This window comes from Glandiceps talaboti, chromosome 20, assembly GCF_964340395.1.
Source record: "Glandiceps talaboti chromosome 20, keGlaTala1.1, whole genome shotgun sequence".
NCBI classification, from domain to species: domain Eukaryota; kingdom Metazoa; phylum Hemichordata; class Enteropneusta; family Spengelidae; genus Glandiceps; species Glandiceps talaboti.
In genome coordinates, this window is record NC_135568.1 from 16,849,130 (window position 1) to 16,921,218 (window position 72,089).

At 35.4% G+C, this 72,089-nt stretch overlaps 6 protein-coding genes across 6 annotated transcripts; all 6 read right to left on the reverse strand.

Moving 5' to 3' along the window:
* Positions 1-7,873: 7,873 nt before the first annotated feature.
* LOC144450683 (2-Hydroxyacid oxidase 1-like) lies at positions 7,874-17,600 on the reverse strand. Its single transcript, XM_078141340.1, has 7 exons — positions 17,458-17,600; positions 13,206-13,357; positions 12,617-12,906; positions 10,200-10,418; positions 8,771-8,929; positions 8,291-8,360; positions 7,874-7,941 (listed from the first exon to the last, which is right to left on the reverse strand). Exons 1-7 carry the CDS (start codon positions 17,598-17,600, stop codon positions 7,874-7,876), a joined length of 1,101 nt encoding a protein of 366 aa, XP_077997466.1.
* Positions 17,601-22,695: 5,095 nt separating this feature from the next.
* LOC144450663 (2-Hydroxyacid oxidase 1-like) lies at positions 22,696-28,299 on the reverse strand. Its single transcript, XM_078141312.1, has 7 exons — positions 28,157-28,299; positions 26,344-26,495; positions 25,762-26,051; positions 25,021-25,239; positions 23,582-23,740; positions 23,082-23,151; positions 22,696-22,763 (listed from the first exon to the last, which is right to left on the reverse strand). The coding sequence occupies exons 1-7, from the start codon at positions 28,297-28,299 to the stop codon at positions 22,696-22,698; spliced, it is 1,101 nt and encodes a 366-aa protein (XP_077997438.1).
* A 3,682-nt stretch (positions 28,300-31,981) lies between these two features.
* On the reverse strand, positions 31,982-40,022 carry LOC144450677 (2-Hydroxyacid oxidase 2-like). The gene is made up of 7 exons (XM_078141329.1): positions 39,880-40,022; positions 38,659-38,810; positions 38,073-38,362; positions 34,393-34,611; positions 32,961-33,119; positions 32,435-32,504; positions 31,982-32,104 (listed from the first exon to the last, which is right to left on the reverse strand). The coding sequence occupies exons 1-7, from the start codon at positions 40,020-40,022 to the stop codon at positions 32,037-32,039; spliced, it is 1,101 nt and encodes a 366-aa protein (XP_077997455.1). The 3' UTR covers positions 31,982-32,036.
* A 5,288-nt stretch (positions 40,023-45,310) lies between these two features.
* On the reverse strand, positions 45,311-51,239 carry LOC144450507 (2-Hydroxyacid oxidase 2-like). The gene is made up of 8 exons (XM_078141146.1): positions 51,097-51,239; positions 49,509-49,660; positions 48,927-49,216; positions 48,161-48,169; positions 47,729-47,947; positions 46,292-46,450; positions 45,782-45,851; positions 45,311-45,441 (listed from the first exon to the last, which is right to left on the reverse strand). The coding sequence occupies exons 1-8, from the start codon at positions 51,237-51,239 to the stop codon at positions 45,374-45,376; spliced, it is 1,110 nt and encodes a 369-aa protein (XP_077997272.1). The 3' UTR covers positions 45,311-45,373.
* Positions 51,240-52,433: 1,194 nt separating this feature from the next.
* On the reverse strand, positions 52,434-59,692 carry LOC144450512 (uncharacterized). Its single transcript, XM_078141152.1, has 7 exons — positions 59,550-59,692; positions 56,440-56,591; positions 55,267-55,553; positions 54,439-54,657; positions 53,341-53,499; positions 52,746-52,815; positions 52,434-52,501 (listed from the first exon to the last, which is right to left on the reverse strand). Exons 1-7 carry the CDS (start codon positions 59,690-59,692, stop codon positions 52,434-52,436), a joined length of 1,098 nt encoding a protein of 365 aa, XP_077997278.1.
* Positions 59,693-61,796: 2,104 nt separating this feature from the next.
* LOC144450709 (2-Hydroxyacid oxidase 2-like) lies at positions 61,797-68,836 on the reverse strand. The gene is made up of 7 exons (XM_078141377.1): positions 68,694-68,836; positions 66,342-66,493; positions 64,091-64,380; positions 63,215-63,433; positions 62,709-62,867; positions 62,213-62,282; positions 61,797-61,932 (listed from the first exon to the last, which is right to left on the reverse strand). The coding sequence occupies exons 1-7, from the start codon at positions 68,834-68,836 to the stop codon at positions 61,862-61,864; spliced, it is 1,104 nt and encodes a 367-aa protein (XP_077997503.1). The 3' UTR covers positions 61,797-61,861.
* Between the last annotated feature and the right edge of the window lie 3,253 nt (positions 68,837-72,089).

Here is a 72,089-nt window from a genome sequence, read left to right on the forward strand (position 1 = left end):
GTAAGTTCTAAGCTCAGGTTATACGGTGGAAGTCTACAACCATGGGAGGCCAAATGCCTGGATGACTACCGTCTGTACTGTACTGTACTGTACTGTATGTATGTATGTATGTATGTATGTGTGTGTGTGTGTGTGTGTGTGTGTGTGTGTGTGTGTGCGTGCGTGCGTGCGTGCGTGCGTGCGTGCGTATGTATGTATGTATGTATGTATGTATGCATGTATCCACCAGTTTACTTATATTACTGCTTCATTAAATAGATGGATTTAATTAATTTGATCTATTTAATTACGTAGGTTGAAAAGCAGACCCTCAACATATCTCGTGATGATGGCGATTCTATTCGTGTTTGGGTGAAGGCTACAGATGTGATGGGCAATACAAATATGGAAGAGATTTTAGTACATGTAGATTCAACACCCCCTGAAATACACAACATCGCTTTGATGAAAGATGTACCTACTAGCCGTACTACCCAGCATGTCATAGATCTTGCTGAGTTGAGGTACGTTGACGTTACAACCTTGCTTCCATCATTCCATAAATCTCTTTTAATACAAACTTGATGTCTATAGTTGTATAGACATGTTTGATATTTAAAATGACACCAAGCCTCGCAAACGACAAGTAGATAACCTCTACTTATCTTACTTTCTGCATCCTCCCTAATATATGTATTTTACTGAGCATACTACGTTTTTCTCAGTAAAAAACGCATTTTCCTAATACAGTTGACACTCCTATTATGCCCATGCAGAATTGGATTTGATGCATATGATGATCACAGTGGTCTACACAACATTCACTGGACACTGGCTGATATGGCAGATCGTTCTATAGTTCATGGTGAGGGTCAGCTTGCTGTCAGAAAACCGCAGGTAGGATTGACTTGATACTTCTGAATTTTGGATCTTCTCGCATGCCTGCCTGACTCTGTGTGTCAAGGTGAAATGGTTATATGTGCATGTGCTTGCTAATACTGCACATTTATATTTCAGTGCTCAGTTCGCTGCTGCAATGTATGTGTGATTGACTGACTACCCTGTTAGAGATATATAAATTATATGGGTCCCATATAACGTACGAGTGCGAATAGTACAAAATACAGTAGGTCATCGGTGAGAGTAAGATGAAGGATTCAAATATGTTCGGTTTGTGGTATTATTAATTACATGCTCCTCAAGATGTTGGGAATGTAAAAATGGTCAGTTTCTCAAAGTTCAAATAATTCCAAATCGTGAATTCCCCATCGTTGAATATTAATTGTCATATTTCATGTTTTACAGCCCAGTGAATGTAGTCGTCCAAACTGTGGCTGTATACCTAAGGACTATGAGTGTTATAGCAGGGACTACACTATTGAACTTGACGCCAGCAAAGTGACTGTACCTACTGCCAGTACTGGTAACCATGACAATGGCTATGTGTACACCATCACTGTCACAAATAATGCTATGTTACAAACAGTGAAAGAATTCCAGGTAGGGTATATAAGTTACCATTGCACATATGGTGCACTAAGTAGTAGTAGTGTTACGACTGATCAAAATATCGTTAGGAATTGCGTCTCAATTTTACACAATTTTGGCGATAATGGCTAGTGTCCAAGTGATCGTACAAATAGGAGCATGGCACGGATGCACACGATTATGTAATTGGAAAAACATATTGGTAGATTTATGAGAAGTAACAGTTTGTACCGGGTGTGATTGAAGCGTCAGCAAGTTAATATGACGTGATATGTTAAATTTAGAATCGTAGGATTGTATTGTTATCCAAGAGTATCAATAAGGATAAAAGATTTCAGTCTCCAGTTAGTGATTTGAAGATACGTTAGAGAGGAGAAAGAGACCTGGAGACTGGAATGAAAGCCGTGATTCTGGCAAGCCAAACTATCGATCTCAGTGTGAGCTTATTCCCGGCTAGCGGACCAAGAACAATCCTCAGTGTATTAGAAACTTGTATGAGAGTTTGATTTGACTAACTCCCACACTACCTTTAATTTTACAAGGTATCGTATTCATCAACGTAACAGTAGTACATAGTTAGTTCCTTCAAATGTGCATCAAATAGTAAAAACAAAAACAAAACATAAACGGTTCTATGCTAGGGGGTTGTTTATTTTCAATAAATTCATCCTACTGTGCATAAATAATCAAATTAAATTCCTGAAACGGGTGTCGGCTTCGTAATTACGAAAAATGTTTTCCCAATTCTGAACCTGATGGGTGACTAACTGCTATGTCTGGAGCAAACAGAATTCAATCTCAGTCAGCTCAAGCGACCTTGTCTCTATCTATACATGGAAACGACATATTTGTATAGTAATTTGCATATCATTGAACCCAAACCACATTTCATTTTAACAAACAGGATTATACTCAACGATGAATGTTTCAGTATAGCAGTATTTTGATAATGATGGTTATGGTAAAATACGTTAACATCATAATAATAATTACAAAGGTATTATTTAACTGAACAAATATTACACATTACCTTAGCCATGCATACAATTAGAAAGCATTATTTATTCAATCACACCTTCGCAGATAAAAAAAAGATGAAGTGCTCTTAAAATAAGTAAAATATTGATATAAGAATATTAGCTAGAAACATAGAAAGACAAATGAAAAGAAAAAAATAAAACATGTGTAGGGTCTCAGACATGAAGCGACAGAGAAATAAGCAGACAGTCATGATCAGTCAATCAGTCAGTCAGTCAGTCAGTCAGTCAGTCAGTCAGTCAGACAGACAGACAGACAGACAGACAGACAGACAGACAGACAGACAGACAGACAGACAGACAGACAGACAGAAAGGCACAGATGTCTGTCCGGCAGACTGTCTGTGTGTGTATCTGTCTGTCTGTCTGTCTGTCTGTCTGTATGTCTGTCTTTCTATTTCTCTATGGGACTCACGTGCTAAGAGATTGGCCTATTGTTTGTCTGGTGACGTCAACAATCAAATGATTTACATACTTACAGTTGTAGTAATTATCAACGACTATTATAGAGTTTGATAATGAACAAGACACGGGATTCACGTAGGATTAAGTAGAATCTTTAATGTTTCGGCTTTACACGGAAAAGCCTTCTTCAGGAATAGAGCAATGTGTGTTGCTAGCTAGGCTACATGGACTATTATTGCCCTACCTGGTTTGACTTACGTCAGGCAGAACTTGATAGCTGATAATGTGTGGCTGCGTTGATATGGAATTATTAGTACGTTGTTCTACCATATTATACACGTCTGTTCTGGAATCAGTAGCATAGGTCAGCTTATAGTCGTCTCCTCTCCCCGTTGAGGGCGTCCTCACGGAAAACCCTATAGAGGGCCGGCTTTTAGTGGTAAACTACAACCTGTTCAGTCAACACGGTAATAGTAATAATAGTGAATGTGTTCATTCATTGTTGAAGTGACTCCGCCAAAGTAGAAAGGTTCAATCAATGTTGAGTTAATAGTCTCATAATTCTAGTGTTTGATTACATCTGATTGACGAATTATTAATTCTTTGTCAACATGACTCCCCTCACAATTTGTGAAGTTGCAAATTCTTTAAATATGATAGGTACGTGATTCATTCTTTGCTAAATGAGCTTATTTAACTTATTATGTATTAAAATCACTGTTTCATTCCCATAATCATGACATTCGTTGATTTCATGTGATAGATGATTGATCCATTCGCTGAAGGTGTAAGACAGAATGTTGGTGGTAAGTCCAATCTTTACTTCGAATTCGTCATTAACCCCGAGTGGGCATGGCCGTACAAGCGTGAGTGTGTTGAGTAATCTATACGAGTAGTGAGTTAGTAATTTAGATGATCGGTTATGCAGCCAGCCAGTCATCTGTCTGTCTGTCTGTCTGTCTGTCTGTCTGTCTGTCTGTCTGTCTGTCTGTCTGTCTGTCTGTCTGTCTGTCTGATCTATCTATCTATCTATCTATCTATCTATCTATCTATCTATCTATCTATCTATCTATCTATCTATCTATCTATCTATCTATCTATCTATCTATCTATCTATCTATCTATCTATCTACCTACCTACCTACCTACCTACCTACCTACCTACCTACCCACCTACCCACCTACCCATCCATCCATCCATCCCGCGGGCTTCCCTACATCTAACTTCCCGTCTCTAACGAACAAACGAACTAATTAATCAACCAACTAACCAAGTAACTAACTAACTAACTATTAAACCAACCAACCAACTTACTAACTGAGTGTATTTATTTTATCAATTTGGTAGTCAGTCAATTGCAGTTCATTGAATAGTTAGACGGTTCGATAGATGGTGGATTGATTGATAGACAGGCAGGTAGTCACTCAGTTTATCCTTATATTTTCTAACAACCATAATTTTTTGTTCGTTCATTATAATTTACAGATTTAATGCATGAACAGTTTTGGCTAGTTACGTAAAACATCAAAATGTATGTACCAGTAGAATATCAGGGTATCCAACAATGTAAACTCGAAAATATTTGGCTCTTTCCCGGCCGAAAACTGGCATATAACACATCATTTTCATTTATGTTTATACTTACTGTAATTAATCAGCTAACTTTACACAGTGTCAAAAGATAGCAAATGTACATTAGGACTTGGTAGCTTCAGATAATTTAAATCTCATTGTAAGTCAAGTATTTCATAACAAGTTACGTTTTTCTCAACATATGGTATCATTTACATTTTTCAAGTAATACCCTTTGGAAATTTGTCGAAATCGCTCTGAAATTATCCTATGGATTTGTTGAAAGGAAAATCATTTTAAATTAACCGCTCTGCATTAGCAGGAACTATAATATGATCTTGCTGGTGTTGAATTTTATAATGTAATCTAATTTTCAAACGTTTAAAATGCTGTGCCCGCGGGAATAAATTATCATTGTGTAGCCCGACCTTTTTATATCATGTTTTAGGTCTTGAACCAGAAGGTGATGGATTCCCCCTGGTGACTGTTATAGTTGCAGTGGTGGCTGCAGTGGTCCTTATTGCTGTAATTGCGGTTATTGTTGTCGTGGTTACACACAGAAAGAAAATCCCAAAGAGTAAGAAAGATACTGATTGTTCTAACAATAATGCAGGATATTACGAGGACATAGATGATGCAAAAACGAAAGAAGATAACAATAAGAAACTTGACAGAGATATCGATGATGGAAAGGCTGCCGACAATGGTTACACAACAGTAGAAGGGGTGAACCAGAACGAGTACGAATTACTGCAACTTGGAAAAGCTGTGTATGAAGACATCAAGGACGTCGATGCTGGTTACGCAACGTTGGAAGGAGCTAAAGAAAATGTCTACGAACCATTGAAAGCGAAGGATGTAAATTTGAGTGGTGTGAAATTTGAGCAGAATGATCTTGTATACGATAATATCATCACCCAATTAGAACTGAAGAAACCTGTGTAAAAGCCCGACGATAGTTCAGTATTTAGGTGTCATTATCTTCCTCTCTTCAAGCATTGCGCCATCGTTGAATGAAAGCTATATGCCTCTATGACCTTGACTTATTACCATGAATCTGAACACCAGGATTGATTAACGGTAATAAGTCAAGGTCATAGAGGCATATAGCTTATTATTTGCACATTGTACTATTTGTGGTACTTAAGTATGACCAATATCTTTCAAATCTTAAGAATGATGATCGATACGGGAAAAAGAACATACACATTATGATACTGCTGTTGCGTATTTAATTAATGATGGTCACAAATTAGATTTTAATTTATTTGATTGGATTCATTGATCTCCATTTGTAAATAATTGTAATTGTCAACGACTACGTATACAAAGACTTCTATGATTTAGTTTATAAAATGTCTCTTTTGACAGTCTTACAGGTTATGGATTCCAAATTGTAATTCAAGAAAGAATGTTTGAATGCAAATAAATTTCAACTTAGATAGTTGTCATTCCTGATCGATGTAATGGACATTAGGACTATAAGGTAACAGGGTGTGAAGGAAAAGAAAGTGTTTGTGTTCTCCATTTTATGTCAGCTTTTATCAACGTATCCCAAGAGATCAATAAATTGCTACCCACAACGATATGTAATCATTGCACAATTTCATATTACATCAAACATTAATTTGTGATATTAGCTGTAACCATGGAGGTAACTACGAGTTAGTCAAATAGAAGTACATTTAAAGCAATTGTATACATAGTATAATCTTATCTAAATACGTTTGTAGCACAGACAACTGTATAATTACTAGTATTTTTAATGGTATCCATCTTGGAAAGAGCTGTACCAAAATCAATTCCACAAAATTGTACTTGACTACTTGAATCTTTTATGATGGAAAATGACTAAGCATACACTTTTGTAATTGTTGTAAAGTTCATTATGAACTCACGTATAATCAATAAATATACTGTGACTGAAGATGTTACATAATCAAACGATTTGCAACATTAAAAAGTACTGATTGAAGACTTCGTCTATATTTGTTATATTTACAGATAATCATGCTGCAAGTAAAATCGCTTAATATTATATGCATTTATCATAAAGGAGATTATATCATAAAATATGTTAGTGCTTTTAATATGAGTACATTTCAATCAATCAAGTTTGTGTTTTTGTTTGGACCAAAGGTTTGATGTGATATACTGGATTACCTGCACAAATTAATTTTCATTTGACATGTTCTTAGATATTGCAACTAACAGTGTATCCCTCATATCTTATAAAGGACATAATAGTTTCACAGTGTTTTTGTTGTTGTGTTTTTATTACTTTTTGTATTACACACATATTTTTGAAATGTATAGTATAGTGTACAACACAAGAAAGTGTACAAATAACCCATATTTTAGTGCTCTCAGCCAGTGTGTTAAATATTCTAGCAAAACATTGGAAGTGTTAAAGATTACGTACCCAGGAATTACCATGGATTACACAGTTAATCATGAAATGACATCAACACGTTTGATTATTGGAATTAGCTTTTAGGATATTATGCCATGTCATGCCAATTTTAATTTTAATTATTTTCTTTTTGGATAAAGTTTAACTACCATTCATTATCAAAATATGAACTGTGTATTTTCTAAAGAAGAATTGTTTGTAATATGTAACATCACTCTGTTTCAAATTGCGCTGCATAGACGCATGCCTTTGGCATTATAAAGGTGTGAATGTATATGCAATCCAGACATGAATAAATCATTACTTACAGGGCAATTGCGTTGATATTTGTATTTTATGAAGTCATTATGAAAGATGTGTTCATTACACAATGTTTGGATGAGAAATATTTAAAAGGGAAATGTGAATGTCCAAGTTAATCTGTGAATGCATCAAATATCCAACTTTCCAGCAAGATTGCCAAATTTCATTTTCTCAGAAACGAAAAATCAGACCACATCTGTGGGGGATCTTGCTGGAGAATTTGCCAAGATAAATATATACGGTCTCTTCACTAATTCATTCTCAATTATAATTGAAAATCTTTCAGTTTTGAAACTTGGTGGAAACTCATGCCATAATTTCTCTTTGCAAAAATGGATAACAATCTAAAAGTCTGCCCTTATGGAAAGCATCCAGTTTAATTACACCTCTGGTCATGTTTAGTTTAGATTTCTAAAATGTATTAGAAGCATTGATATTGCTGAATGTTAAAACACCAAAAACGAATCACATATGACTCGTACACAAATGACAGCCATACATTATGACACATAATTGCTCATGTAGCGGCAATGATAATTTCTTTATTTTCAGAACTTATAATCTTGTTTGGTATGATATTCAATATTGTTTTAATCAATGTGAAGTGAATAGCGTACATTTCATCAGCTGACTCTTGAAATATCACTCTTTTGCCATATTTATTCACATTGGTAATTACAGTTTCGATGAAACAGGTTTCTTCTTGACAAGTGATGACGTGATGTCAGAAATTTGGGTGCATCCTAAAGAAAATTAAATGACAGCAGAATATCAATATTCACACATTCGCTGTACAGTTGCTGTACAGTTGTAAATTATTGATTTATATTTGTTTTCAGGACCTATTATGTTGACTAGGGTTGAACCGCACGTGTAGCTAAAGCATGTGGCTTCTCTAGAGATAAATACCATCACATTTCCAAATGATAACGTAACGATCGCTGTTCATATTACAGTCAATTAACTAGTGTTCGATGTGCATCATGAGCAACATGCGCTCGTAAATGAATTGGTATATTTGTCAACAGATATTCGGATACTTATTATTTTTTGGATTACTAACAAAAACATAATACATTCAAATTTACCCACCTGATAATGCCATAGCAGTACTTAGTTCATCTCTAAGGATTTGAAGAACGTGTTTAACCCCTTCAGCACCCTGGATGATAATGGTAAGACGGGCAATAAAATGATACAGTGTTAAATTATTGACGTAACATTTTATCTCTAAGGAAAAGCTAAATAAATATTAATTCATCTCTAATGCTTCAAAAGTGTTTTAATTAAAATATTCTCTCATGTACCATAAAATACATAGCATAGAAAACTAACCGTTATGAAATATTTTGATATATTATGTTAATAAAGTAAAGTTCATAAACAAACAAAAATATACATATAATTTCTATCATCCCAATAGTTCAAATGAAAGGACAGTTGATATTTAATCTGAATGTTTTTTATCTTTACTTGTACTACCAAAAATACGTATAAATGCTAGATAAGTTATTTTAACCATATTGTTATAACTAAAGGTTATTTCAATTACACTTTGAATCATCCACATACCTTATATGTTAATCCATACAATACTGGTCGACCAATCAACACTGCCCTGGCACCCAAAGCCAATGCTTTCAAAACATCAGTACCTTGTCGTATACCGCCATCTATGTAGACTTCTAATTTATCTCCAACAGCCTGGACAATGTCAGCGAGAACATCAATCTATGGAGAGGATTACAGTTTTAGTCCATTTATACATTCTTATATGTAGTTTATCTCACCACATTCCATGTCTAAAATAAAAGAAATTTCTTCACAGTTTATCCCATCTGATGAAATCAATATTACACATGTTCATACAATGCTCATTCATTGGCTTACATCGTGTCACATGGTATGGAATATGAACCCAGTGACCTCAATCTGCATACCGAGGATACTATTCGGTTACCATTTTACCCAGGGAAACATTTGCATGATGGGACTAATCTTGATGGTTTTACATCACTGATAATGGAAGTAATACAAACCAGAATATGTACATAACAAGTCTTCTGCGTTCGAACACATGGTCCCTCAACACAACAATAAATATTTTGCTGCTAATTGATTTCTGAAGGTTTAACCTTTTAATACTATTTTCATCAATTTTAATGGGAACCCTATCAAATTGAACTTTAGAAACTATTCTTTAAAATTTAACTTGACCTTGAAGATAAGAGTTATGTTAAGAAGTCTGTCAAAAAAGTATGTTGACCTCTAGCAATGTGCAGGCACACTATGTAATGTCTCTTGGTCTAAACATTCCAAAATTATTGAATGATGTGCTATTTGACCTTGGAGATGAAATTAGTCCCATGCTTGAAAGCTTACATTGATTAAAATAGGTGCAGAGATGTAAGTTATGTCCTGAGCACATTTCTATTTGACCTTGAAGATGGTGGTAAAGGTCAAAGGGTAATATACAATGTGAAACTTATCTAAATAGTATAGCGTAAACATTTGAATTGAGTCTGTGTGTGTTCAACTGCTGGAATTACATTGGAATTAATTATCGGACATTTGACCTTGGAAATATTGGTCAAGGTTAAGTGGGAATTATTGTCTTATGAGAAAGCTTATTATGAACAATGTGGGATGGGCACTTTAATGGTGTCTGTATATTTTAAACGTTTGGAGGTAAGAGGCAAAGCGTGATGAATGGACAAGTGTCATTCCTGTAGCTCCCACCATGCACAGCGAATGATTATTGTATGACATTATTCGTGAACTTTGACACGTCACATTACCCCTCGAGTTGTTATGTAGCAACTGTGCAACCCTTTATGGATGTCTACTGATGCTTCATCATAGCCAGGCAATAAGTCTATACTAGTGAAGGTATGACCAGGAGAGTAAAACAATACTTTAGGAATAAGTCACTTTAAATTTAATAATGATACAACACAAAATTTTAACATGTTTATCATACCATTTAAGAATATTTATTTACCGTTGCTGGCACACCATCTAATTGTCTGCCACCATGATTAGATACAACAATTCCTTGTACACCATATTGGGCTGCCAACACAGCGTCCTCAACGGCCAGAATACCTTTCAAGACTATTGGTAGTTTGGTGATTGTCTGTAACCAAGTGATATCCTTCCACGTACAGGCTGGATCACTGAATGTAAGCTCATCTGGTAATTTATCTTCCGAACCTGATAACTGAAATATATAACTAGATATTGAGTACCTTTTTCTATGCGTTACGATATTCAAATACGTCTACCCAAATCAATACCCTGGAGTTACAGGTGAACTGAATATGCAAAAATCTGTTTGTTCATCAATTTAAAAGTACAAGCACATCAAACATATAGGTGAGGCTAACAATTTAGTTTGAATCAATGCATTGCATGTTTTGGAGATGTTTACCTCTGTCCGGACAATGTCGGGAGCGTGTCCATCTAGTGATTGGGAATAAACATTGTGGCCCTCAACTTAGCCTAAGAGATCCAAATACAAGTATTGATTAAATGCAGTATCTTCATACAAATTCATTGCTGTTGGGAAATAACCAATGTCGTTCAAACTTTCAACGTGGTCGTTGCGTTGGGAGTAAGTCCTTTATGAATTATTTCAGTACAGGGAAGGCGATATTTTAGAAGAAAGAAATTGGTCACTATTTTGGGACTACGGAATGGAGGAAGGTCATATTGTATGCATTAGCCCAGGCCTGGATTAGCAAATTTACACATGTGTACGAGTGATTACTTTCACCAGAGCGAGTGCACAGTATTTGTATTGCCACTAGTACAGGCAGTGTGATACCGAAATTTATTTTTTTGCATACGTGCATGTAATACACTTGTAAACGATAACATGTTCGTTCGTTGTACTCGAAAGTGAGTGATTGTATAGAATCCCAACCCACCATATAGCAAACACGTAGCCGCCAATGAAAGCAAACGATTCCTCAACCTAATCACAAAACACTTCCTAGCAGACTCTAAGTTACACAAAATATTCAACAGAAACAGTGTAAAAGTCACTTATAGCTGCATGCCAAACATGGCAACCATAATCAAAGCGCACAACTCCACCATCTCCAACAGCGAAACTAAACCCACTCAAAAACCATGTAATTGCAGACAGAAAGACACCTGCCCTTTGAACGGCGAATGCCAAACGGAAAACATCGTATACCAAGCCACCGTCCATGGAAAAAAAACCAACAAAAGTATATATCGGTCTAATAGAGAACAACTTCAAATAGAGATACGCCAACCACAAACAGTCATTCAAACATGAAAAACACGAAAACAGCACAGAACTATCAAAAACACATTTGGAAACTGAAAAGAAACAACGAGCCTTTTTCCGTATCCTGGTCCATCAGTAAGACAGCCCAAGCGTACACCAATAAAACAAAACGATGCAACCTGTGTTTAACCGAAAAACTATCCATTATTAAAGCAGACAAAAACTCCACACTAAACAAAAGAACTGAGTTGATATCTAAATGCCGACACGAGAATAAGTTTTATTTGTCCAACTTCAATAGAGCATCTTTGGAACACCAAAGCCCGACATGAAACAACCCGCCAACACCTACTTGTCCGCACCCAATATCTCACACAATGACAACCAACACCTTCACACACACAGCACCAACCCATCAACACATAGACAATATTGATGATATTTCTATTGTCTGCACTCTCTATAAACAGCACACCCAGAGAGTAGAAATCAGTTGTCTGATGATCGCAGTATGCGTGAAAAAACCAAGAAAGAGTTCCAGAACTATCAAAACTATCAAAACTATATATATATATATATATATATATATATATATATATATATATATATATATATATATAATATATAATGTTATATATTACTTATATATATATAAGTAATATGTTGTTTAACATATATATATATATAAGTAATATGTTGTTTAACAACATGTTTGATCAATGAAACAAGTTTATTATTTTTGGTACTTGAAATAAGATAGTCCTTCATTGGAACTTAATATTTTTCAAAAACCTATAGCAGTATGTCATGATTGTACATACGGTAACAAACATTTTTTTAAATAATTTAGTGAGTTACAATAAAGAAATTAGTCAAATTTGATTTTTCAATGTTCATGTTATTTGTTCAAGATTGTATGCAAGTAAACTTATAGACAATGATGTACGTTGGGTATCAAAAGATGTTAATTGTTTGCATTAATGTAGTTTTTAATTCTAAAGATTAATTATTTATTGTGCCTTTGATAGTATTCTCATTTTTATGTATCTATTCTTTACTGTACACAACGCACACAACAAAAATACTGATGGTAATAACCCTATACTAGCCTTGATCATACAATGATCATAACACATTTTAAAATGAATGCATATTATTACCTTTAAGAAATACCTTTCCAGGTTTCGCAATCTGATATCAACCAGTTGTGAAAGTCCCCCAATACGTTCTAATCTCCTTCTAACGCCCAGCTGTGAGATATCAACCGTAACAACGATAGCTTTAAATCCCGCCTTTTCAACCCGTTTCACCACATCTTTAGTAACTTCCCGATCAGGCCATAAATATATGTCCATCCACTTCGTTCCAGTGGGTGTTTCAGTAGCAATATGTTCCATAGATTTGTTGGATGCCGAACTCATAATCATTATTGTATTCATGTCTGAAGCAGCTGAAAAGAAATGAAACAAAAAGTTCCATAGTAAAACTGTGACGAAGAAGATTGCTATTTTAATGTAACTGTGCCTCGGAGTAACAGTGCATCATTCACGCCCCTTGTACATGTATTTCATATTAATTGTCCGGACATGTCCCAAATGTCGTGCCTTTATCTGCATCACTTTTCTCTTAAATGCTGATCAACACTATAATCATATCCAGTAGATGACAAAATAAATAAGCTAACAGTAATGAAATATGAATAGCAACTAACAAATTTCTAGTAATAATTAGTATCAAATGAAGTCTCACCAGTAGCTGTTGCTGATTCTGCATCAGGATGTGCCAAACCATGAAATGCTGTTGGTGCTATACAGATTGGTGAATCAACTTTAGAACCAAGTATTGTCGTGGACATATCTATTGTTGAAACGTCTCTTAACACACGTGGTTTAAGGACATATCTACATAATGTATGAAATGATGCGCACGTGTCAATCTAAACTATTTTGAACTTCCGTTTTCCGGATACGACTGACGAATACATAATTGTCACGAACTGGTAAACATGAATTCTTAAATTTGGTAAAGATATCACCAGCATTTTGAGGCACTTGTATTTTGAAATTTGAAGCACCCATTCTTAAAGCGACTCTGTGGAAGAGGAGTGGCGCATTTATTTTGATTGATTGATAAGAGATCCTTAATTCAGTAATTACAAGGGGAGGCACTGTACAACATTTTACCCACAACTCTCTCTGATTTGTAGTGTTTGACATCATCTCCTTGAAGTCAGACAAATCTCACCAGTGTATAGGGTTTTGTAAAAACATTTTTTCCAATTGGCAAGCGTAGAATTGCCACTGATGAGTTTCTGAATACCCATTTTCATCGGTTCTGGTATCAGTGATTTATTGTAGAAGGAGTAGCAATTTTAGGAATTTGTCAGCAGAATTTCTTGAAAGACATGCAGAATATTTGCGACAAAACTAAGGAAAATATATGCACCTGTTATGACTTTGCCAAAGATATAGATTTATTTGAATATGTATGACAAAAGAAATTTACATACTAAACTCATCATACACACTGACTACCCAAGTTATTGACACTTTGACAGTGAAAAGTGTTTTATTCACAGCACATGCTTAATTTAGTTGTTAGTTCATTTTTATACAAAATGTAGAACTTTATTTTTGATTCCTAAGCGTTCTTTTTCTTATTAATTAAACTTAATTACTATGCTTAAAATGTTGAAAAGTATGGATTATTGAAAAAGTTATAAAATAAGGAACCTCCAAGCATACCAATCAGAGAGAGTTGTGGGTAAGATATTGTACAATGGGAGGGCCAGGGGAAATCAGGCTCGGAATCAGCAATTATCCTACAAGTGAACGTGTCAAAAGCGGAATCTGAGGAACTCAATATGGGAAGCGTATCACATAGGGGTGTGTAGTATTTCATAGATTGTTGTTTTCCTTGTCTAGAGTCTAGATATGATAACGTTTTGACTTGAATACATTTCTCCTACCTCTATGGAAAGAACACAAAGGGGACACTGAAAAAGAAGTCCGTAATAATTACTCTGTATATACACCCATTCCGTTACAGTATGTACGTTTGACCGTGTTTGACCCAAGAAAACCGTGATTTTTACATGAATTTTGGGCACAAATTGTTCGAGTTTTTAAAAATGGCGAGAACGCGACCATTACGCACAGATCCACAGCAAGATGGGGAAGTTTCTAGGCTATTTTTGATGTTTTTGTTGTTGAAAGTAAATGTATAATAAATTATATAAACAAATTGTAACTTTTCTTGACAAGTGTTCAACTGAATTTCATGAGTATTTACATAAACTATTGAACTATTGAGATAAGTCATCTGCTTATGTAATGTTATTTGTGAAGTGTATCTCAGAGGTGGACATTTATGTACATCTTTCATTGAAATAATAGCAAGATACATAGTTCATTTCTTGTTCTAAAGAGTATGTTTGAACCTTAGCAATGTTGAAAAATTGTGAAAAATGTAGACATGCATACAAATATGTGGGCATTCTACTGTACAATGAAACTTATTTTCATTTTTTCCTCATTGCAATTTTTATTTTCAGTTCAAGTGTTTTGTTGTTAGTGCATTGTATGATTTGCAATTTTGACATCAGCCAGAGTCAACATACAAAAGAAATATTGAGAATAATAAACCTTGTCATTCTTGTTATTGAATTTCAGGAAAAGAATACAATAAACCTGGGATAAGCCTGCACCTATTGACATTGATATTTTGAAGGATCTATTCAATACTGATGATGAGCTGTGTATGGACAATTTTCATACCCAACAGAGTGTACCAGCAAGAGGCATTACTTGATTGAACAGTGAGCTTCAACTCCTTACACACTCAAGAAATAAGAATGAACATTGGCAGTGGTATTACATGTATATTCTCAAGATGGAAAAAACCTACATGCACTCATATTCATGACAATATTAGTGTATGATTTGTACCTTATTTTATCATCTACATATTTATATTGCAAATAGTGTTGTATAGTTATTTGTAGCTCAAATTCTAACATTTGTATGCTGTATCCCTAGTTTATTTGAGGGCATCATACAAGATGTTGTTAGTGTCTTGTTGTTTATTATCTTCCAGTATCAACTTGGTTTTACAGTTTTATATGTAGTTCACAAATGAAGCAATGTACGTTTATGTATGCATCTGGATAGTTCAGATACCACAATGTGATACATGCCAACGAGATCAACAGTAGCACATGTACATTGTAAAATACTTTTTTATTTTAAATTCATGTAAGTTTATTGTTACATGTGTTGCCCATCATAAGTTCAATCGTCAACACTTCTGATGAACACAACCGAAAATATTGTTGATATCAGTTAGAGACTGTCAGCTTTGTTTGAAAGAGCAGTGAAGTTATGTGACCAAATTATTTATTTTTGGGTCCTCTGTGTCACACTGAGTTGAAAAGTGTATAGTAATATTAGAGAAAGAGAAATCACATTCGACTGAGGGCCTGGGGCCTAAGGCCCTAGTGATATGATACTCCTCCTTTTTGAATTCTGGGTTGACGTTTCACATTTACCACGGTCCACCTACATTCAGCACTTGATGAATATTAAAGATCATTTTTATGTTATAGATATTGTTTGTTGTTGTATATTTGCATGCTAAGGCACAACCATGTGATAATGAGCAATAGAATGATATGAAAAGTCAAGAATGTCTTATGTCCACCTGCAAAATTTGTGTATTGGAGGCCATTTTGAATATTTAATGATGTCATTAGACAAAAATTTGCATATTTTTGGGATCCGTGTTGCATTTTGATTCCACAAATATGTGGTTATACCAGATGACACTTGGCCAGTTTGGACTCAATCACACTTGTATTGTAATATGATACATGCATTTACATTTTTTGCATCATGTCACAGATATATCATATGTTTACCCTGTACATGATGACTAAAAACAAAGATTTGGTGCCAAAATATTTACATATTATAAAATATTTGTATATAAGTCTGCATGCTTATGACACTGAACAACAAAGTGCAATGAAAAATGAATGTTTCAGGTTTCACCAATACGAATTGACTGTAATGGCAGCCATTTTGAATATTTAATGAGGTCACATGACCAAAATTTGCATATTTTTAGGACCACTGTCTTTGTATGTATCCAAAAATACTTGGTTATGTATGGTAAAACATGGTCAGACTCAAACAATCCTGCAATATAGTACTTCCACTCCTTGAATTGCATGCAAAAATAACGAGTTACCACATGTTTACCGGGGTGAAATTCAAAATTTCATACATAAATCTTTACATATAATGTAATATTTCTATATTATTCCACAGGCTGGTAACATTGAGGTCTAAAATGCTATAAAAAAACTGAGAATTTTGTACTTTCACCAATACAAATTATAAAAATGTGAAAAATATTTCATAACTTTACTGGTTTGGCGGCCATTTTGAATATTTAATGAGGTCACATGACCAAACTTTGCATATTTTTGGAAAGTGTGATATATATAGATTCCATAAATATATAGTTTTTTGGGTCATCCTTGGTCAGTTTGGACACCAGGGGTTATGTTACACGATACTTGAACCCAATTTATACCCTCTCAGGGGCTCAGGGTCCAAAGGGTTAACATACACATCATCACATGTACCATGTCAGGAGGTCATTTAGAGGTCGTTTATGTCATAGGCCATAGCTCCCTTCGACAATCACCAGACTGTTATCAATAGCTATATGTCACCAGGTTCTACATAATGCATATTTGCATACAGAGGAGTTTGTACCAGACAACAATCTATGAAAATTGTCGTATTTTCAAAGTTAAGAGTACTATTTAGGGTGAATCTTGGCCGGTATTGTTTTATCTAACTTCCACATTTGTATTAGTATGATTCATGTGATGTTTTCTTAGGAAATCGGCAATCTAAGCAATAATACTGTACAAACATTCACGTTTGGACACCCTAGACGTCAATACCCTTTGGAGATACATGAATCCACTTACCTTTCATATGCAATCCTATTGCTTCTAAGTGTATCTTCAGAATCTGCACCTGAACTGTAATATGTCCATGATCTATAGGGCAGATGTTGTTTAGCATATTCCTCAAAATCGTCAACGCAAATCATCTTCTTCGAATCTGCCATGGTTTAGTATGTGTGATTTTATCTAAACTGCATGAAAACTGGCGTTTAAGCTTCCGGTTCAACACCGGTTGATCAGCGGTTCAACGATGTGTACGCCTCGACCGGAAGAGAACCGGCAGTAGCAACCGTTGTTTACGTCGGTGAACCGCTCGGCTTATCCGCTTCATAGTCCGACGTGTAAGGCTTGGCTTAAACTTCTTTGAACCGGTATACGTCGGATAGGGTGACCCGGGAGGGTGACATCGCCTGCGTTCGGTCGAAAACATGTTACACTTTTACAAAATTAAAAGCTGGTATTTATCAAACTTGACTACTTGCGACTGTATTACGTAGGCTAGTAACAGTACACAGACAAATATATCCGCATCAGCAGATTTCATGACATAGAGAAAATACACACTGGGTCGGCCAGAGAAATTAAACACCTTGGGATATGATATATACCTATTTTAATACACTTTCACAAACAGCTACAAAATGGTCGTCGGTAAAAATTCGAGATGGATTTTGTGTGTTTGTAACTTTTAATGGGGACATACGATGGGGATCTTGGGGGTTGTCTGAGCAAATAATATGCATGTTCACAATGTTATGGTTGCAATTCATCATCACGGACCAGGAAAAGGCTAATCTGGCAGAACGCACGTCTGTCTGTCTGTCTTTGGTGGCCTAAAGTGTGAAAGATTTCCTTTGTCGGAACTCCCGGTGCGCTGGCACCCTATTTTATATGATTGGCTGTACCTTTTGGAGGTGGAGAACTTGTGGTTGAACATTAACGCCGATCACCAAAGTATAAACATTCCCTATCTAGGCTTTTCACACATTTCGGTGACGTGCTAACACTTATCCTACTAATTACCATTACACAGTAACAAAAGTTCATAACATAGAAGGCAATGGGCTCAACTTCAACAATGAACTGCTCTCGCTTGTATTTTGGAACTTGTTTTACAGATTCCATTCATTCATGTCAAAGCTCTCCAATGCAAGGAGGTTTCTATAAAACGACTTTACCACGTGTCCAGTATCTGGTACATGAAAACTATCGTACGTCGTACCATAGATGTAAATAATATTAGTGTTTATTAGTGATCTTAATATTTACAGCCATCGTGGTTGTACTAAAGGGAGAGCAAAGGCTTCATAAAAGCCGATGAAGGTCCATATTTGCAGCTATCACGAACCCATGGTCGAAGATGTCTTGTTACCACATGGAAAAATATTTCTCTGCCGATAGACTCTCCTTATTCTATCTACAACAGAAATACATGACAGCACTTGTACTTCCAACGGGACAAGCGCATTGTCATTGCGTATAGTCTTGACGACGCGATAATCCTGCAGAGTTCCGAGTTCGAACTGTTGCAACCGCAGACAAGTAAAACATTATGCCTTGTTTAAGTCAATATTCACATTAAATGTCGTTTGTTTAAAAGTTGCTATTGACGTCAAGAGTTTATCTACTTCTGAAATAAAGAGACTTCTCCATTTGTTGGGTCGTCACAACTATGTACTTGACGAACGCACACGTCAACCAATTTCTTACGACGTGGATGGTAAGCACACATTCCAATAAAAGCATTACATTTATTGTAGATATACATTACCTCATTTACTTGTACCTGCAACTCTCGGTTTTAAAACATCCGACATAGCTTTGAGCCAAATTCTAGACTTTTTGAAATGAATAAAACTTATTTCAGTAACTACTAAAGCAAACGATCTATTTCTGGTTTCTTTTGCAGTATCTGGTAACGGCCAATAACAATGTTAACTTTGTCCGTACTCGAAAACCGTGCGTAAAACTGAGCTGCATCTTTTTCTAATTCTCTTTTTAATTTAATTTTCACGTGTACGTGCAGTCTAGCCCCTCAGAGGGAAAAACCTGCGAGAGCCACCGAGGGAAGTTTGCGAGAAGGGTATCCCAGCAGTCCGTGGATACCAGACGCAGCTCAGCGACGACATGCATTAACAAAAAATGTTCCCACCTCCACTCGTCCCCTTACCACGACAGGTAACAAGTATCCACTTAGACGGCGCGTGGTTTGTTTCTTACTGTGTGTAATGATAAATTCACATCATGGGAACCTAGACCTGGTTCTATAAGAGAGAGAGGTATACATTTCTACTCATTAAAAAAAATATGTTCAAAGAAAATCGAAACCTTTGAGCGAAAGTTGCTCAAAAACTTTTATTTAATATAATCTCTATTTTCGATTTCCTGCATTTCGTATATCTTTTGTTAACATATGTATTTACTGCATTTACATACATACATACATACATACATACATACATACAACAACAACAACAACAACAACAACAACAACAACAACAACAACAATGTAACACAAAAGAGTGGTTTAGTTACAAATCAATCCTATGATCTCACTCAAACTGAAACCTTTTTTTTCAGCTTCGTTACCGGATCGAACGCATTACGTGAACTTACAGTTCACTTCATGCTCTTCGAAGATTCATTTGAGGTTAAGCATGGTTCACACGTACACATCGTTCAGAAATAAAAATTATCATGGTGTATACCAAGTTCATAGTTCTCCTCAGCAAACAAATTTGTCTATACCATAGTTTTTTTTAGTTTAATTTTAATAATTTGTGGTTCCCTTACGGGAGGTGCTCAGTTTACATCTGGTATTAACAGTGTTAATGTCAGTGATCTGTAAGAAAATGTCATTTTACAGAAATGTGCCATATTTAAGTTCTCCCTTTTTCTTGCAAATGTCCAAGGTGTAACAAACATATATATATACTGTTTGACTTCCGTGTGGCAGCTTGGTGAAGATCGGTTCGAACCTGGTGTACATGAACATCTTCATCCTGGTGAACCAGGACAACTCATGGTGGCAGATGTTGTAGCAAGCATTAAGGCAAAGGCAACGGAGAATGTGTTTGAGTCAGCCGGCAATATTGTAGAGGATATATTTAAGACTAAGGTTGACCCAAAGAGACCATCACCATCATTGCCAAGGATTAGCGCATTAAAACTTTAAGCCAACCGACTGAGCCGGAAGATGCGCCCTCAACAACTAGCAGACTTGAGGCAGAAGGTAATTAACATAGATTAGGTTTGGATTGTTTTCACAGCAAAATACTAATACACATGAAGGCAAAAGCTAGAGAGTTATAATTTGGGCACAGACTTTTATACATGAACTGATAGTGTTCATTTTAAATAAGTATGGAAGAAAATAGTAGCCATTCTATAAGTACAAGGTGTTCAGAGACATGGTAAACATTATCACTGAAACATCAATGTTCATATTGTTCGTCATAGGTTTCCTGCAGAAAGACGTGCTGAAGAATAGTGCTGGAAAACGACATGTGATATTTGCTAGTGAAGAGCAACTGAATTACTTGTCCAAGTGTAAACAGTGGTACATTGATGGTACTTTTAACTTGTGAAAGAATCATTCACCCAACTACTCAACATCCACTGTTTCCATTAAAAGGATGGCGAGACATAACAAGTAGAGAAATTAATATATTTGTTTCACATTAACATTAATTGCATTACATATATATGTAATTAAAGTATTAACAAGTATCTAGACAAGTTTTATAACATATCTAAGTTTATACTCTAGTCATATCTACGTACTTGCTTTGTACTGTTAACACTGTTAAAAGAATGATTATTTGAGAGCCATCACATACTGCATCATATACTTTTCAAATGATATGAATGCTATAAATGATTATGGCATACAAAAGAAACACTTTATTACTTCATGACATCTATAGGAAAAACATACTGTTAAGCAAAAAAAAACAAAGAAAAAAATATTTGTAAGCAAAGACAAAGGCCTAATTTGAATATATGGGGGTGGTAATGGGTAAAATCTTGGATTCCAGAACATATACATGTAGTAAGCATAATGGATACAATGTATCAAACAATAATGATGCATGTTAATTTGTTATCATTTACCTCCACAGGTGCCTTTATGCTTTGCACTGATGTCTGTAAAAAGTGCTTCAGACTACAAGGCAGTTATCAAGGGGATTAATTCACTCCTTTCAGAGAAGAATGTCAGACCATTTATGGTCGATTTCGAATCGGCTATGGGAGGCACTGCGGGAAGTATCAAACAACACCAAACAAGCAAGTGAAGATGGCAAAAGATTTATTTCAATCCACATATTTGCTCAAAGTACATCAATTATTTCTTGTCAATATTAACATGTATCACATTTCTCTCCGTTTGATTAATATTCACTTAGACGTGTAATCCCAAATTCGTATTTCCCTCATTTTATCAAAATATAAACTGTGTATTTTATAAAGAAGAATTGTTTGTAATATGTAACATCAGTCTGTTTCAAATTGCGCTGCATAGACACATGGCTTTGGCATTATAAAGATGTGAATGTATATGCAATCGAGATATAAATAAATCATTACTCGTACAGGGCAATTAAGTTGATATTTGTATTAATGCTGTTAGTATGAAAGTTGTGTTCATTACACAATGTATGGATAAGAAATATTTAAAAAGGGAATGTGGATGACCAAGTTAATCTGTGAATGCATCAAGTATCCAACTTTCCAGCAAGATTGCCCAATTAGATTTTCTCAAAAACGACAAATCAGACCACATCTGTGGGTGATCTTGCTGGAGAATCTGGCAAGATAAATTTATACGGTCTCTTCACTATTTCATTCTCAGTTATAATTGAAAATCTTTCAGTTTTGAAACTGTGTGGTAAGTCATGCCAGAATTGTTCCTTGCAAAAAGGAGTGAATGAATAGCAGTCTAAAAGCTTGTCCTTACGGAAATGCATTCAGTTTACATCTCTGGTCATGTTTAGTTTAGCTTTCTAAAATTTTGTAAAATGATATTGCTGAATGTTAAGTGACCAAAACGAATCACACATGACTGATACACAAATGACAGCCATACATTATAACACGTTTGCTCATATAGCGGTAGTGTTCATTTTTTATTTCTGATTTATAATCTTGTTTGATATATGAATATTCAATATTGTTTTATGCAATGTGAAGTGAATAGTGTAACTTCCACCAGCTAACTCTTGAGATATCACTCCTTTGCCATATTGATTCACATTGGTACTACAGTTTCGATAACAAGGGGTTCTTCTTGACAAGTGATGGCGTGATGTCAGAAATTTGGGTGCATCCTATAGAAAATAAAATGACAGCAGAATATCAATATTCACACATTCGCTGTACAGTTGTAAATTATTGATTTATATTTGTTTTCAGGACTTATTCTGTTGACTAGGGTTGAACCGCACGTGTAGCTGAAGCACATTTCCAAATGATAACGTAACAATCGCTGTTCATATTACAGTCATGACAATTAAATAGAGTTTAATTTGATGTGCAACATGAGCAACATGCGCTCGTAAATGAATTGGTATATTTGTCAACAGATATTCGGATACGTATTGTTTTTAGGATTACTAAAAACACGTAATACATTCAAATTTACCCACCTGATAATGCCATAGCAGTACTTAGTTCATCTCTAAGGATTTGAAGAACGTGTTTAACCCCTTCAGCACCCTGGATGATAATGGTAAGACGGGCAATAAAATGATACAGTGTTAAAGTATTGACATAACATTTTATCTCTAAGGAAAAGATAAAAAATATTAATACATCCTTTGTTTCCAAAGTGTTTTAAGTAAAATATTGTTCTCATGTACCATAAAATATTATATCATAGAAAACTAACAGTTATTAAATATTTTGCCCGGATGTATTATGTTAATATGGTAAAATTCCTAAAGAAACAGAAATATACATATTTGTATCCTATGTTAATTTCTATAATCCTAATTGTTCAAGTGAAAGGACAGTTGATATTTAATCTGAATGTTTTTTATCTTTACTTTTTACTACCAAACATACGTATAAATGCTAGATGAGTTATTTTAACCAATACTGTTATAACTAAGGGTTCTTTCAATTACAATTTGAATCATCCACATACCTTATATGTTAATCCATACAATACTGGTCGACCAATCAACACTGCCCTGGCACCCAAAGCCAATGCTTTCAATACATCAGTACCTTGTCGTATACCGCCATCTACGTAGACTTCTAACTTATCTCCAACAGCCTGGACAATGTCAGCAAGAACATCGATCTATGGAGAGAATTATAGTTTTAGTCCATTTATACATTCTTATATGTAGTTATCTCACCACATTCCATGTCTAAAATAAAAGAAATTGCATCACAGTTTATCACATCTGATGAAATCAATATTACACTTGTTCATACGGTGCTCATTGATTGGCTTACATCGTGTCATATGGTATGGACTATAAACCCAGTGACCTCAATCTGCATACAGAGGATACTATTCGGTTACCATTTTACCTAGGGGTATATTTGCAACATTGGACTACTCTTGATGGTTTTACATCACTGATAATGGAAGTAATACAAACCACAATATTTACATAACAAGTAATCTGCTTTCGGACACATGGACCATCAACACAGTAATCAATAGTGTGCTGCTAATTGATGTCAGACATACTGTCTTACAATCTTATCAGAAAGTTTAACCTTTTAATACTATTTTCAACAATTTTAATGGGAACCCTATAAAATTGAACTTTAGAAACTATTCTTCAAAATTTAAATTTGACCTTGGAGATAACAGTTAATGTAAGAAGACTGTCAAAAGATTATGTTTACCTCTAGCAATTTGCACGTACACTATGTAATGTCTCTTAGTCTAAAAATTCAAAAATTATTGAATGATGGGCTATTTGACCTTGGAGATGAAATTAGTCCCATGCTTGAAAGCTTACATTGATTAAAATAGATGCAGAAATATAAGTTATGTCCTGAGCACATTTCTATTTGACCTTGAAGATTATGGAAAAGGTCAAAGGGTTATGTACAATGTGAAGCTTATCTTTGAAAATAGCATAGAGTAACATTTGAATTGAGTGTGTGTGTGTGTGTGTTCAACTGCTGGAATTACGGTGGAAAGAAATTATTGGATATTTGACCTACAAAATGTTAGCCAAGGTTAAGTGAGAGTCATTGTTTTATTATAAATCTTATTATGAATAATGTGGGGTAGTCACTTTAACGGTGTCTGTATATTTTAAACGTTTGGAGGTAAGAGACAAAGAGTGGTGAATCCCATCATGCAGAGCTAATAATTATTGCTTGACAACATTCGTGAACTTTGACACGTCACATTGCATGCCCCTCGTGTTGTTATGTAGCAACTGTGCAGCCCTTTATGGATGTCTACTGATGCCTCATCATAGCCAGGCAACACGTCTATACTAGTGTAGGTATGACCAGGAGAGTAAAACAATGCTTTAGGAATAAGTCACTTTAATAATGATACAACACAAAATTTTGATATGCTTATCATACCATTTAAGAATATTTATTTACCGTTGCTGGCACACCATCTAATTGTCTGCCACCATGATTAGATACAACAATTCCTTGTATACCATACTGGGCTGCAAGTACAGCGTCCTCTACGGTCAGAATACCTTTCAGGACTATTGGTAGTTTGGTGATTGTCTGTAACCAAGTGATATCCTTCCACGTACAGGCCGGGTCACTGAATGTAAGCTCATCTGGTAATTTATCTTCCGAACCTGATAACTGTAATATATAACTAGATATTGAGTACCTTTTTCTATGCGTTACGATATTCAAATACGTCCACCCAAATCAATACACTGGAGTTACAGGTGAACTGAATATGCAAAAAAAGAGCTCCAAATCCAACGTCGACGTCGTTCAAACTTTCAACGTGGTCGTTGCGTTGGGAGTGTTGGATAACAAATTTTTTAACAATAATTTAGTGAGTTACAATAAAGAAATTAGTCAAATTTGGTTTTTCCATTTTCATGTTATTTGTTCAAGATTGTATGCAAGTAAACTTATAAGTTATAGACAATGATATACGTTGGGTATCAAATGAGGTTAATTTTTTTGCATTAATGTAAATTCTACAGATAAATTATTTATTGTTCCTTTGATAGTATTCTCAGTTTCAATGTCATTATTGTTAAATGTACATAACGCACACAACAAAAGTACTGATGGTAATAATCCTATACGTATACTAGCCTTGATTATACAATGATCATAACACATTCTAAAATGAATGCATATTATTACCTTTAAGAAATACCTTTCCAGGTTTTGCAATCTGAAATCAACTAGTTGTGAAAGTCCCCCAATACGTTCTAATCGCCTTTTAACGCCTAGCTGTGAGATATCAACCGTAACAACGATAGCTTTAAATCCCGCCTTTTCAGCCCGTTTCACCACATCTTTAGTAACTTCCCGATCAGGCCATAGATATATGTCCATCCATTTCGTTCCAGTGGGTGTTTCTGCAGAAATATGTTCCATAGAGTTGTATGATACCGAACTCATAATCATTATTGTATTCATGTCAGAAGCAGCTGAAAAGAAATGAAACAAAAAGTTCCATAGTAAAACTGTGATGAAGAAGATTGCTATTTTAATGTAACTGTGCCTCGGAGTGAGTAACAGTGAAACATTCACGCCCCTTGTATTTCATATTCATTTTTCATACATGACCCAAATGTCGTGCCTTCATCTGCATCACTTTTCAACACTATATTCATATCCAGTATATGTTTTAACTTCCACAAAACAAATAAGCTAACAGTAATGAAATATGAATAACAACTAAATATTTCTACTAATAGTTAGTATCGATTGAATTCTCACCAGCAGCTGTTGCTGTTTCTGCATCAGGATGTGCCAAATAATGAAATGCTGTTGGTGCTATACAGATTGGTGCATCAACTTTAGAACCAAGTATTGTCGTGGACATATCTCTCTTTGAAACGTCTCTTAACACACGTGGTTGCAGGACATATCTACAGAATGTATGACATGATGCACACGTACGTGTCAATGGAAACTATTTGAACTTCCGTTCTACGGAGATGACTGTCGAATATATATTTGTCACGAAATCGTAAACATGAATTCTTAAATTTGGTAAAGATATCACCAGCATTATGAGGCACTTGTATTTTGAAATTTGAAGCACCCATTTTTAAAGTGGATATATTGATGAGGATTGGGGTATTTATTTTGATTGATTGATAAGAGAGCCTTCAGTAACTACAAGGGGGAAGGTCAGGGGAAATCCACCGGGGGAAATCAGGCTCGTCCCGTTGCCTAAAATATGGCCTTCCCCAGACTTTGTCGTACTATAGGTTGGCCCTCCCTCAACTTTCTTTCTTTAAAACATTACCCACATCATATTAAAGTAGCTCAACACGTGAGTTAAATGCTGTAAGATATATAAAAGGACATAAGTCTCAGAATCAATGGTAAAGACTGCCACCGCTGTCACCATGTTGAAAGTTTTAAAAGCATTGGTTATTTCCCACTACAACCATGTGGATATGTGTGTGAAGGCGCTGCATTAATAAACACCTGTATTTGGATCTCATTGGCTGAGATAAATGCCACTATTCAAATCCCAGATATTTGATTGGCACACTCCTGATATGTCAAGGGCGATGTCAACATCTCCACAATATTATTCCTTAGTATTTTACCCAACTGTTCTTGTTTTGCATATTTGAGACCGACTCCTTTCTCCATATCACAATTCATTACATGGTTTTCAGCAGCAATCTGATTGATATAGGCTGATACATCTGTTTAAACAATATTATAGACTGTATTGATGTATTACCACGTGTCTTTTACTAAGTAGTCAGTTTAGCCTTTTTTTAATTATTGTAACCAATTTGTTGTTTTTAGCTTTATTATATTGTTTTACCACGCTTTTAAATCTATTTTATGTACAGCGCTTTTGAATATTAATAAATAGAAAAGGCGCTTTAGAAAATAAATAAATTTTAAACTTTAAACTTTATCATAATATCTAATCCTAACCCTAACCGGAATGAGGTTTCGTAAATGAATGCATTGCCTATGTGTACGTTAACATAGACAAGTGTGCATGTCAGACGCGGAATCTGAGGAACTAATATGGGTAACGTATCACGTAGGGGCGTATAATATTTCTTAGATTGTTGTTTTCCTTGACGAGTCTAAATAGGACAACGTTTTGACTTGAATACCTTTCCTCTAACCCTACGGAAAGAACACAAGGGGTCTGTAGTAACTCCTCTGTATGCAAATTAACATATTCATCACCATGCCACTTTTAGGCTGGAGGTCATTTACGTCATAGGCCATCGCCCCCATTCAGCAGACTGTTATTAATAGCGATATGTCACCAGGTTTTACATAATGCATATTTGCATACAGAGGAGTTTGTACCAGACAACAATCTATGAAAATTGTCGTATTTCCAGGGTTAATAGTACTATTTAGGGCCAATTTTGATTTATCTAACTTCTACATTTGTAGTAGCATGATTCGTGACTGTGATGTTGTCTGAGAAAAACGGCAATCTAAGCAATAATACGTATCCCTTTGGCGTATCATTGTCGAAACATGCACAGTTGGACACCCTGGACGTCGATACCCTTTGGAGATACGTGGAACCACTTACCCTGCATATGCTATCCGATTGCTTTTAAGTGTATCTTCAGAACCTGCACCAGAACTGTAAAATGCCCATGATCTATAGGGCAGATGTTGTTTAGCATATTCCTCAAAATCGTCAACGCAAATCATCTGCTTCGAATCTGCCATGGTTTGGTGTGTGTGATTTTATCTAACTTCACTGAATGGGGTCAAAGTATCACTATGTGTCATTAGACAAATGTCAGGTCATCAGATAAGATCGAGTGTAAATGTTTTTGTTACGAATATTTCAAGCATGGACTGCATGATATAAATACTCCACAATGTTCTATTGATTCATCAAATATTAAATCAATAACAGTTTGGGACGAGTAAGAGTTAAGGTAAGGGAAGTAGCTGGGCATTAATAATTATGGATATGGTAGTTTTCATTCATCTTATTCATATCGCATGATACCAAATACAAACGTAACTGTCTGCGTCTCTCTCTCTCTCTCTCTCTCTCTCTCTCTCTCTCTCTCTCTCTCTCTCTCTCTCTCTCTCTCTCTCTCTCTCTCTCTCTCTCTCTCTCTCTCTCTCTCTCTCTCTCTCTCTCTCTCTCTCTCTCTCTCTCTCTCTCCTGGTGTATTTTTAATAAGACTAGAACTTACACGAACAAGCGTTATATAATGTGTGCACCCAGTTATACATACATACATACATACATACGCACGCACGCACGCACGCACACACACACACACACACACACACACACACACACACATACATACATACATACATACATACATACATACATACATACATTGTTTGATTTCATCTGTTTGGCGAGTGGCGAATTATTCTTTTTTTTCAACATGACTCCCCTCACATTTAGTGAAATTGCAGAGTAGTTAAATGTGATAGGTACGTGATTCATACTTGCTGAATGAACTTATTTAACTTATTAGGTATTAAAATCACTGTTTCATTCCCATAATCATAACATTCGTTGATTTCATGTGATAGGTGGCTGATCCATTCGTTGAAGGTGTAAGACAGACTGTTGGTGGTAAGTTTAGTCTTAAATTCGTCATTAACCCTTACTGGGCATGGCCGAACAAGCTTAAGTGGGTTGAGTCATCTATATGAGTAGTGAGTTAGTAAGTTAGATGATCGGTTATGTAGCTAGTCTGTCTGTCTGTCTGTCTGTCTGTCTGTCTGTCTGTCTGTCTGTCTGTCTGTCTGTCTGTCTGTCTGTCTGTCTGTCTGTCTGTCCGTCCGTCCGTCCGTCCGTCCGTCCGTCCGTCCGTCCGTCTGTCCGTCTGTCTGTCTGTATGTCTGTCTGATCGATCTCTATATCTATCTATCTATCTATCTATCTGTCTGTCTGTCTGTCTGTCTGTCTGTCTGTCTGTCTGTAATCTATAAAATATTTAGCTCTTTCCCGGCCGAAAACTGGCATATAACACATCATTTTCATTTATGTTTAAACTTACTGTAATTAATCAGCTAACTTTACACAGTGTCAAAAGATAGCAAATGTAAAATAGGACTTGACAGCTTCAGAGAATTTAAATCTCATTGTAAGTCATGTATTTCATAACAAGTTACGTTTTTCTCAACATATGGTATCATTTACATTTTTCAAGCAATGCAGTTTGGAAATTTGTCGAAATTGCTCTGAAATTATCCAATGGATTTGCTGAAAGGAAAATCATTTTAAAATGACTGCTCTGCATAAGCAGGAACTATACTATGAGCTATCTACGTGATCTTGCAAGCGTTGAATTTTATGATGTAATATTTGTGAAATGTGTGAACATCATATATTAAATATACTATGGTCTGACCTTAAAGACAGTGACAGCCATCTTTTTGTATGAATTCAAATGACTAAACAAAAACTATTCATTGAAGTGTCCTCTATCATTGAGTGAAAGCTATATCCCTCTATGACCTTGACTTATTACCGTGAACTTGAACATCATGATTAATTAACACAATTGAGTTATCTCTTGCACATTGTGCTATTTTGTGGTACTTACGTATGACTAATATCTTTCAAATCTTAAGAAATGATGATCGATACGGGAAAAAGAACATACACATTATGATACTGATGTTGCTTATACACTGTTTTATTAATGATGGTCACAAATTAGATTGTAGTTTATTTGATTGGATTCATTGATCTCCATTTGTAAATAATTGTAATTGTCGACGACTACAAAGACTTCCATATTTAGTTAGTAAAATGTCTCTCTTTTGTTACATAAAAATATTTCTGAATTAACTATTATAAGAAAATCAAAGGAGAGAGAGAGAGAGAGAGAGAGAGAGAGAGAGAGAGAGAGAGAGAGAGAGAGAGAGAGAGAGAGAGAGAGAGAGAGAGAGAGAGAGAGAGAGAGAGAGATACTTGTAAATGTCTAACCGCCTTACAGGTTAGCTGATGGAATGTACACTATTTAGTAATTGTTTTCAAGTTTATTATGAACTAATATATAAGCAATATAATGGTTTAAGTACTGCACAGTGACTGAAGATGTTACATAGTTAGTGAATTAAAAAAGTACTGATTGGAGACTTCGCATACATTTTATTTTACAGATATTCAGCAAGCAAATTCGGTTAATATTAGAGGTATTTATCAGAAAGGATATTACATGATATGAGGTGTTAATGGTTTTATTATAAATAAAGTTATACTATGAAAGTTTGTGTTTGTACCAAAAATCTGATATGATATACTGGATTACCTGCACCTATTTCATGATATGTTCTTATGTATTGTATGCAACTAACAGTGTATTCGTCACATCTTATTCAGGACCTAATTGTTTTACAGTGTTTTTGTTGTTATATTTTTATTATTTGTGTTGTTCTTTTGCACACGTTTTTGGAAAGTACAATGTAATGTACAACACACGAAAGTATACAAATAACCCAGATTTTAGTGCACCCAGTCAGTGAGTGTGTCATATTCTAGCAAAACATTGGAAATGAATTACCATGGATTGAACGATTAATCATGAAATGATATCAATAAGATTTAGGATTGGAATTAGCTTTTAGGATATAATGCCATGCCATGCCAATTTTAATATTACATTATCTTCTTGGGATAAATTTTAAGTACTATTAATTATCAAAATGTGAACTCCGTATTTTCTAAAGAAGAATTGTTGGTAATATGTAACATCTGTTTCAAATTGCGCTGCACAATAACATGCCATTGGTATCATATAGATGTGAATGTATATGCAATCGAGACATAAATAAATCACCGACTCTTACAGGGCAATTACGTTGATATTTGTATTGTATACTGTCAGTACAAAATTTGTGTTCATTACACAATATGGATGAGAAATATTTCAAAAGTAAATGAGGATGTCCAAGTTTATCTGTATATGCATCATATATCCATTTAAATTTTGTCAAAAACTATATATCAAACCATATATATGGGCGATCTTGCTGGATAATTTACCAAGCTAAATGTATGCGGTCTCGTCACTAATTCATTCTCAATTATAATTGAAATTCTGTCAGTTTTGAAACTGTGTGGTAAGTCATGCCATAATTTCTCTATGCAAAAATGGATAACAATCTAAAAGTTTGCCCTTATGGAAGGCATTCAACTTAATTTCACCTCTGGTCATGTTTAGTTTAGCTGTCTAAAACGTATTAGAGGCATTGATATTTGCTGAATGTTAAAAGACCAAAACGAATCACACATGACTCATACACAAATGACAGCAATACATTATAACACACGTTTGTTCATATAGCAGCAACCTTTTTATTTCAGATCTTGTTGGATATGAATATTCAATATTGTTTCATACAATGTGAAGTCAATAGTGTACATTCCATCAGCTGATTCTTGAGATATCACTCCTTTACCGTATTGATTCACATTGGTACTACAGTTTCGATAACAAGGGTTTCTTCTTGACAAGTGATGGCGTGATGTCAGAAATTCGGGTACATCCTGAACAAAATAAAATGACAGCAGAATATCAATATTCATACATTCGCTGTACAGTTGCAAATGATTGAATGATATTTATCTTCAGGACTTATTATGTTGACTAGAGTTGAACTGCACGTGTAGCTAAAGCATGTGGTTTCTCTAGAGATGAATACCATAACATTTCCAAATGATAACTTAACGATCGCTCTTCATATTATGATTAATAAACTGGAATTTTATGTGCAATATGAGAATACACTCATTTAGAAATGGTGTGTTTGCCATCAAATATTCAAATACTTATTTTGCAGGATTAGTAAACTGCACAATACTTTCGAATTCACCCACCTGATAATGCCATAGCAGTACTTAGTTCATCTCTAAGAATTTGAAGAACTTGTTTAACCCCTTCAGCACCCTGGATGATAATGGTAATACGGACAATAAAATGATACAGTGTTAAAGTATTGACATAACATTTTATCTAAAGGAAAAGCTAAATAAATATTAATTCATTCATAATGCTTCCAAAGTGTTTTAACTAAAATATTCTCTCATGTACCATAAAATACATAGCATAGAAAACTAAGCATTATGAAATATTTTGCCCCGATAAATTATGTTAATACAGTAAACAAACAAACAAACAAACAAACAAACAAACAAACAAACAAACAAAAATATACATAATTGTATCCTAAGTTAATTTCTATAATCCTAATAGTTCAAGTGAAAGGATGGTTGATATTTAATCTGAATGTTTTTTATATTTACTTTTACTACCAAAAATACGTATAAATGCTGGATAAGTTACTTTAACCTTTAGTGATATAACTAATGGTTATTTCAATTACAATTTGAATCATCCACATACCTTATATGTTAATCCATACAATACTGGTCGACCAATGAACACTGCCCTGGCACCCAAAGCCAATGCTTTCAATACATCAGTACCTTGTCGTATACCACCATCTACGTAGACTTCTAACTTATCACCAACAGCCTGGACAATGTCAGCGAGAACATCAATCTATGGAGAGGATTACAGTTTTAGTCCATCTATACATTCTTATATGAAGTTTATCTCGCCACATTTCATATCTAAAATAAAAAAAAACATCTCTTCACACTTTATCATACCTGATGAAATCAATATTACACTTCTTCATACCATGCTCATTGATTGGCTTACATCGTGTCACATGGTATTGACTATAAACCTAGTGACCTCAATCTGCATACCGAGGATACTATTCGGTTACCATTTTACCTAGGGAAATATTTGCATCATGGGACTACTCTTGATGGTTTTACATCACTAATAATGGAAGTAATACAAAGTAGAATATGTACATAACAAGTCTTCTTCACATGGCCCCTCAACACAGCAATAAATATTGTGCTGCTAATTGATTTCAGAAGGTTTAACCTTTTAATACTATTTTCATCAATTTTAATGGGAACACTATCAAATTGAACTTTAGAAACCATTCATCAATATTTAAATTTGACCTTGAAGATAACAGTTAAGTTCAAAAGTCTGTCAAAAGAGTATGTTGACCTCTAGCAATGTGCAGGCACACTATGTAATGTCTCTTGGTCTAAACATTCCAAAAATATTGAATGATGTGCTATTTTACCTTGGAGATGAAATTAGTCCCAGGCCTGAAAGCTTAAATTGATTAAGATAGGTGCAGAGATGTAAGTTTAATATGTCCTGAGCACATTTCTATTTGACCTTGAAAATGGTGGGAAAGGTCAAAGGGTAATGTACAATGTGAAACTTATCTTTGGAAATAGTATAGCTTAAACATTTGAATTGAGTCTGTGTGTGTTCAACTGCTGGAATTACATTGGAATTAATTATCGGACATTTGACCTTGAAAATGTTGGTCAAGGTTAAGTGAAAGTTATTGTCTTATTTGAAACCTTATTATGTACGATGTGGGGGTAGGCACTTGAATGGTGTCTGTATATTTTAAACATTGGAGGTAAGAGGCAAAGCGTGATGAATGGACAGCCAAGTGTGATTCCTGTAGCTCCCATCATGCACAGCCAATGATTATTGCTTGACATTATTCGTGAACTTTGACACGTCACATTACATGTTCCTCGTGTTGTTATGTAGCAACTGTGCAGCCCTTTATGGGTGTCTACAGATGCCTCATCATAGCCAGGCAATAAGTCTATACTAGTGTAGGTATGAACAGGCGAGTAAAACAATGCTTTAGGAATAAGTCACTTTAATGATACAACACAAAATTTCAATATGCTTATCATACCATTTAAGAATATTTATTTACCGTTGCCGGCATACCATCTAATTGTCTACCACCATGATTAGATACAACAATTCCTTGTACACCATACTGGGCTGCCAACACAGCGTCCTCAACGGTCAGAATACCTTTCAGGACTATTGGTAGTTTGGTGATTGTCTGTAACCAAGTGATATCCTTCCATGTACAGGCCGGGTCACTGAATGTTAGCTCATCTGGTAATTTATCTTTCGAACCTGATAACTGAAATGTATAACTAAAAATTAAGTACCTTTTTCTATGCGTTACAATTGTCAAATACGTATACCCAAATCAATACCCTGGATTTAGAGGTGAGCTGAACATGTTTGTTGATGATCAATTTAAAATTAAAGGCACATCAAACATATATGATATGGTTAGGTTTGAATCAATGCATTGCATGTTTTGGAGATGTTTACCTCTGTCTGGACAATGTCAGGAGTGTGTTCATCTAGTGATTGAGAATTAACATTGTGGCCCTCAACTTAGCCTAAGAGCTCCAAATACAGGTATTGCTTATTGCAGTACCTTCAGACAAATTCATTGTTGTTAATATGTTGGGAAATAACCAATGCCGTTCAAACTTTCAACATTGTCGTTGTGTTGGGAGCTACAGCCAGGAATTTGAGAAATTGTCCAAAGTGTAACAATGACATTGGGGATGAGCACCATTTTGTTCTTAAATGTCCTTTCTACACCGACCTTCGCTCCAAATACATTAAACCATATTATTGGAAGAAACCATTTGTATTCAAACTTGTACAGTTATTCTCTGTCCGTAATGTAAAGCAAACGTATAACTTAGGACAATTCTTGAGACATGCAGGAAATTTAAGAATCCTGTAAGGTGTTATTTGCAATATATATACTTCTGGGGTTTTTGTTTTTGTTTTTTCATTCTCCATATATTTTCCTGTGTACAGTCATGTATATTTTTTTTTGGTTTTTTGTTAGTTACTGATGAGCAGTAATGCTCAAGGTGAATACATAATTGTAATAATTGTAAATTGTGTTAGGAGTAAGAGATTTAAACAATCGATTCTGGAACTACTGTCCTGGTCATGTCTTACAGCATTCAAAAACTTACTTATGAATTCTTTCACTAAGGGGCTATCAGCCTGGGCCTGAATTAGCTCCTGTACATGTGTACGAGTAATCACTTTCATCGGTGCGCGTGCATAGTAGTTATATTGTCACTAGTACTGGTAGTGTAATACCGTAAACATGCTTGCATATACTTATAAACGATATCGTGTTCGTTCGTTGTACACGAAAGTGAGTGATGGGTATAAAGGCGATTTTAGAGAAATTCGCCGTTTCGGATAACAATAATTTTATTTGTTGCCATTCTTTTGATACTATGATTGATTAAATCAAATTGAATTCGCTAGAAATATATAATGAAACTGAAATACTCGCCAAGACAGAAGCATTTATAACGTTAAAAGACCATAAAGACAATTTCGAACACATTTTACCTTGCAGACCGATCAACCCTGCAAAAAGCGAAATAGGCAGTGTTAGCAAACAAATACTTGACACCATCCTCCAAAACATATATAGTCGCCGTCAACCAATGGTAAAATTCTATGCCAGTCATCGAATGGTTCAAGAACTTAGAGGACAAAAACAAACACACTTTCGCCTGCTTCGACATATGCGACTTCTACTCATCCATAACCGAAAATTTGTTATTAGAATCCCTCAAATTCGCGGGCCAATACACCACCATATCAGATGAAGACAAAGAAATTAGCATGCATGCGCGGAAATCTCTTCTCTTTGATAAAACGAAACCATGGGTAAACAAGATTGGTAATGGGTCATTTGATGTCACAATGGGAAGCAACGACGGGGCCGAAATGTGCGAACTGGTAGGAATATTCATGCTAGCCAAAAATACGGTACAGAAAACATAGTTCTCTATAGGGACGATGGACTCGTAAATATTACTCATACAAAAAACCCAACGACAACCACATGTACACACACACACACACACACACACACACACACACACACACACACACACACACACACACACACACACACACACACACACACAGTCTAACCACCCATCCAGCATCATCAAGAATATGTCGTCAGCCATCGGCCGTAGAATTTCCGACATATCATCCGAAGAACACATCTTCAACCAGGCAGCCCCACTATACCAAAATGCACTAAAAACCAGCGGCTACAAAGAGAACATCACGTACACCAGCACCCCGCCATAGAAAAACAAGAAAAACAGAAATAGAAACACCATCTGGGTAAACAGCAAAAATGAAGCCACCAATGTGGGCAAACGATTCCTCAACCTAATCGCAAAACATTTCCCAGCAGACTCCAAGTTACACAAAATATTCAACAGAAACAATGTCAAAGTCAGTTATAGCTGCATGCCAAACATGGCTACCATAATCAAAGCGCACAATGCCACCATCTCCAACAGCGAAACTAAACCCACCCAAAAACCATGTTATTGCAGACAGAAAGACACCTGCCCTTTAAACGGCGAATGCCAAACGGAAAACATCGTATACCAAGCCACCGTCCACGGAAAAAAACTAACAAAAGTATATATCGGTCTAACAGAGAACAAGTTCAAACAGAGATACGCCAACCACAAACAGTCATTCAAACATGAAAAAACACGAAAACAGCACAGAACTATCAAAACACATTTGGAAACTGAAAAGAAACAACAAGCCTTTTTCCGTATCCTGGTCGATCAGCAAGACAACCCAAGCATAAACCAATAAAACAAAACGATGCAACCTGTGTTTAACCGAAAAACTAACCATTATTAAAGCAGACAAAAACTCCACACTAAACAAAAGAACTGAGTTGATATCCAAATGCCGACACGAGAATAAGTTTTATTTGTCCAACTTCAATAGAGCATCTATCACCTAAACTAAACCCGTTAACTAACGGAACATCAAAGGCAAACATGTAACAACCCGCCAACACCTACTTGTCCGCACCCAATAACTCACACAATAACAACCAACACCTCCAAACACAAAACACAACCCACCTACACAGGCAATAGCCATGATATTTCTATTGTCTGCACTCTATATAAACAGCACACCCAGAGAGTTGAAAACAGTTGTCTGATGATCGCACAATGCGTGAAACTCTGAGTTACAACCAAGGAAGAGTTCCAGTATTACCAAATATATATATATATATATATATATGTGTGTGTGTGTGTGTGTGTGTGTGTGTGTGTGTGTGTGTGTGTGTGTGTGTGTGTGTGTGTATATAATGTAAATAATACGTTGTTTTATAACAAGTGTATTCTATTTTGCTACTTTAACAAAAATACAGTCCTTCATTGCAGCTTAATATTTTCCAAAAACTAAAAGTATGTCATTGTACATACGATAACAAAGAATTTCATTTATAATTTATTGAGTTGCAAACAAGAAATTATTCACAATTTTGTTTTGCACTTTTTCAAGTTATTTGTTCAAAATTTTAAGTACATGTAAACCTATAGACAATGATATACGTTGTGTATCAAAAGTGGTTACTTTTTTTGCGTTAGCATAGTTTTTAATTCTATTAATTATTTATTGTGCACACAACATAAGTACTTGTCGTAATAATCCTATACTAGCCTTGATAATGCAATGTAAATAGCACATTCTAAAACGAATGCATATTATTACCTTTAAGAAATACCTTTCCAGGTTTTGCAATCTGAAATCAACCAGTTGTGAAAGTCCCCCAATACGTTCTGATCTCCTTCTAACGCCCAGCTGTGAGATATCAACCGTAACAACGATAGCTTTAAATCCTGCCCTTTCAGCCCGTTTCACCACATCTTTAGTAACTTCCCGATCAGGCCATACATATATGTCTATCCACTTCGTTCCAGTGGGTGTTTCTGCAGCAATCTGTTCCATAGATTTGTTGGATACCGAACTCATAATCATTATTGTATTCATGTCTGAAGCAGCTGAAAAGAAATGAAACAAAACGTTCCATAGTAAAACTGTGATGAAGATTGCTATTGCAATGTAACTGTGCTGCGGAGTAACAGTGAAACATTGACGCCCCTTGTAGTTCATATTAATTGTTCGGACATGACCCAATGTCGTGCCTTTATCTGCATCACTTTTCTCTTCAATGCTGATCAACTCTATATTCATATCCAGTAGAAGTTTTAACTACAGAATAAATAAGCTAACAGTAATGAAATATTAATGGCAACTAAATATTACTAGTAATAATTAGTATCGATTGAATTCTCACCATTAGCTGTAGCTGTTTCTGCATCAGGATGTGCCAAACCATGAAATGCTGTTGGTGCTATGCAGATTGGAGCATCAACCTTAGAACCAAGCATTGTTGTGGACATATCTATTGTTGAAACGTCTCTTAACACACGTGGTTTAAGGACATATCTATATAATGTATGAAATGATGTGCACGTGTCAATCTAAACTATTTTGAACTTCCGTTTTCCGGATCCGACTGACGAATACATAATTGTCACGAACTGGTAAACATGAATTCTTAAATTTGGTAAAGATATCACCAGCATTTTGAGGCACTTGCATTTTAAAATTTGAAGCACCCATTCTTAAAGCGACTCTGTGGAAGAGGAATGGCGCGTTTATTTTGATTGATTGATAAGAGATCCTTAATTCAGTAATTACAGGGGGGGGGGCAGGGGAAATCAGGCTCGGAATTAGCAATTAATGTATTGCCTGCGTGCACGTTATCCTACAAGTGAACGTGTCAAAAGCGGAATCTGAGGAACTCAATATGGCATGGGAAGCATATCACATAGGGGCGTGTAGTATTTCATAGATTGTTGTTCTCCTTGTCTAGAGTCTAGATATGATAACGTTTTAAATTGAATACAATTCTCCTACCTCTATGGAAAGAACACAAAGGGGACACTGAAAAAGAAGTCCGTAATAATTCCTCTGTATACAAATTAACATATTCATCATCACGTCATGCACCATGTCAGGAGATCATTTGGAGGTCATTTGCCTTATAGGCCATGACTCACTTTCTTAGCCAGTCATCAGACTGTTATTAATAGCTATATGTCAATAGGATTTGCATAATGCACATTTGCATACCTAACAGTTCATGAAAATAAAATTAATGTATTTAACGTCATAGGCCATAGCTCCCTTCGACAATCAGCAGACTATTATCAATAGCTGTATGTCACCAGGTTTTACATAATGCATATCTGTATACAGAGAAGTTTGTACCAGACAACAAGCTATGAAAATTGTCGTATTTTCAAAGTTAAGAGTACTATTTAGGGCGAATCTTGGCCGGTATTGTTTTATCTAACTTCCACATTTGTATTAGCATGATTCATGTGATTTTTTCTTAGGAAAACGGCAATCTAAGAAATAATACGTGTCCTTTTGGCGTATCGCTTTACAAACATTCACGGTTGGACACCCTTGACGTTAATACCTTTTGGAGATACGTGGAACCACTTACCCTGCATACGCAATCCTATTGCTTCTAAGTGTATCTTCAGAATCTGCACCTGAACTGTAATATGTCCATGATCTAAAGGGCAGATGTTGTTTAGCATATTCCTCAAAATCGTCAACGCAAATCATCTTCATCGAATCTGCCATAGTTTAGTATGTGTGATTTTATCTAAACTGACTGAATGGGGTCAAAGTGTCAATAAACAAATGTCAGGTCATCAGAGTCATGATGGGTGGTTAGCGTGACCAGTTTGGAATCTACAGGTTGCAGGTTCGAGCCCTGTTGCTGCCTGCTGTTTGTTTCTGAGTGGCTAAAGTCCTTGGTAAAGATTTGAACCACAACTGTGCCTCAACCCAGCTATATAATTGGGGACCTGGTAGGGTGTAGGTTGCAGGTTAAATGTTGTAGGTTAAATGGTTGCAATTGATTGTATGCTCCACGGGGAATTGAGGAAGACTAAAGGGCCGTTGTGGCGTTCTGATCCGAGCCAGGGGTAATAATTGTAAAGCGTGTGGGAAAGCTCTATATAAGAACCCAACATTATAACGATCGAGTGTAATTGTTTTTGTCATGAACATTTGAAGCATAGATTGCATGATATAAATACTCCACAATGTTCCATTCAATCATCAGTAACATCTTGGGACGAGTAAAAGTTAAGGTATGGGAAGTTACTGAGTATTAATAATTTGGGATATGGTAGTTTTCATTCAAGGTATTCATATCGCATTTTACCAAATGCAAACGTAAGTGTCTGCCCCTCTCTACTCGCTATCTATCTATCTATATATCTATCTGTCTATCTGTCTGCCTGTCTGTCTGTCTGTCTGTCTGTCTGTCTGTCTGTTTGTTTGTATGTCTGCTGTCTGTCTGGTTGTCTTCACCACTCTCCCCCCTCTCTCTCTCTATCTCTCTCTCTCTCTCTGTGTCTGTCTCTCTGTCTGTCTCTCTCCCTCCCTCCCTCCCTCCCTCCCTCTCTCTCTCTCTCTCTCTCTCTCTCTCTCTCTCTCTCTCTCCTCTATCAGCGTGCATGCGTGCGTGCGTGCGTGCGTACGTACGTACATACATACATACATACATACATACATACATACATACATACATACATACATACATACACACATACATACATACATACATACATGCATGCATGCATACATGCATTCAGTCAGTCATGCATTCAGTTATGCATTCAGTCATGCTAACACGAAAATGCGCGCTCGCGTGCGTGGCGTTCGCTGTGTAGAAGCAGGGACGTATAAACGTTTATACGTCCCCAGACCTAGTTTAAGTGTTACTTGTGCACCTATAGCCTGGTTATCTTCAATCCAGCAATTCTTGTGAGGATTCTAAATCTGTTCACCACAACACAATCAAAGAGTAATTCTATTAAAGTCATGGTTGAAGTCAGTATACTCCTCTAGTGTGTATGTTTGCTAGGACGTTACCATGACAGTGTTTAAAATTTGGTAGAGGTTGGCTGAAAGCCAAGCTTCCGTTGGAGTCTACCTGATAGAACAGTAAATATAATGGTTCGTGACAAGACGATTTTATTAGTTGTTGACTGTCGAGAAACAACTCTTCTGTCGCAGAGGGGCTAACATTCATGTATATGTTTAAGATACGAGGGAAAATAATTTAGTTCAAGTATATGCGTCTATTTTCCTACTCTGGGGCAGAGGGGCTAATATTTATGTATATATAAGATACGTGGGAAAATAATTTAGTAGAAGTAGATGCGTCTATTTGCCTACTAAAAATCGTCTCATGCTTTATCTTTATAATCTCATATTTAACAGTAGTAGTGATAGCTCTTAATTGTTTTTCCTCAGGTAAATTGTGTAACAACACTTATATGAATACAACTTAGACGACGAGTTACCTTTGTAGGGCAAATTATAAGGTCATATACTTCATTGCCATATGCACGTACGCCACACTGCTATCAAAATTGACACAAGATTAGAACTGCTGAAAAAATAGTGTAAATCATGCACTTATTGAGCATCTTAGAGGTCTAAGATCAAAAGGCTATCTGACACATGAAGATGGTGACATAGATAATTGTGTATGTCACTAAATACGGGTTCAAAAGGTTATTAATGGTTAATAGTGACTACATGTTGAACATTATAGCTGCATTTTTGGGGCCAAAGTACCCCTTTACATGTGACAATAATCAGATGTTACATGTGCACATTTCTCTCATATCGAGGTGAAATCATGGTCAAATTGGGAACGCGAACCTACATGTACTGTAACACGTTGCAATGTTAATCTCTTATAGGTAACTACTTAGTCTCTGATAGGGGACTGACGATAATATTTAGTCAATCGAATTGCACATACATACATACATACATACATACATACATACATACATACATCTATTAATTCCAAGGGGTTCCAGTGTTTCGAGATGGAAAATGATTTCATTTTCCTTTAACCTCAATACTTTCTCATCACCAGAAACCTTACAAATTCCTGAAGTAGACATATCTGATACACTGTGATCGTTGGTAATAAAATGCATATATACGGGATAGTTACGATTCATTCTTTTGTCTGGTCAGATGGAGATATTCCACGAAACGATCACCAAGACGATGTACAGTCGAACCTATATATAAAAAAACAACACATTTCTGATATGTAATGCAATACACTACATTAGTACTAATACAAATAGATCTACTCGTAACAGGCACACTGTTCTTAGGGCCAAAAACATGATTACTATTAATAATGAAACGACAGGTACCACATCCAGTACGATCGCATGGCAATGAACCAGCATTAACTTCCAATTCATGTTGTTCTGTGTGTATATATATATATATATATATATATATATATATATATATATATATATATATATATATATATATATATATATATATATATATATTATATACATAAATAAAAATGAAAGAAGACGAGTCTGATATTACATTGTGGAATTACACTACGGACCGTGTCACCAGAAGGATCGTCGGGTACACGGTCCGTAGTGTAATTCCACAATGTAATATCAGACTCGTCTTCTTTCATTTTTATTTATGTATGATAGCTCTCCAAGGTGATCGAGCACTCTACTTGGCGAAAGAAGAATGAAATTATATGTATATATATATATATATATATATATATATATATATATATATAACTCGGTGAGTATCAATCTGCTAAGACAGTGCTACATATATATATGGACCACAATATCTCTTAGACTGGTATCACGATGACAAGCTGTTAAAGGTACTTCAGGATACAATAAATTGGTAACCCTGTTAGAACGTAAGATATTAAAATGCTTGTATATAATGTTCTTAACTCTACTGGAAAAGGGATGGTATGTAAGAGCTAATATGGGACGATTGTTGATTACTCTTCTGATCATGTGATTTGATACAAGCTACCCCAGACAAAGATGATACTTTAAGTAAAGCTGCATTGGTACATGCAAAAATCAGCAGACCTTTCTCTGAAATCCAAATCACTACTACAAATACGACGTAAACGAAATAATTGTGAATAGGGAATGGAATCTTTATACTTATTAGGATGTGATGAACCATCCTGCAAATATGAATGTAAATCAGTAGGTTTAGTATAAATAGATGTAGCATACATACATACATACATACATACATACATACATACATACATACATACATACATACATACGGACGGACGGACGGACGGACAGACAGACATGGACTGTGCAACTTTTTACTGTTTGTCCCAATGGGGCTGGAATTGTGTGTGTATATGTATGTGTGTGTGTATTCGTCTGTGCCTGTTTGTGTAGCTGTGTATCTGCTTTGAACATTTTGTATATTTATATGTAGAAGTACAAGTACCATAATAGAGTTTAATTTGAAATATTAATTTCTATTCAAAATATTACACTGATTGTAAAACATTAACATGATTACGAATGTACAAAATAATACAAAAAATGTAATATCAACGTTATCAATATTTGTATTTGGTGGAGCAAACAATCAAATCGAATCTTTTGCCCACAGTATTGCCTTCAATCAATCAATCGATCGATCGATCGATCGATCGATCGATCGATCGATCGATCGATCGATCGATCGATCGATCGATCGATCGATCGATCGATCGATCGATCGATCGATCAATCAATCAATCAATCAATCAATCAATCAATCAATCAATCAATCAATCAATCAATCAATCAATCAATCAATCAATCAATCAATCAATCAATCAATCAATCAATCAATCAATCAATCAATCAATCAATCAATCAATCAATCAATCAATCAATCAATCAATCAATCAATCAATCAATCAATCAATCAATCAATCAATCAATCAATCAATCAATCAATCAATCAATCAATCAATCAATCAATCAATCAATCAATCAATCAATCAATCAATCAATCAATCAATCAATCAATCAATCAATCAATCAATCAATCAATCAATCAATCAATCAATCAATCAATCAATCAATCAATCAATCAATCAATCAATCAATCAATCAATCAATCAATCAATCAATCAATCAATCAATCAATCAATCAATCAATCAATCAATCAATCAATCAATCAATCAATCGATCGATCGATCGATCGATCGATCGATCGATCGATCGATCGATCGATCGATCGATCGATCGATCGATCGATCGATCGATCGATCGATCGATCGATCGATCGATCGATCGATCGATCGATCGATCGATCGATCGATCGATCGATCGATCGGTCGGTCAGTCAGTCACTCAGTCAGTCAGTCAGTCACTCAGTCACTCACTCAGTCAGTCAGTCACTCAGTCACTCACTCACTCGCTCACGCAATCAATCAGTCAATCAATCAATCAATCAATCAATCAATCAATCAATCAATCAATCAATCAATCAATCAATCAATCAATCAATCAATCAGTCCAACAGGTTATGGATTCTACATTGCAAGTCAAGTAAAGGTGCTTGAATATAAATACATTTCAACTGAAATAATTGTCGTTTCTGCTAGCTGTAATCGACATTAGGACATTTGTTTCTGAATGGCTAAATTCCTTGGGCAAGATTTGAACCACGACTGCGAATATATGTATACATGTATAAATAACCCAGATTAAGTCAGGTAAATCAGGACTGAATTTCCCTTTGCAAAAATGGATAGCAATATAAAAGTTTGCTCTTAATGAAGGCATTCAGTTTAATTACACCTCTGGCCATGTTTAGTTTAGATTTCTAAAATGTATTAGAGGCATTGATATTGCTGAATGTTAAAAGACCAAAACGAATCACACATGACTCACACAAATGACAGCAATACATTATAACACACGTTTGTTCATATAGCAGCAACCTTTTTTATTTCAGACTTTATTTCAGATCTTGTTGGATATGAATATTCAATATTGTTTCATACAATGTGAAGTGAATAGTGTACATTCCATCCGCTGACTCTTGAGATATCACTCCTTTGCCATATTGATTCACATTGGTACTACAGTTTCGATGGAATGGGTTTCTTCTTGACAAGTGATGGCGTGATGTCAGAAATTTGGGTACATCCTGAAGAAAATTAAATGACAGCAGAATATCAATATTCACACATTCGCTGTACAGTTGCTGTACAGTTGTACATTATTGATTTATATTTGTTTTCAGGACTTATTCTGTTGACTAGGGTTGAACCGCACGTGTAGCTAAAGCATGTGGTTTCTCTAGAGTTGAATACCATAACATTTCTAAATGATAACGTAACAATCGCTGTTCATATTATAATTAATAACCTAGAGTTGTATGTGCAATATGAGCATGCACTTATTTAGAAATGGTGTGTTTGCCATCAAATATTCAAATACTTATTTTGCAGGATTAGTAAGCGCACAATACTTTCGATTTCACTAACCTGATAATGCCATAGCAGTACTTAGTTCATCTCTAAGAATTTGAAGAACTTGTTTAACCCCTTCAGCACCCTGGATGATAATGGTAAGACGGACAATTAAATGCTACAGTGTTAAAGAATTGACCTAAAATCTCTAAGGAAAAGCTAAATAAATATTAACTCATCCCTAATGTTTCCAAAGTGTTTTAAGTAAACTATTCTCTCATGTACCATAAAATACACATCATAGAAAACTAACCATTATGAAATATCTTGCCCCAATATATTATGTTAATAAAGTAAAATTCATAAACAAACAAACAAACAAACAAAAATATACATAATTGTATCCAATGTTAATTTCTATAATCCTAATAGTTCAAGTGAAAGGACAGTTGATATTTAATCTGAATGTTTTTTATCTTTACTTGTACTACCAACAATACGTATAAATGCTAGATAAGTTGTTTTTTTAACCATTACTGTTATAACTAATGATTATTTCAATTACAATTTGAATCATCCACATACCTTATATGTTAATCCATACAATACTGGTCGACCAATCAACACTGCCCTGGCACCCAAAGCCAATGCTTTCAATACATCAGTACCTTGTCGTATACCGCCATCTACGTAGACTTCTAACTTATCACCAACAGCCTGGACAATGTCATCGAGAACATCAATCTATGGCAAGAATTATAGTTTTAGTCCGTTTATATATTCCTATATGTATTTTATCTCACCACATTCCATGTCTAAAATAAAATAAATTTCTTGACAGTTTATCCCATCTCATGAAATCAATATTACACTTGTTCATACAATACTCATTGATTGACTTACATCGTGTCACATGGTATGGAAAATAAACCCATTGACCTCAATCTGCATACAGAGGATACTATTCGGTTACCATTTTACCTAGGGGTATATTTGCAACATTGGACTACTCTTGATGGTTTTACATCACTGATAATGGAAGTAATACAAACCAGAATATTTACATAATAGGTCTTCTGCGTTCGGGCACATGACCCATCAACACACCAATCAATAGTGTGCTGCTAATTGATGTTAGACATACTGTCTTAAAATATTATCAGAAAGTTTAACCTTTTAATACTATTTTCAACAATTTTAATGGGAACCCTATAAAATTGAACTTTAGAAACTATTCTTCAAAATTTAAATTTGACCTTGGAGATAACAGTTAAGTTCAGAAGTCTGTCAAATGAGTATGTTGACCTCTAGCAATTTGCACGTACACTATGTAATGTCTCTTCGTCTAAAATTTCCAAAATTATCGAATGATGGGCTGTTTGACCTTGGAGATGAATTTAGTCTCAGGCTTAAAAGCTTACATTGATTAAAATAGATGCAGAAATATAAGTTATGTCCTGAGCATATTTCTATTTGACCTTGAAGATGATGGTAAAGGTCAAAGGGTAATGTACAATGTGAATTTTATCTTTGAAAATAGTATAGAGTAACATTTGAATTTGTGTGTGTGTGTGTGTTAAACTGCTGGAGTTACGGTGGACAGAAATTATTGGATATTTGACCAACAAAATGTTAGCCAAGGTTAAGTGAGAGTCATTGTTTTACTATAAATCTTATTATGAACAATGTGGGGTGGGCACTTTAACGGTGTCTGTATATTTTAAACGTTTGGAGGTAAGAGACAAAGAGTGGTGAATCCCATCATGCAGAGGTAAAAATTATTGCTTGACAAAATTCGTGAACTTTGACACGTCACATTGCATGCCCCTCGTGTTGTTATGTAGCAACTGTGCAGCCCTTTATGGATGTCTACTGATGCCTCATCATAGCCAGGCAATAAGTCTATACTAGTGTAGGTATGACCAGGACAGTAAAACAATGCTTTAGGAATAAGTCACTTTAATAATGATACAACACAAAATTTTGATGTGCTTATCATACCATTTAAGAATATTTATTTACCGTTGCTGGCACACCATCTAATTGTCTGCCACCATGATTAGATACAACAATTCCTTGTACACCATACTGGGCTGCAAGTACAGCGTCCTCTACGGTCAGAATACCTTTCAGGACTATTGGTAGTTTGGTGATTGTCTGTAACCAAGTGATATCCTTCCACGTACAGGCCGGGTCACTGAATGTAAGCTCATCTGGTAATTTATCTTCCGAACCTGATAACTGTAATATATATATAACTAGATATTGAGTACCTTTTTCTATGCGTTACGATATTCAAATACGTCCACCCAAATCAATACACTGGAGTTACAGGTGAACTGAATATGCAAAAAAGAGCTCCAAATCCAATGTCGTTCAAACTTTCAACGTGGTCGTTGCGTTGTGAGTAAGTCCTTTATGAATTATTTCAGTTAGAAGAAAGAAATTGGTCACTTTTTGGGACTACGGAATGGAGGAAGGTCATATTGTATGCATCAGCCCAGGCCTGGATTAGCCACTTTCTACATGTGTACGAGTGATTACTTTCACCAGAGCGCGTGTATAGTATTTGTATTGCCACTAGTCTGGCAGTGTAATACCGAAAACAGTTTTCTTTGCATACGTGTATGTAATACATTTGTAAACGATAACGTGTTCGTTCGTTGTACTCGAAAGTAAGTCATTGTATAGAGTCGATTTTACAGAAACTTGCTGTTTCGGATAATCATAATTTTATTTTGTGTCATGATTTTGATACTTTGATTGCTTAAATCAAATTTAACTGGTTAGAATTAGAAATATTATTTTTGGTACTTGAAATAAGATAGTCCTTCATTGGAGCTTAATATTTTCCAAAAACCTATAACAGTTTGTCATTGTACATACGGTAACAATTTAAAAAAAAAAAATTTAGTGAGTTACAATGAAGAAATTAGTCAAATTTGGTTTTTCAATTTTCATGTTATTTGTTCAAGGTTGTATGCAAGTAAACTTATAGACAATGATATACGTTGGGTATCAAATGAGGTTAATTTGTTTGCATAAATGTAAATTCTACAGATAAATTATTTATTGTTCCTTTGATAGTATTCTCAGTTTCAATGTCATTATTGTTAACTGTACATAACGCACACAACAAAAGTACTGATGGTAATAATCCTATACTAGCCTTGATCATACAATGATCATAACACATTCTAAAATGAATGCATATTATTACCTTTAAGAAATACCTTTCCAGGTTTTGCAATCTGAAATCAACTAGTTGTGAAAGTCCCCCAATACGTTCTAATCGCCTTTTAACGCCCAGCTGTGAGATATCAACCGTAACAACGATAGCTTTAAATCCCGCCTTTTCAGCCCGTTTCACCACATCTTTAGTAACTTCCCGATCAGGCCATAGATATATGTCCATCCACTTCGTTCCAGTGGGTGTTTCTGCAGAAATATGTTCCATAGAGTTGTATGATACCGAACTCATAATCATTATTGTATTCATGTCAGAAGCAGCTGAAAAGAAATGAAACAAAAAGTTCCATAGTAAAACTGTGATGAAGAAGATTGCTATTTTAATGTAACTGTGCCTCGGAGTGAGTAACAGTGAAACATTCACGCCCCTTGTATTTCATATTCATTTTTCATACATGACCCAAATGTCGTGCCTTCATCTGCATCACTTTTCAACACTATATTCATATCCAGTATATGTTTTAACTTTCACAAAACAAATAAGCTAACAGTAATGAAATATGAATAACAACTAAATATTTCTACTAATAGTTATTATCGATTGAATTCTCACCAGCAGCTGTTGCTGTTTCTGCATCAGGATGTGCCAAATAATGAAATGCTGTTGGTGCTATACAGATTGGTGCATCAACTTTAGAACCAAGTATTGTCGTGGACATATCTCTCTTTGAAACGTCTCTTAACACACGTGGTTGCAGGACATATCTACAGAATGTATGACATGATGGACACGTACGTGTCAATGGAAACTATTTTCAACTTCCGTTCTACGGAGATGACTGTCGAATATATATTTGTCACGAAATCGTAAACATGAATTCTTAAATTTGGTAAAGATATCACCAGCATTATGAGGCACTTGTATTTTGAAATTTGAAGCACCCATTCTTAAAGTGGATATATTGATGAGGATTGGGGTATTTATTTTGATTGATTGATAAGAGAGCCTTCAGTAACTACAAGGGGGAAGGTCAGGGGAAATCCACTGGGGGAAATCAGGCTCGGCCCAATGCCTAAAATATGACCCTCCCCAGACTTTGTCGTACTATAAGGTGGCCCTCCCTCAACTTTCTTTCTTTAAAACACCCCCCCCCCCATATTAAAATAGCTCAAAACGTAAGTTAAATGCTGTTAGATATATAAAGGACACGAGTCCAACGGTAAAAATTGCCACCGTTGCCACCACGTTGAAAGTGTTAAAAGCATTTTGGTCATTTCCCACTACAACCGCCATGTGGATATGTGTGTGAAGGCACTGCATTAATAAATACATGTATTTGGATCTCATTGGCTGAGCTAAAGGCAACTTTTCAACTCCCGAATATTAGATTAGCACACTCATGATATGTCGAGATCGAGGTCAACATCAAAATATTATTCTTAGTATCTTAACAAACTGTTCTTGTTCTACACATTTGAGACCGACTCCTTTCTCCATACCACAATTCAAATGGTTGTCAGCAGCAATTTGATTGATATAGGCTGATATCATGCATGGTACCAAACCCTAACCCTAACCAGAATGAGGTTTCGACAATGAATGCATTGCCTATGTGTACGTTAACCTATGCAAGTGTGCATGTCAGACGCGGAATCTGAAGAACCAATATGGGTAACGTATCACGTAGGGGCGTATAGTATTTCTTAGATTATTGTTTTCTTTGACGAGTCTATATAGGACAACATTTTGACTTGAATAACTTTCCCCTAGCTCTACGGAAAGAACACAAGGGGTCTGTAGTAACTCCTCTGTATGCAAATTAACATATTAATCACCATGCCACTATTAGGCTAGAGGTCATTTACGTCATAGGTCATCGCCCCCTTTTTTAGCAAATCAGCAGACTGTTAAGAATAGCTATATGTCACCAGGTTTAACATAATATGTATTTGCATACAGAGGAGTTTGTACCTGACAACAGTCTATGAAAATTGTCGTATTTTCAAAGTTAAGAGTACTATTTAGGGCGAAGTTTAGCCGGGATTGATTTATGTAACTTCTACATTTATAGTAGCATGATTGGTGTGATGTTTTCATAGGAAAACGGCAATCTAAGCAATAACGGCGTATCATTGTCGAAACATGCACAGTTGGACACCCTAGACGTCGACACCATTTTGAGATACGTTGAACCACTTACCTTTTATATGCAATCCTATTGCATTTTAGTGTATCTTCAGAACCTGCACCAGAACTGTAAAACACCCATGATCTATAGGACAGATGTTGTTTAGCATATTCCTCAAAATCGTCAACGCAAATCATATTCTTCGAATATGCCATGGTTTGGTGAGTGTGTGATTTTATCTAAATTGACTGAATGGGGTCAAAGTGTCACCATGTGTCAATATACAAATGTCAGGTCATGAGATGACGATCGAGTGTTTTTGTTACGGACATTTGAAGCATAGACTGCATAATGTAGATACAATGTATGTGTAATTGGCAAATTATATCTATATCTGTCTATACCCGCACAGTCGTTTCGTTTTGTGAGACATGTCTGCACCAAATTTGCCATACAAAAGATTAGGAAATATATATTAGTTGAAGTATATGCACGTGGCTGTTGTATTCGATAATTTTCAATTTCGTTACAGTTGATGGTGTATTTTAACTATGTTCTATCCACGCCACATTTGTCCATGTACAACAACAAATTATGCATAAATGTGGTAATTAAAAGGTTGGATAGTGACACATCATTTGCAAGTATGGTATATTTACATATTAAAAGATTTATTGTAAATAAAAAAATAATAACAATTTTGTGAACTGTATCTAAATATTCATTTTCTCAATTACAATATCACAGAATGGATCTACATACTTCCGAAACAATGTTTTAGAGAAACTTCATCAACGGTAGGCGACCGTTGTGCGAAAAAAATCTTCATAGATATTTTCAATACAATATTGATATAATTATATATAAATAGTATATTATATATATATATATATATATATATATATATATATATATATATATATATATATATATATATACCCGACTTGATTTTCTTCTACCCTCAACATATACTCCGCTCTGCGTGCAGACGTATCGAGCACTGTACTACGGACAAATCTTACCACTGACTTCCTATATATATATATATATATATATATATATATATATATATATATATATATATACTCAGTACATGTAATATTTTTCTATACTGGAGTAAACAGTGTTCAATAATATCTATGTAGAGCGGTTATATATATGTGTGTGTGTATGTGTGTGTGTGTGTGTGTGTGTGTGTGTGTGTGTGTGTGTGTGTCAACACAAATATTGATGAAGTGATAAAATAATTAGAAAATGAGAATGTAATGGGGAAAAAACAAATAAATTGAATATAAATGAATTATATGAAATGTAATATTCATATTATCAATATAGTTATCAATATTTGTACACAATATATCCAAATAATCGATCTCCATTTGTCTTATGTTTCAATTCTTTTTTTAGAATTACAGTTTTGATGAAAATGGGTTCCTCGCGACTAGCGATGAAGTAACGTCAGAAATCTTGCAACACCCTGAAAGCAGAGCAAATAAAATAACATAAATAAACAAAAATGCACATATTAGTGCACTCGTAAATATAATCAGATATTTCATTTAAACTTCTATTCAGTATGTATACCGTTCACTAGACTAGCATCACATTATCTAAAACGTGCTTCGTTCTTTCCTTCGTCCCCAAAGTTGTCTAATAATGTTGTAAAAGCATTGTATATAACATAGTCGATCGCTTTGATAATGAACGATTGCATGACCCACCTGATAATGCCATGGCTCTACTGAGTTCATCTCTTAGAATTTGAAGAACCTGTTTAACACCTTCTGCACCCTAGATCGTGGACATAAGAATGAAAATAACATCACAATTACATAACATTTACAAGTTATAATGCTTACTTTCATTAGATCAAGCTTGAATAATACTGCTTCAACCTTTGTCCTAGACTATTTTGAACAATAATTCAAATAATGATAATTATATTTCAATTGAAACATATCATATCGAAATAAATGTACATAAAACAAAACGAAAATTGTATTTACAATTTCAAACAAGTTTATATTTTTGCAATTTTAGTACTTTTTCCCATAATTTTAAACCTAATAAGTTATTCTTGATTTTTATAATTTCCAAATAGAATGCCAAACACATTTAAGAGTTCTACAGTAAAGTAAAGCCCTTCTTATTTTGATTATTATTGTACAAGATAATGCACTTGATATTTAATCTGCATATACATTATCTTTAACGACATGTTTCTTCAATTGAAATGCACTTAAAGCTAGCGAGGTCACTTACATGCTTGTCACAGTTTGTGATTACTTTCGGATAGAACTTAATTTCTTGTCATACCTTATATGTTAATCCGTACACTATCGGTCGACCAATGAATACTGCCCTGGCACCCAAAGCCAATGCTTTCAATACATCAGTACCTTGTCGTATACCGCCATCTACGTAGACTTCTAACTTATCACCAACAGCCTGGACAATGTCAGCAAGAACATCAATCTATGTGGACAGAATTATCGGTATTGCTTCAATTATCTTTGTAATACTGTCATAGTTTGGATTGTTTATACCATTTCTATTTTATTTCAGACCTAAATGTATCTTACCTATTCCTGGAAGGACAAATGAATGAACTTACTTTTCTAAAGTGTATTATTACAATTTTGAATATATACAGTCATTTGAAAGTCTAACCTCAAATCAAAACACACGCCTTGATACAGTTAGAGCACATTATAACTTAGTTATGAAACAGCAATATTTTCTTAATATTCAATTTAATTGATGAAGTAACAGTAAAGATGTATATTTTTCAAATGTGCAATGGCATTGAGTGGATAATGTTATTATAACAAACATCACGGCATATGTGTGATTGTTTAAGCAAGAAGCAACCATAAAACCAATAGTTTAGTAGTATAAATACAGCGCATTGTAGGTTACTATGCACTGGCTCTGTTTAATACAGTTACACAGAAACCAATAAAAATCCGTACATGCTACACTTTAAGATAGCAACATGCACTTATATGAATACAGTTTCCTGCTATATGTTTTTACATGAAATAGATTACTAAACGTGGTGGCACCCAATCTGATTAAAATCCGATGTAGATGTCGGCTAATCGTGCATTGCTATCTTACCATCGTTATTTAGCTTGAATTGACCTTCGTAGTAGATGTTTACGTTTTTAGCCTGATCGCCTCCTCTAGATGGTTTGAAACTTGAAAACACATTTGAAGCAGAAAGCTAAAGTTAAGTATAATTTTGTTTTATTTTATTTCATATTTTAATTTTTTCCGGGAGGACCAACTGGCGCAAGAAAATAATACATAAAATTACATCATGTATGTAGCAGAAAAAAAACTGCCAGGAAACATACAACAATATTTTCAAATTAAACCTATCAGATAACATCAACTCATATTTTTACCTACCGTTGCTGGCACACCATCTAATTGTCTGCCACCATGATTAGATACAACAATTCCTTGTACACCATATTGGGCTGCCAACACAGCGTCCTCTACGGTCAGAATACCTTTCAGAACGATTGGTAGTTTGGTGATTGTGCGTAACCAAGTAACATCTTTCCATGTACAGGCCGGGGTACCGACGGCAAACTCCTTTGGAACTTTATCTTTGAAACCTGTCAACTAAAATGTATGATTAATTATTAAACGATTTATTCATGATTAGCAGTTTCGGCAATATTATCTACAAAAATAATTTGTAATTGTGATGTTCTGTTGAACGAAATTGATTGGACTATATTATATAGTCCATTGAAAACTACTCGCAAATAGAAAAGACAAGTCAGTCTTGCATGTGGATAAAATTGATGTTTTGTTTACCAATGGAGGGCATTGTATTATTTATATATAATAAAGCTCAGTTGTTTACTGCGATTCTTGATTTGCATATCTTATGAGATATGTTTGACAATAAAAATTGAGTTTCTCGGTGTTAGCAAGCACTATTATATAATTCCAAGGTATATCTTCTGCTATGCGTCTTTCTTCTGTCCCCTATTGCTCAGTAAAGTGTCACATTTTTTATAAGTCATAGTTGCGCGTCTGGATGATACCGGAGCGTTACTAAGCATCGTAAATTTATTTTTTTATTATCGTTCTGGGTCAAAGAGAGAAGTAAGTCCGTAGGTGAGAAACATGAAAATAGCAAGTGCCACCCTATAACCCATAAAATCGACTTACACGATTCTACAATTTGCATCACTCATTTTACAAAGAAAACATCTTCAATACCTTTAAAAAATACTTTTCCAAATTTCCATATCTCATATCAGAGAGTCGTGAATGTCCAATATACTCCATTCTTCTTTTGATGCCCGCTTGTGGGATATCAACCGTAACAGCGATTGCTTTAAAGCCCGCCCTCTCAGCCCGCTTAACAATGTCTGTTGTGACTTCCCGATTAGGCCAAATACAAGTGTTAATCCACTTCGTACCAGTTGTTTTTTCTGAGATAATTTCTTCAATTGATTGGTTAGATATCGCACTCATAATCATTATGGTATTCATATCAGCGGCAGCTAAAAAGAAAAGTAAAACGAAAGGCAATTTCTTGCATTGAAAAGCGAATATCCATGACTACTGCATTTTCAACCGTTCTCGACTTGCACTAAAATAAACTTTCTATTTTACCCTTATCTCACATTTAGAAATCATGCATGGTGTGATTATTGTTTTTACTACTATCTATAATACTTATCTTTTATTTAAGTTGATGACCAACACCCCTTAAAATGGCACAAGCTGAGTTGATAAGCTTTTTACTCAAGGTTAAACTACTTACAAAAACTATTATAGTATAGTTTTAATGTCTATGCATGACTTCTATGACATTCCAATGTGTGTACTTGCATTGAACTGTAAAACTGTTGATTGCATAAGGAGTTTTTGTACATTTGTTGATCAGTAAAATAAATTATGTCATTGGATGATTAGATCATTCATAAGCTACATCTTAATATCTAATCCCGAATCGGTTAATTGGTAGTGATGGGTAAGTATACATCAGTAAGTAGAATACTGTGAGTATATTTTAATATGCAAACCCAGCTTGTTGTAACCCTTTAGTAATTCACATTCATTCATATCAATTACATGTTTTAATGAGAAAAGGTTTGTAGCTAAAATATGAATACTCCAGTATACACATATTACATATACTGAGTTTATAATATATATATATATATTGAAAATATTAAGAGTATCACTGAGATATCTCGCTGTGACACTTGCTCGAGTATCATCTACAACTAAAAAATGTACTTTAATATGTATGTATGTATGTATGTATGTATGTATGTATGTATGTATGTATGTATGTATGTATAATATATATATATGTGTGTGTGTGTGTGTGTGTGTGTGTGTGTGTGTGTGTGTGTGTGTGTGTGTGTGATTAAGTCTCACCAGTAGCTGTTGCTGTTTCTGCTTCAGGATGTGCCAAACCATGAAATGCTGTTGGTGCTATGCAGATTGGTGAATCAACTTTAGAACCAAGTATTGTCGTGGACATATCAATTGTTGAAACGTCTCTTAAGACACGTGGTTTCAGGAAATACCTACACAATGAATGCATACAATGCGTACTTGTCATTAAATTCTATCGTCTGCAATTACTAAAACATGAAATTGTTTTTGAGAATATATGTTACGTTATTCCACATATAGGTGAATTTACAGAAAATCACTAATTATGCAAATTTATGGTAAAAATCACATCAAATTGTTTTATGCTATCTATTACCATAAATGCGAGATTATAATTATTATATGAAATTTAACAAATACACTCTAAAAATATTGCCAGATAACCTAAAATATCTTAATTTAGTAAATTTAAAAACTTGAATAATATTGAAATCCTTCTCAGTTTCAGCCACGACACAGACAGACAGACAGACAGACAGACAGACAGACAGACAGACAGACAGACAGACAGACAGACAGACAGACTGACTGACTGACAGGCGTCACCTTACTATAACCTCCCCTTATGGAAAGTAAAAACCATTAAAGCTAAACATACATTCATTGCATAATTACTTGTCATGAGCGACTATAAATGTTATTGTTTTAATGTATCTGAGTTGTATTAATGTGTAGTGTCTCTTAATTTTGTGGCGGTCGGATGTTATTCTAAGCCAAGTATACAGTATTATTTTGTTTTCCGTTGTTTCTTACAGTAATGACAACGTGAGTTTGACCGGGAGTAACACTGGAAGTCGGCTACACGGTAACCTACAGCCACGTAGGCAGGTCACACGGGGTATATTTTCCCGCTATTCCCAAACACGGAATACGGCCTCGAAACATAAGTCTTATTTGTAGTTCATTAGCTTAATTTTGGCGGGGTTTTAGTGTATAAAAACGGGAGAGTTTCCGAGATTTCGTTAGTCGACCTGGGGACTCACTGGATGCTGTAATTTCAGGGAGAGAGTACTCTTTACTCCCGCGATTTCGTAGCCGACTTCTCCACGCTCATTGACCCGGTAAGCTACACTGGTTAGCCCGTCGGCCTGGTTCGGTACTATACATGTGACTGTACGTGGTAGATGCTGCACGAGTTGCGAGTTGTATAGTGGGAAATCGGGCCTAGTCAATACAAACCTAGACCTCTATCCCAAACGTACCAAACTGCTGTTCTGTATTATCCTTAAGTCTGATATAAAAGTGACGGTTAGACTGAAACGTACTTGCTGTGCGTTCTACTCGTTAAATGTAATTATTTATTGGGGTGCGAGACGTCAACCTTGCTGCGATCCCCGATCGCTCCATACTCCATACTTATTTACTTGGCCAGATTATCCGTCAACACAATCTTAAATTTCACCAATATGCCGACGATAACGAACTGTACCTATCATTCACCAGACCTAACACTTCAACTGCAATCACACAAATAGAGAAGTGCCTTCGAATTCGTGACATCAAGAGTTGGATGACAGATAACAAGCTGCAACTCAACGATGGAAAAACAGAAGTCCTGGTCCTACATTCAAAAATTTGATAACATGCCAGTCACATTCGCACGCAACCTCGGAGTTACATTTGACAGCACCCTTCAACTTCGAAAATACATTGTTAGCACCTGCCAAAGTATCTACTTCCACATCAGACGTATTGGACAAATTCGACAGTTACTGTCTACAGAAACCTGCCTCAAATTAATTCATTCTATTCTTGCTACCAAACTAGACTACTGTAATTCCCTACTGTATGGCTTACCAACTGCACAACTCAGTCTGTTACAGAGAGCCCAGAATAGTGCCGCTCAACTCATCACCCGCACCAAGAAGCATGATCATATCACACCAATACTCCAACAACTACACTGGCTTCCAGTCACTTACAGAATACAATTCAAAATCCTGCTGATCACATATAAGGCGCTACATGGAAAGACCCCACATTACATTTCCGACCTCATTCAGCAAAGTAACCCAGGCAGATCACTCCGTTCAAGCAACAAACAATTTCTCCACATACCCAAGACCAGACTCAAATCATATGGAGACCGATCATTCTCACACTCATCTCCCACATTATGGAATCATCTTCCCCTTGACATTCGCACCGCACCTACTGTTGATATCTTCAAAACCAAACTCAAAACTTATCTATTCCAAAAAGCATTCATTTGAACTGGGAGCGCCATTTGGCATCTTTTGATGGATATCAGGCGCTTTATAAATGTGTTTATTATTATTATTATTATTATTATTATTACTGAACAGATATTACGTGGACTTGGACCCACGGGCTATTTGCTAGTGGAACGGGGAATCGAATAAGTTCTCTCGGTAGACAAATAGCACGCACGGGGCTCAAGTGCGACAATATCTTGAAATGTAACTTTTTAATATGCACTGTGTCCTTTAACTGTTTTTCATGTCTACCTTTTATTCACCGTCACACAAATAGTGCCTCCTTTGGGACGATGTCAGGTTCTTCAAATAGTCTGTTTCAGTCAAATTTGTCCCCATTAATATCTCACTATACTACACAATTGACCATGATAGCGACATAAGTAACGTGGGAAGAAGGTCACATCATCCAACTTTATACACGATCCACTGTCAATTTGAGTTTCAGCCACCATAGTATCATGAATGCTAAGTAAACATTATGTCGTATCAAAACACAGCTCAGGCTAGGCGAAGGTCAGGTCTGAATTTTGTTCGCAGATTCGATTCGATACAGATCAAATTTGTTAATTAATTCAGATTCACTAATCAGATTCAATCTGACCAATGTGAGTTGAATCTGAATTTAGATGTGAATGTCAATCCGTAAAAAGAAAAATCAGCCCTAACTTTGCCTGACCTTCGCTTCGTACCGACTGTAGTACACTTCGTTGAAGGTGATCGGGAGGTCATGAAAATAAGTACGAGTATCACGCTATGTACTAAATAATCTGCAATGGAGAATGAGAACGATATACTACACATAATTACCATTGTCATACTCGTTGTGTGAAGGCCAAATACTAATTGCTAGCGATAAATGAAGCCGCTCACCTTCCATACGCAATCCTGTTGCTTCTAAGTGTATTTTCAGAATCTGCACCTGAACTGTAAAACGCCCATGATCTATAAGGCAGAAAATGCTTAGAGTATTCCTCAAAATCATCCAAACAAACCATAGTCTTGCCAGCTTCCATGTCTGTGCTTTTATTCATAGCTCAAGGTTAAAGGGGGTCATACCGCACGATCAAGGTGGTTCATGATAGCAACATACTAGACCAACTCCCATTATACGTAATTGGAGTGTGCGCATGCGTTTGGCCTTCATGATCTGACAACCGCTGTCATGTAATATTAGTATTCATGCCTAGCTAGTTTTAACTCTTTTGCCTGTTCATGTATATTTTGTGTACATTCCCATTTCGCGACTTTATCAAACCAAAATAAGTTAAAAAAAAGAAAGATACAGTCATACTGTAGTATACGAATCTGTAGTCTAATTAAACCAGAGTACACCAAGTTCAGACAACAAAATTTCGGGTGGAAAGACCATTTGGGAACGACTACATGCAATGCTTTCTCCGAGTATCAAATAAATTGTAAGCGGCAGACGATAAACTTCACAATACAACAAAGCGAATGTCAATAACCTCTAGTACACTGTACGTGTTGCCTTTCAAGGACACGACCTTTACATTCTAGTTAGCTACAAATGACGATTTAGGAAGCAAGCAGAATATACGGCAGCGGGGGTGGGGGGGGGGGGTCTGAGGATAAAATACTTTGGTCAAACTTTTGTTTACAGATCTCGCTTCCCCACCCTCTTCCCACTCTCAACACATGTCAGCCCCCCTCCACTACGAAATGAACTCAAGGATTTTTGTAGCCCCCGCTAGGCATATTTTATATGTCATTATTACATCCTGCATTCTGGAGATGTATAACTATATGGTACGCTTAGTATACAAGAAATAACAGTACAATTGATTTCAGCATCCATACATAACATTAAAAGATTTCTTTACAAATGGATATTGGTTTTGCAAGGAGAGGTCTCACATTAGGTTGTAGCCTATGCTTAGAGATACTTAGCCAGCAGACTTTTCCTTCTCAATTTTGATATTTTGGACAGAAACAGCATCCCCATGATCTCAAATGGGGAGGGTCTGTCCCCCTCCCATGGTGATCATTTTTTCAAAAGAGAGAGAGAGAGAGAGAGAGAGAGAGAGAGAGAGAGAGAGAGAGAGAGAGAGAGAGAGAGAGATAGCGATTGAGTAAGGCATACACATGCACATTCTCATGGTAGTCACCCGCTTCACCACATAAATAGATTTCAGAGAACCTATTTCGACGAAGCCGCAAGATATGTTAAACGCTCCTGAGGTTTAATTTGGTTCATATCATGAGTAAAATATTCAAAGCCCCCCCCCCCCCCATTTTATCATCAGCACCCACATCTGCCGTAAATTCTGTTCGTTGCCGTATGCAAAACTTTTGACGAACATATTTTTAATGCTTCAACAAATTCCTCTAAACCTCTACGCCATCTTTATTAGGTTTTGGTGATCGATCACGTGTACGTACTGGTGCACACTCAGTGAAAATCCAGGTTGAAAATTGTATCCAAACAAGTGTAAATCCCAGGTAACGATAGCCATACGCATTAGAAAGTTTACATGTATAGTTCGTGGGTAAATACAAAAGAAGTTTTATATTATGATAATATCACGGTTTTCAATCATGACGTAATTGAGACTTATGTTCAGTCAGTTCAAGAATTTCATGAAACATATAACAAAGAGATTGTTGCTCATAGCCATGAAACGCCCGGTGTTTTTCAACATTCAACATCTAAAAAATGACCACAAAACTAAAACAAAAGTCTTGATGAAGGAGAGACAGTAACGAGTATTTGAATCTATGGGTTATTGTGAGATTTAAGAACTATATATCCAGATATCAACGTACATATATTAGGGATATATGTCAGAGAAGTGTAAATTAATACATATAAGATTGAAATATTTTGAAAGTAAATGATCGCGTTTTATTGTTATATCAAGTCACAAAGCAAGATTATACAATGACTCACAGTGAGTCAACAGTTACCAACCCCTAATTCGATTATTCAGTATGACCATTCCCGAGAACCTTTTTGACTAAAATGTAACGCTTTCCCATTCCTTCTGGCACTTCCCCTTGAAATTACTGAAGTTACAGTTAGGCACTAACAAGGTTTACAAGACAAATCTATAAAATGGAGAAAGAAAATGTAATCTGAAAGTTTTTAATGTTTATAAATGTCCTTATACTGTGAGTTGAAATGAATATATTGAATATTTTATCCACTCGTCCATTTATTGGTATTACAGTTGTTGTGAAGAAGTTGGAGTCATCTTGAGAAGTGACGGAGTGATGTCAGAAATTTTGCTGCATCCTAAAAATAAAGTAAACAGGTAAAATGAAATGATGTAAATATATCAACAGTCAGTAATACTATATTTGTTAACTGATGTACCAGACTCTCAGCCTAAGCTTTCTCCCGTAACTTTGCATTGGCATTGAGTCCAAAACATGTTGTCTCTCTACGTTAAAACACCTGTATTTGCCTTACCATATCGTATAAAGCAGTCCATTGCACGACAAAATTATTTTGGAATTTGTGCAACATGCTTTGATATAGGAACAAAACCTTAAAATGATTTTAAAAAACCCACCTGATAATGCCATGGCTGTGCTGAGTTCATCGTTTAGAATTTGAAGAACCTGTTTGACTCCTTCTGCGCCCTAAATAATGAGGATGCGGCAATATTATAATATTGACAAGTAATGTTTAGCACACCTAAACAGACTTTAAAAGAATATCAATTCAAACCTTGTAATACTAAATTGGTTTAAACAACATTTCCCTCTAGTAAAGTCAAACTAACACTGCGACGTTTTCCTTTGAGAGATTTCATTCTGAGTCATTGAAATGTTATATCTCCAAACAAATGAAACTATAAGTATACGTTTTATCGTATCGTTGGTCAAGTACAGCGATACTTATTCTTATAATTACGTCATACTATATCAGAAAACACACCTTATATTTGTTTAGAGTGTCAAATGAAATGTCTCAACAAGCAATACATTTAAAGTTAGCGAGGACGCTTCAAAATTTGTCACTATCCATGGTTATTATTTTTAAAGAATATTTATTTGTCGCCATACCTTATGTGTTAATCCGTATAATACTGGTCGACCAATGAACACTGCCCTGGCACCCAAAGCCAATGCTTTCAATACATCAGTACCTTGTCGTATACCGCCATCTACGTAGACTTCTAACGTATCTCCAACAGCCTGGACAATGTCAGCAAGAACATCGATCTATGGACAGAATTATTGCTAATTTACGGATACATTTTCATGAACCATAATATGCTGCATTATAATAGTTTTGATTTAAATAAAATTATATACAAAAAACATATGTCCTAGATTTCAGTTACCCTAAATCATATCACTTATGTTTATATAATATCAAACTGCAATGATATATATATAATATTATGTCATTACCCCTCTGTTGTCCGGCCAAAATACACGTTTGGACACGATTAGGGCATGTTAAATGTATACATGCATATATAAATCCGAACTGAAACAATATAACAGCACACTTGACGTAACAATAATACAACACACCGATGCAAGCAATTCATATTTTTACCTACCGTTGCTGGCACACCATCTAATTGTCTGCCACCATGATTAGATACAACAATTCCTTGTACACCATATTGGGCTGCCAACACAGCGTCCTCAACGGCCAGAATACCTTTCAAGACTATTGGTAGTTTGGTGATTGTCTGTAACCATTTGATATCCTCCCATGTACAGGCTGGATTACCTAAAACAAGCTCACCTGGTATTTTATCTTTTGAATCTGTAAACTAAAACATACTATTAGATATTACGCAATGTATGTATTATTGATGGAGTAAACTGATCAATTACAATGATATATTTTAGATAGAACAGATTTAAACTGAATGACTCCAACCCATATATTTCCCCTCCTACACAGATCGTTGTAATACATTCTTATGAAGTGATAGCCTAATTACAGAAAATTATTAATTATGCACATTAATCATTAAAAAAATATGCCAAGGGGTATGTGTGCCTTAATATGGTTGACGTATATGCCAAATTATATTGAATGTTAACACTTATGCGCGTTGTTATGTTTAATGTATGTACCAAATTATATTGAACTTGAAGCACGCATTCTTAAGATATAGCCTAATTACCAAAAATAATTACGCAAATTTATCATTAAAATTAAAAACTTTGCGGACATGCTTTAAGGATATGTACCAACAAAGTGATATGTCTAAGGTAGAACAACAAATATCTAACTGTTTTCATGAATACAAAAGTACTTATATTAGTATTAAGTTTTTGAATGTGCCTAAGTAGTTGTGGCAACCTTAGGTGCATGTTCAGTCTCAATATGGTTATTTCAGCAGTGCTATATTAACTTGCTAATCCAAAAAGTCGACTTATCTGATCACACCATTTACACTCTACTAAAAAAGTTTCAATACCTTCAAAAAATACGGTTCCACATTTCCGAGTTTTACACCAGACAGTTGTAACATTCCTCCAATTTGTTTCAATCTTCTTTTGACGCCCAGCTGTGGGACATCGACGGAAACAGCAATGGCTTTAAATCCCGCATTCTCAGCCCGTTTTACTACATCTATTGTGACTTCCCGATCAGACCACATAAATATGTTCATCCAGTTCATTCCATTTTGCTTTTCTGCAACAATATCTTCCATAGATTTGTTAGACATCAAACTCATCATCATTATCGTATTCATATCTGCAGCAGCTGAAAAATAAGTAATACGACGCATAAACAACATTACAATTTCTTACATGGAAAACACACCTTTCACAACTCACCATTTGAAATTGTAACTTGACCACTTTTTCAAACTTTTTTTTTTCAGATACCCGATTTCTGATGTATTTCTTGCAATTAAGTAGCTCAATCCATCTTCAGTGTGTCATGTTTAGTAAATGCGTGCACTTCCGGGTTCCTATATTTTGATTAGTGGCGGTATTCCCAACCTTGTACGACAAACAGCCACAGTCATAGTGATTAAATCGGGTGATGTGATTGGTCCATTCAAATTGAATACCCGGGAGTTTTTTGGTAATCTAACGAAATGTTTCAATGCAAGATGGTGAAGGCTTAGAAATCGTCAGAATTGCTGCCTCCCCCTTGACTATGACGTCAATTGCGCTTGTCAAATATTTGAGTTCTAAGCATGTTTGTTCTAGAAAGACGAATTTTTAGTGATCGGAAGTAAAATCGGCAATAATTTCATGACTTGCAAATATACTACTCGCATTTGGTAGGGATTAGTCACATCCCTTGTGGGTTTTGTAGCCATTTCGCATATAGGAAAACATGTAGTAATTCTTGTTTTTTGGTAATGATTTGGAATTACTCTCTTCTTGATGCTTGTCAGTATTTTATTATTTTTATTTATCTATTTATTTATTTATTTATTTATTTATTTATTTATTTGTTTGTTTGTTTGTGTGTTTGTTTGTTTGTTTGTCTGTCTGTCTGTCTGTCTGTCTGTCTGTCTGTCTGTCTGTCTGTCTGTCTGTCTGTCTGTCTGTCTGTCTGTCTGTCTGTCTGTCTGTCTGTCTGTCTGTCTGTCTGTTTGTTTGTTTATTTATTTATTTATTTAGTTATTGTTATTATTGTTTGTTTGTTTTTTCGTAAACATAACAGTGCCCTGTGATTTAATTTGTATTTTACAGTACCCGAGTGCTTTCATGTATCACAACATATTAAATTTATATAAATATAACATAATTAGTCAGAAGACATGACATGATAGCATACATGGTAATCTTTGTAACCTAACTTGCATAACTAAACTTGAATCCAAATACTGACATATATAGGCATCTTTGAAAGTCAAACTAACATGATGCTTGATTCAAAACCAAGCCAAACCACAAGTTTTGAATATTTCACTACTCTACCCCCAAAAATTGACCCAGATTTAAAGGTACAATGTCTTTTTGTAAGTAATTGAGAAATTTTCAGAAAATGTAACTTTCGTTCCTTCATGAAACAAATGTACCGTTTGCAGCTAGGATAGAGTTAACTCACTGTCGACTTCACTCATTAAATTGGACTTTCCAATGACAATGGTACCTTTACATCACTGCAGCTGGATCTGCATACTTAGAAAAATCTGATTAATTGTTTAGTTATTATCTATACTAATGTTCTCCTAGTTTGTGATCAAGTCTCCTTTTTTGAACACATTCATTCTTATCAAACATAAATTGTAATTCAAAAGTTTTAGCTAACAATAGCTTTGTTCCTACAAGGAAATCTGAATTTATCCGAAATCGGTTCTTTGTCACCTATATCTTTAACATTTAGATGCATTTCTAATTGACATTCAAACTTTCTCCATCTTTTAGTGAAAATTTTCACTAAATTACCAAGCACTGTAAGCCCTTGTTTGAAGTTAAGATTACTCTCTATCTTGAGATTACTAAGTATTACATTACTAGACAACCAGTATGTTGAATGACATGACATCATTGTGGGTTCCTCACAGTGTTTGAAATTATTAGTTATGGCAGCTATATTTGAAATATCGATTCATGGCCATTGCTAACAATTTCTCATGAGAAACCAGTTTCTGTTCAATTGAAAAAAAATTCGAATTGATTCAGGTGGAGACAGGACTAATCCCAAATGTTGTCTATTAAGTCCCTACCTCTAGTCATCATGAATATCAAATGAAGTCTCACCAGTAGCTGTTGCTGATTCTGCATCAGGATGTGCCAAACCATGAAGTGCTGATGGTGCTATGCAGATCGGTGCGTCAACTTTAGAACCAAGTATTGTCGTGGACATATCAATTGTTGAAACATCTCTTAACACACGTGGTTTCAGGAGATATCTACCAAAATGAAGGAATATAATGCATATATGTCATGCACAATTATTCTAACACCTGTATTTGTACAAATTGTTGATTTCCTAGAGTGGAATGATGTCATTTTATATTCATTCCTCCCTACATATTTTTACGTTGATGATGACTTGATGATCCTGTAAATCCATAGAACCACGCACAGATTCCCTTAGTCACTGTTCTCATATAAGGTGACAGTTATGAACATACCTTTAATTCTGAGTAGTGTAATAAAGTTTATTTCAAGAAACAAAGTTTACAATGTTATTTTAAACAATTGACTGTTTTCATGTAATTTTACTCAGAAGGTAAAATATGGATTTGTATTCAATGTGGAATAGTAGCTGGCTTGAATTTTTTTCGTAACCCCCCCCCCCCCTTGACACAATTTTTTTTAATACCTCCCCCCCTCACCATTTTACCGTCACCATAACTCGTTAGCTGTTAATGGTGTGCTGCAAACATTAGAGGAAGGGGTAACAATGTATGCAGCTTATTTAGTTTGAGGGAGCCAAGTGGATGTGGGTACGGGAGGGGGTTTTCCCCTCCAGTCCTGGAGATTCCTGAATTTCAAGGACTAAAGGAATACGTTCTGGTGCTATTTTAACATGTAAAATTTTGAGTAACCCCCCCCCTCCCTTTCACTCCCTAATTTGTGGGTAACCCCCCTTTCACTCCCCAATTTTTGATCCCCCCTAAATTCCTCCGACCCCCCCCCCGTTCATAAATAATGACGGCTCCCTAAGGCACACACAAACATAATTATTCTCATGGCAGTCACTGATAAGCGCATCATTGAATATGAGCCTATTTCGGCAAAGCTGTAATGCAATAAAGTTTCCAAATGTATTCAGTAAACGATCGCTTCTGAGGTTTAATTTGGTTCAAAACATGAATAAAATAGTTCAAACCTACACCCCTTCAGATTATCGGAGTAGTCATGGCCTCCCCTTCGTAGCCCCATATTTTTCAGCATCCCCCCGCAATTATTCATAATTTTAAGTATGGATTTTTATTCAATGTGGATTCTATTTCAACCAATCCAGAATAGTATTAAAATATTGTATTCGGATGTACATCGAATAATCTCATACTAAATATTCACGTTAAGCGTGAATTATATCTATGCGTATTGTGTTTTTATCTGATATTCTATATCAAAAGACAAACTTAGAAAGAAAGCCGACTGCACAACTATATATAACTCAAGGTGAATGCAAACACTAAATAGGGAATTTATAGGTATGTATTTTGTATTCTACTTGCTACCAATTATGACAGTTACAGTTTTGGCTGTGGTGGTAATTATTATTTTTTTACCCTTCACCCGGCCCATGCCTGATGACGTTGACGTTGACGGTGGCTGTTGGTATAAGCAATGCGATTAAATTCTAAGCACCTTTCTGTGTATTTATTTAAAACGTATTCTCTTGAATATGCATTTGGAATTCGGTAGTTGCTAATGGTTGTTGCTAGCATACCTATGCAAATATACCGGGGGTTCTCTTAACATTATTGCGATGCATTTAATTTGCCATTTGCGCATTTGTGGTTTGGAAGGTTATTCAGATCGCCGACTGTAATGATCAGTTGTGATTCACGTGACCGCCGCTTGCTACGATCTTGTTGTCTCTCATTTAGTACGTTAAATTCTTCTAGGGCTGCTGGGAATTATGTGTTCGCGGATTCTAAATGAAGTAGAGGTCAGGGACAAGGGTCCTTAGTTTACAGGATCAGTCATTTTTGGTAACGAGTGGTGTGACAAGCGAGTGAACAAAGATAAAAGTGGTATGCAGGCTCAACATATTGAGGTACACACACCTTGCATGGATATAGAAGACATGTAAATGACAATCGGGCATACACCGCTGATTGATTCTCATTGTATCCAGGTGAATGTGGGTTTACCTATAAAAGCACTGCCTGTATGTATGTATGTATGTATGTATGTATGTATGTATGTATGTACATTTTGTATGTATGTATGTATGTTTGTATGTATGTATGTATGTATGTATGTATGTATGTATGTATGTATGTATGTATGTATGTATGTTAAAAGTGTGCTTGTATGTGTGTCGTTGGCAATCCGTACTAGTGTATATGTGTGGTTACACTATTTACTCCAAACATGTCGGGATTCTTTATTGTCTTTCTTTGTAAACAATGAAATGTAACCTCTCACCTTCCATATGCAGTCCTATTGCTTCTAAGTGTATCTTCAGAATCTGCACCACAGCTGTAGAATACCCATGAATTGTAAGGTAGGTGTTGTTTAGCGTATTCCTCAAAATCGTCCACACAAACCATCATCTCTGCTGCTGCCATGTTTGTGGTTTGTTGTGCTTGTGGGTATAGACTGATCGGGGTCAAACATATGTTTGTTTTATCGAGGTCAATATTGAAGTAACGTGTTCAAAGTTCACCGTGTCTATATAGGGAGACCAGGAACAGATAGAGTTACACACAGATTTACAAACAGAGTTACAAACAAATAAATAAGCAAGCAAACAAACATACAAAGCAAGAAACAAACACAAACAAACAAACAAACAAACAAACAAACAAACAAATAGACAGACAGACAGACAGACAGACATACAGACAGACAGACAGACATATAGACGGCAGACTGACAGGCAGATAGAAGACAGACAGGCAAACAGACAGACAAACAAACAAACAAACAAACAGACACAGAGAGACAGACAGACAGGGGAGAGATTAGAGTACACACAAACATATTCTCATGGCAGTCACTGATGAGCGCATCATTGAATATGAGCTGATTTCGGCGAAGCCACAATAAAATCAATTTTGCTAATGTACTCGGTAAACGATCACTTCTGAGGTTTAATTTGATTCAAATCATGAATAAAATATTTCATCCCCCCTTATTATTCAGCCCCCCCCCCTCCACATCTCCTCAGGTCCGCCCATCCCCCGCCATAAATTCTGATCGTTCCGTTATAAGATATTTGACGAACATAATTGCCAATGCTTCATCAATTCTTCTACACGTATATGCTGTCTTTATTAGACATTGGTGATCGATCGACTACCGGCCCAAACACAATGCAAATTTCCACCGAAAAAAACTACAAATGGATCAAAAGAATCAAATTTCAATCCCAGGTAATGATAATCATACACATTAGAATATGTACATGTATACTTCGTGGGTAAATACGACAGAAGTGTATAATGATAAGATAAATGTTTCAAATCATGACATAATTGAGACTAGTGTTCCATTAGTTAAAGTATTTCAAAGCATACCACAAACAACTGTTTTCTCATGAAAGCCAAGAGCTTCTGAACATTACACATATAAAGTTTGACCAAAAAAACTAAAAATGTCGTAGCCAATTACGTATTAAGTATAACCTTCCCCTTAGAACCTTTTGTATAAAACGCTTACCTTTCCTCTGGCACTTCCCCTTGTAAAAATTGAAGTTACAGTCAGGCATTTCCATGAATTGTTTTAAAAGGCATCAAGAATCTGGGGTGTAATGTTAGACCTCAAACTCAAAATAATTTGCAATGAACCCATTAAATTATTTAAGCATAGAATGTATTCTCTCACGCAGTTTTTATTGACGTTTTTCTGTCTCTGTATGTATGTATGTATGTATGTATGTATGTATGTATGTATGTATGTATGTATGTGGAACATTATATAATCGTGTGGACAATTACTGTTGTCATGTATTTTTTGTTTTGGTTGTGAGAATCCTACTATTTATATGTTGATACCGAGTGTAAAGAACTAATAAGTTATACAAAACACTAAAAAAAGGCACAAAATTTAATATCCCTGTTATACACTGTTTCAGTATCTTATACATAGTTGATCGCAATGATTATATCGACTACTTTGCCCGTCTTGCCTTGTCGTCCACAGGCTTCGTTGGATTTACAGTTTCGATAAACCTGGATTCCTCTTGACAAGTGAAGACGTAATTTCAGAAATTTTCTTGCATCCTAAAAACAAAGTAAAGCGAATGTAAATTTAGTGCCTTCCGTAAGGCATTTCGACCATGTGGTTTTTCTAGATAAAAGTACCTCAATTTGCCTTACCATATTCTATAAAGCTTTTCACATCCAATTTATTTTTTATATATAATAAGTGTAACATGCTTTGATACTGATAGATTGCATCGCTCAAAGAGCTATCCATGCTAAGAAAACCACCCAACAGATTTAAAACAACCCACCTGATAAAGCCATTGATGTACTTAGTTCATCTCTTAGAATTTGAAGAACCTGTTTGACACCTTGTGCTCCCTAGATGATGAGGAGGAGGATGAGAAGATGAAAATGTTTACAATTTCACAAAATTGACAAGCTAATATTTATCTCATTTGAAACTGGAAACTTACTTTATATTTGAACTACTTTTCCTCGTGTAAAGTCGAGTGCAAGGTGAAATAATTGTGGCGGATTTTCTCAAGAGAACTTCTTCATTGGAATATAAAATCTCTAAACATATTGTATGTGTACATTTTAACTTAACATTTCTTCAAACCTGCAAAGCCCTACTTATTTTGATAACAGCGTTAGCAGAAAATATTGATGTTTATTCTTAACATATCTTCTGTAAGAAAGGGTATGTTTCAACAAACAATACATTTAAAGATCGCGAAGCAGCTTCAGATGTTTTCACAGATCGTCGCTAGTTTTGTTAGAATTTGAATTGGTCTCATACCTTATAATGTTAATCCATACAATACTGGTCGACCAATGGACACTGCCCTGCCTGGCACCCTAAGCTAATGCTTTCAATACATCAGTACCTTGTCGTATACCGCCATCTACGTAGACTTCTAACGTATCTCCAACAGCCTGAACAATGTCAGCAAGAACATCGATCTATGAAGAGGTATTTCTTCAATAATATGTTAAATGCATTGTTGGTGGGATTTAAAGGTAGCATGCGCCTCGGGTACGATTTCACTGAAGATCTGATTTTTTAAACCTCTCTGATTTTTGCCATATGAAACTTCCTTCCTGCTCTTTTGAAATTACAAAAGATAGTTACAAGTTGGGGTCCACCCTCGTGTTTTAAGGAAATCGATAATCTTAGAATTAGAACTCCGACACAAACTGTAATGTTTATATATATATATATATATATATATATATATATATATATATATATATATATATATATATTATATGTACGTTCAATTTATTAGTATACATGTAATGTTTTACACTATTTCATTATATTATTATAATATCCCCGTGAACAGTATTGCATCACCTGCAGTTAAACGGATTATTTTGTAGTTGTATACAGGATAGATCAAATCAAATGAATCTTTTGGTCTTCACCCAAAAATCTGCGCCCTCAATGGCGATCACGATTTCAACCTATTTTGTACTGTTGGGGATAATATCAACCACTGTAAAATGTCTAATTATTGGTATTTGAACAATTGTCCATCACCTTTGTCACATACAGTTTTTGTCGCTTTAACACCACCATAGGCATGTGCGTGTTCAGTGAACTTCCTTCTGTACCTCTAAATTCGCCTTAAGTTTACAAGTAGGTTTGTCTACTCGTCGCATATACACC

Coding starts and splice junctions, on each gene's coding strand:
- LOC144450507 (XM_078141146.1), bottom strand. CDS start 51,239: ATGGCATATTCGAAGAATATGATTTGCGTTGACGATTTTGAGGAATAT. Junction 46,451..47,728: donor TAGATGGTGTGCCAGCAACG/GTAAATAAATAT, acceptor TTCTTGCCATAG/ATTGATGTTCTCGATGACAT. Junction 45,852..46,291: donor TGTATGGATTAACATATAAG/GTATGTGGATGA, acceptor ATTATCATCCAG/GGTGCTGAAGGGGTTAAACA.
- LOC144450663 (XM_078141312.1), bottom strand. CDS start 28,299: ATGGCAGATTCGAAGCAGATGATTTGCGTTGACGATTTTGAGGAATAT. Junction 26,496..28,156: donor AATCGGATAGCATATGCAGG/GTAAGTGGTTCC, acceptor TACATTCTGTAG/ATATGTCCTGCAACCACGTG. Junction 23,152..23,581: donor TGTATGGATTAACATATAAG/GTATGTGGATGA, acceptor ATTATCATCCAG/GGTGCTGAAGGGGTTAAACA.
- LOC144450677 (XM_078141329.1), bottom strand. CDS start 40,022: ATGGCAGATTCGATGAAGATGATTTGCGTTGACGATTTTGAGGAATAT. Junction 38,811..39,879: donor AATAGGATTGCGTATGCAGG/GTAAGTGGTTCC, acceptor TACATTATATAG/ATATGTCCTTAAACCACGTG. Junction 38,363..38,658: donor AGAAACAGCTACAGCTAATG/GTGAGAATTCAA, acceptor ATTTCTTTTCAG/CTGCTTCAGACATGAATACA.
- LOC144450709 (XM_078141377.1), bottom strand. CDS start 68,836: ATGGCAGCAGCAGAGATGATGGTTTGTGTGGACGATTTTGAGGAATAC. Junction 66,494..68,693: donor AATAGGACTGCATATGGAAG/GTGAGAGGTTAC, acceptor TCATTTTGGTAG/ATATCTCCTGAAACCACGTG. Junction 64,381..66,341: donor AGAATCAGCAACAGCTACTG/GTGAGACTTCAT, acceptor CTTATTTTTCAG/CTGCTGCAGATATGAATACG.
- LOC144450512 (XM_078141152.1), bottom strand. CDS start 59,692: ATGGAAGCTGGCAAGACTATGGTTTGTTTGGATGATTTTGAGGAATAC. Junction 54,658..55,266: donor TGGAAAAGTATTTTTTAAAG/GTATTGAAGATG, acceptor CATACATTTTAG/TTGACAGGTTTCAAAGATAA. Junction 52,816..53,340: donor TGTACGGATTAACATATAAG/GTATGACAAGAA, acceptor TCCACGATCTAG/GGTGCAGAAGGTGTTAAACA.
- LOC144450683 (XM_078141340.1), bottom strand. CDS start 17,600: ATGGCAGATTCGAAGAAGATGATTTGCGTTGACGATTTTGAGGAATAT. Junction 13,358..17,457: donor AATAGGATTGCATATGAAAG/GTAAGTGGATTC, acceptor TACATTATGTAG/ATATGTCCTTAAACCACGTG. Junction 12,907..13,205: donor AGAATCAGCAACAGCTACTG/GTGAGACTTCAT, acceptor ATTTCTTTTCAG/CTGCTTCAGACATGAATACA.